At 37.2% G+C, this 72089-nt stretch overlaps 2 protein-coding genes and 2 non-coding genes across 5 annotated transcripts; all 4 read right to left on the reverse strand.

Moving 5' to 3' along the window:
- Window positions 1-8071: 8071 nt before the first annotated feature.
- LOC145141724 (small nucleolar RNA R71) lies at window positions 8072-8178 on the reverse strand. Its single transcript, XR_013722919.1, has one exon. It is a non-coding gene; the product is annotated as a small nucleolar RNA R71 (small nucleolar RNA).
- A 15081-nt stretch (window positions 8179-23259) lies between these two features.
- Window positions 23260-23331, reverse strand: TRNAW-CCA (transfer RNA tryptophan (anticodon CCA)). The gene has a single exon. It is a non-coding gene; the product is annotated as a tRNA-Trp (tRNA).
- A 1749-nt stretch (window positions 23332-25080) lies between these two features.
- LOC145141097 (Putative N-acetyl-gamma-glutamyl-phosphate reductase) lies at window positions 25081-28391 on the reverse strand. Of its 2 annotated transcripts, none has more exons than XM_079074438.1 (13): window positions 28240-28391; window positions 27891-27970; window positions 27693-27818; window positions 27513-27620; window positions 27345-27431; window positions 27202-27252; window positions 27044-27115; window positions 26750-26930; window positions 26337-26417; window positions 26050-26129; window positions 25831-25920; window positions 25472-25600; window positions 25081-25334 (listed from the first exon to the last, which is right to left on the reverse strand). In XM_079074438.1, exons 2-13 carry the CDS (start codon window positions 27951-27953, stop codon window positions 25227-25229), a joined length of 1176 nt encoding a protein of 391 aa, XP_078930564.1. In that variant the 5' UTR covers window positions 27954-27970; window positions 28240-28391; the 3' UTR covers window positions 25081-25226. The 2 variants fall into 2 exon arrangements, with proteins under 2 accessions (XP_078930564.1, XP_078930565.1); XM_079074439.1 differs by having other exon boundaries at window positions 27891-27996.
- Window positions 28392-29775: 1384 nt separating this feature from the next.
- POK2 (phragmoplast orienting kinesin 2) lies at window positions 29776-41870 on the reverse strand. The gene is made up of 37 exons (XM_079069966.1): window positions 41644-41870; window positions 40877-41567; window positions 40627-40782; window positions 40453-40536; window positions 40247-40366; window positions 40044-40157; window positions 39888-39980; window positions 39642-39802; window positions 39490-39564; window positions 39326-39413; window positions 39174-39232; window positions 39007-39070; window positions 38866-38931; window positions 38611-38751; window positions 38344-38448; window positions 38033-38268; window positions 37862-37931; window positions 37740-37787; window positions 37615-37659; window positions 37370-37531; window positions 36128-37270; window positions 35714-36031; window positions 33258-35612; window positions 33071-33178; window positions 32856-32977; window positions 32690-32777; window positions 32510-32584; window positions 32188-32436; window positions 32007-32105; window positions 31829-31903; window positions 31687-31745; window positions 31400-31511; window positions 31213-31323; window positions 30944-31111; window positions 30553-30618; window positions 30216-30335; window positions 29776-30106 (listed from the first exon to the last, which is right to left on the reverse strand). The coding sequence occupies exons 2-37, from the start codon at window positions 41564-41566 to the stop codon at window positions 29981-29983; spliced, it is 7971 nt and encodes a 2656-aa protein (XP_078926092.1). The 5' UTR covers window position 41567; window positions 41644-41870; the 3' UTR covers window positions 29776-29980.
- Window positions 41871-72089: the final 30219 nt, after the last annotated feature.

Genomic DNA, 72089 nt, shown 5'->3' on the forward strand with positions numbered 1-72089 from the left:
ACCGTTCTGTGTTGCTGCCACATCGTCGATGCCGCTTCGACAGCTGTTCCGATGCCGCCAGGTCGTCTACACGCCACACGCCGCTGCGAGAATGATTAAGCATCGGGTGTGTGATGCCATGTTGTGTTGGTCTCTGTGTGAGTGGGTTTTGTCGAACGGAAGGCGTGAAGAACCACCATGGCAGCCGGCCATGGTGGCTGCCACCGATAATGAGGCTGTAGCCACTGACCGCCGCTGCTGTTCCGCCGTTTACCACCCCGAAGGGCCGTCGTGTTTATGTTTCACGCGGGTTCAAGTGGGCTGCTACTTCAAGTTCGTGTGGGTGTTTTTCTCTGCTATAGTTTGTGTTGTGTGTGTAGTTTGTTGGCCGGAAAAGTCACCACCACCGTGAGGTGGTGGCTGCCACCATGTACCACCGTGTGTGGTTGTATTTTACTGTATGTGTGCTTGTCCATTTGGTATTTTTATTGTAATATTGGAACCGCAGTTGGAATAATGAAAAGAAAACTGAAAACCACCGCCGTAGGGTGGTGGTTGCCGCCACCGGCCGCCGTGTCGGGTGGCGGTGTGCCTTGTTTGGTTTGTGACTTGTTAGGATGTTTGGACAAGGGACTACTAAACCCTAATGGGCCTAGTGATATCATAGTGGACCTAATAAACCCTAATTGGTCAAAGGACCTAGCTTTTGGGCCTATTGGGCTAATATGGGATGGAAACCCTAATTAGGGTTTAGAAAACCCTAATATTGGAATTATGGGCTTGGACCTATCGGGACCCACATTTGGGCCATTTGAATGGAATTGTGTATTAAGCCCGACTTCACCATATGATATACCTAGTAGAGTAATGGACTTAATGGATTAAGTCCTTATGGGTTAAGTGAGAAACACCTAACCCTAATTGTCATTTTATGTGAAACCCTAGTTTCACTTGGGCTTTGTGTTGGGCCTTTCTTTTGGGTTTTGGTAATTGGATTATTAATGGGCCATCCAAGAATAATCATATGGACTAGAATATGTTGATGGGCTTAGGGTAAGGCCCATATGAGGGTGTGGGCCCAATTTGGAAAATTGGGCCATATGTTGGGCTTTGGCCCATTACTTGACTATTGAGCCTTTAGTGTGTGAGTTGGACTTTGGGCTTGGAACCCAATTATTAATTGGGTGTTGTCTGATGTCGACAGTTCGGGAATCTGTCAACAAGCAGCTGGAGTTTTATCGGTGGGACTTCAGCAGTGTCAGGTTTGTTATCCTCACTATATCAACAGGGTCTAAGGCACCAATGTCGGTCCTTTATAGTTTGTATTTGGATTATTGCATGATATGCTTTGCTGATTTACATCCTGGTAGTTAGGATGGTGATATGCTATGTTAGTGACCAGTTAGGTCGATATCCTGGTTCTAGGTTGCTGATATGTTTATCGATCTGTTAGATCGGCGTCCTGGTAATTAGGACGGTATTCTGTTTAGTGACGTGGTTAGGGTCGGTATCCTGGTATATAGGATGATGCTATGTTAGTGACCGGTTAGGTCGGTATCCTGGTTAGGATGTTGCTATACTATATGATATGCTAGATCGGTTTGTCTGTCTATGGACTGTTATGTGATTACCTGTTATATGTGCACATGGTTATTTGCTTGATGTTTGGGTTGAGGCGGTCCTGCTTCGTGCTGAAGGCCAACATACCCTACGAGCGGTCCGGATAGACTATAGGCCCGTATGGCGGTCCAGTCATACCGAAGGCTCGGGATAGATCCAGATAGACTGTAGTCCCGGTGCGGGCGGTCCAGTCATACTGTAGACTCAGAGAGTGGACCGGGTGGACTGAAGGCCCGGTGCGGGCGGACCAGTCACACTGTATACTCGAGATGCATGGCTGTTCTGTATTTGTTGATATGATATGATAATGGTTATATGAGGTTGGTACTCTGGGGAAAACTCACTAAGCTTCGGGCTTACAGTTGTTGATTTTATTTCAGGTGTTTCTGATGATCACAGGAAGGCAAAGGCGTGATTGTGCACCTCCTCATATTTTCATGATTGATTCTGGGGATACTCTGATGTCTGAACCATTTTGAAAACAAACTGTAATAACTTCATGGTTTTAAAATGTATTAAAAAGTTTAAATTTGGCTTGAATTTTTGGGGTGTTACACACTCAAGGAGATTCTGGTTATAATTTCAGGACTTTTGTTGGTACTTGGAAAAGTACATGAAGGTAGTCTCACAAATACTATATTGATGATTAAGCGTAAAAATATTGAAAGATTACTGTGTAATAAATACACTCTAAATGGGTTTCATAAACTGTATAAAATATAGTTTATAAGTTTGTTTTTAGTAAAGTAATCTATTTGTTTTCTAATAGTTATCCTCTGTTTGTTTTCCGATATGTACCATGTTTGTTTTCCTGTTATGTACATTGATACTTGAAATTAATGAATGAGTTCTGTAAACTATACCTATTATATTTTAGTTGTTTTTTTACTGTAAATAAAATTTGTAATACTGTTATTACATGAAATTCTCTGTTTGTATCTAAGTAGTATCAAATAGTTTGAAAACTATCTTATAATTATATAAATATAATATTTATATAATTGTGATTAATTAAATCTTTGATTTAATAATTTTCCCCAAGCCCACAACCAAACAAGGAACGGGAAATGGGATGAAATTATAACAATTTAAAATATACTAAAACATTTATAATCTTTTAATATATTAACACAATTTTATTGTGTTTTACTTGTATTCCCCCCCCCCCCCCCCCAAAATAGTTAAAAATCATAAAAATGTAGGGGTATGAACTCACTTGATAAGAGATGATTCGAGCAGAGTTTCGTTTCTTAGAAAAGAGTTTTTGATGAAAAGTCAGCTTTACATGCAGGGCGTTCCTGTGAGGAGCGTTGAGCGTTCCGCTACGCGGGGCGTTCCCTTCGTACGTGGGGCGTAAGTATACGCATCAGGTTCTCGGATACGTGGCTTGGACGTGTCATGGTGCGAGGAAACGTGTCAATTGTGTAAAGAAGAGGGTGACGTGGCCAGCTCCGAACCATGTGTATACGAACGCGGGGCGTAACCCTCTACGCAGCGCGTTCCCCTTCGGACCATTCTTGATATTTGGGCCATAAATTTCTAAAATTCATAACTTTCGCGTACGAGCTCCATTTTTTACGGTCTTTATATCCACGCGTAGGTGAGATCAAGCTCTACAACTTTTCTTTAGACTTCGTTGGCTAATTTTGACTTTATTTTTAAAGTTATATTTTTAATAGGCCGGGACAGGAAAAGTCCGTTAAAAATTCATAACTTCTTCATCTGACGTCCGTTTTCGTCTGTCTTTTTATTGTTGTACTACTATTGACGAGATCTTCAATTATCGTTTAGGTTGCATCGGCTAAAAATCACTCGATCTTTATTTCGAGTGTTTAGTTGTGTACTGCGATGTCAAATCTTAGAAAAATCATAACTTCATCATGTATTTGGTTCTTTGCTAGTTGCGTATCGCCCACTTCAGCCCAACACAGATGGGATCTGCACTTACGACCATAGAGAGCTTCAAAGGGTGCAACTTTAATACTAGTGTGATGTTGGATAAGGTGTCTAAGTCCATAACTTATTTGGTATATAGTTGACCCGACCCGGCATGGTCTATTTGGGTTGCACTTCACCCGAACTATTTATATGGATAACATTATGAGAAGAGTATATTTGCGGCCTAATAATATATTATAAGTTATAATATATTAATATGAAATTGTATTATTTAATTAGTATTGATCTTAAATTAATTATGAATTAATTTAGTGATCATAAGGTGACTAATTAAATAATGGGCTATTATATTTATATGGTGTGGGCTAACACTCATTAGAAAATGGGCTAAGCTTAAATGGGAGTCCATGGATGATCCATGGAGCTTTTTACCCATGGATCCTTGGAATGGAAAAAGACATGGGTTATTAGGGTTTGCATGGTTCATAACCCTAATCATCTACACTATATAAAGAGGCTTATGGTGCTTGAAAAGACATTATGTGTGTGTGCATAAGGTGTGGCCGATTTCTAGAGTATTAGGGTGCTCTCTCATAAGCTTTCCAAGTTTGTGGTGATTTGTGATTTCCATTTGAGGCATTCACATTATTGGTGCTTGGCTCTCAAACTCCCAAGGAATCAACTCACTAACAAAGGTATGTAATTCTTCTAGTATCTTTTATGTTTAAAAGTACCCCATGTATGCTAGATAGGTTATGAACCTTGGAAAATTATTTTGCATGTATTATAGACAAACATAGATCCAAGGTTTCTAGTGTTACATGAACACCTTAGGAGTGTTAATTTGCTCAAAACCCAACAGTGGTATCAGAGACTAGGCTTGTTTGTTGATACTTGATGCAAAATTGTGTTAAAAATCGAAATTGTTTGTTGTATGAACAGTGGACTCGTCGAGTCCATGGGGGGACTCGACGAGTCCAAGTGAAGATTCATCCTGCTCGTCGAGTAGGTTCATGCACTCGACGAGTAGAATGAACTGACAGCAGATTTTCGACTTTTGTTGCTGGAAATGGACTAGAAACATTACCCTAAACTGTTTTGGTGTTTTAAAACCTGTTTTAGATGGTGTAATGTTTATGCTAATCCATTTACAATGGCTTATATCAAAATTGCATGATTATATGTGTTCATATGTTCTTAGAATTTTTGATATGATATTCATGTTCTTATGAATTATTGTTAGATCATAGGAATTATTTGCTGAATTGTTTATTAATAATTCTTGGTCATTTATGTGTTTTAATGGAGTCCATAATTTGTCCTCAAGTTATGGATTTCCAAAGGTCACTTTCATTTATGCACACTTAAAACACATAAGTTACATGAAAATGAAGAGTCTTCATTTTTATGAACCTTTAATTCATAAGTTATGAAATGAAAAGTTTTGAATAGTTTCAAAACTTGTCCTCAAGTTTTGGAATTTGTAAAGTTACACACACTTTAATATACATTAATTCCAAACCCTTAGAGTTTTAAAAGTTAAAATTCAACCCTTATACTATTTATAACATTAATGGTTAATTATTATATATATATGTATAAGATTAAGTCGTTTTACCGTTAGTAGGCCTCATTCACGAAGCCGGTCTATAAGGGGGGTATAAGGTTGTTGCCTATAAAATGGCATCTTAATGGGTGTCCATTCTCACCCACCGCTTCCTTGATCGGTGGAGGTTCGTTAGCCGAACGGGTAGGACAATGACTTTAAATTCTCATTAAAAGTATAATGATTATTATAAAGTAACTAAACCTTTTATAAATTCCCAATCTTAGTTACTTTAGGAAAATGTGAATATGGTGCTAACCCATGAAATTCACACTTTGTACCTTACCAAGTCGTTGGTGGAGCGTGTGTCGTTAACCAGCACACGAACTTGGACTAGTAAGGATCACGAAGGGTGACTTAATGTTTATCATAGATCGGTGGAGCGCGTGTGGTTAACCGGCACATTGATTAGGTGATAATATTAAGGGTACCAAGTGAATTTGCATGGTTATTCACACCTTGTTTTGTGATCCTCGGCATCCCAGTCACAAAACTTGAAGGGCACAATCGAGATTGAAACATGCCATTGAAAAGTTCAATGGATCTCAAAAGAATCTAGGAATTTCAAAACCAATTAAACCTAATAATTCATTTCGTTTTCATGGTGGAAATTGGTGAATCGTCATTCACCTACCTTCAAACATGTTTAGCCCTATATTTAGTATAAAGTTTTATCATTTATTAGCTAATTAATTGCATATTATGGACAAAAGGTACTTAATTATGTTTGAATTATATTTTCAGTCCAAAAGAAGTACTCGGAAGCAAAAGGAAGCAGGAGTAGCTATCGGGAAGCTTTGGAGTGAACAAAAGAAGAAAGGATCAAAAAACACAAAGGACTCGGTGAGTAGGGACGTCTACTCGACAAGTTCCCGCGAAGATTCTCGAAGCAGGGGAGTCCTTGACTTGCCGCACACGGGAATTTAATGAGGGACTCGACGAGTCGGTTGTGGACTCGACGAGTCGAGACGAATCTATAAAAGAAACCCTCCAGATCGATAGACGGGACTTCTGAGAACCCTAGGAGGAGGAGCTGCGATCCAGAACGAAGAGAGATATCTGGAAGAGTGAAGATTCAACCCAATTCAAATTTTAAAGGACAACTAAGGCAAACCTTGATTTCTCTTAACTGGATCTAGTACTTAAACCATGTTTATGTTATTGAATTTTGTTTTTGAGTTTTCTACTGCCTTAATTATGAGCTAAACTTGCTAACTTCTGTTTGGGTAAGACAATTTTGAGACTATGATTTGATTAATGGTAGGATTAACTTTAAATTGGTGATTTTGTTGAATTAAGCTTGTTAGAGATCCTTATGCATTAACCATAACTATTTTCTGTTAATAGGAAGACAATTAGGCTGCATGAACATCTCTTGATTGTTTACCTCACGTGATTTATGTGAACACTTGATTATGTGCTTAGGATTAGTGAATATGAAACTAGGATTAATTAGAGAATGGGTAGGTTAATGTGTGAGCTTGTTTGATAAACCAACAACAAGAGGTTAATTAAATTGACAAATTGATTAACCATTACAAGTCTTATTCAACCCGAATAGATAACCTAGGGAATTAATTAATTTAGACAACTGGCCACTGCTTGAATTAGTTTATTTTCTAAGGATTAGCATAGCGAATGTGAATCTAATCACTTGAATCGGTAGCCAATAAAAGGTTAATCCATTGCACCATTACCATTAAATCAACCATAGGATCAATTGAGTCGAACCTGAACAGAAGTCCTTTTAGATATTGAATTTAGTTGGTCTTTGCTTGCTTAGTTGTTAGTTATTTAGTTAAGTTTTAGTTTAAGTTTCTAGTCTTGTAAAACTAGAGAAAACCCTAATTTTATTACTTGTCTCTTAGATAATATTAGTTATTAGTTTTAATTTTTCGTTCCCTGAGTTCGATACCCTACTTATTTAGCCATACCACAATTGATAGGTCCACTGCCTTTTGTGTGATAATTTATAATTAAGAGTAGGTTTAAAACTAGTTGGTTTTACACACATCAAGTTTTTGGCGCCGTTGTCGGGGATCGGTTCAAAAATTAACTCTAATTCCTAGTCTTATCGATCCTTTGTGTGAGATTTATCTTAAACAAAGTTATTTCTTAGGTAATTTAGGAATTAGGATAGGTTTTAATAATTTTCAGTTTTTAAGTATTTTGCTGTTTTTGCTCTGAACTCGCCGAGTGCGGTCGAAGCTACTCGGCGAGTCCATCGCTGTTATACATTTTCATTTTTCATTTTATTTTATTTTTGTTCCTTTTACGCGTTTTCCTTGTTTTGTTTGCAGGCATTACATGACCAGAGGATCCAACACACCCTTGGTTCCTCCACTTGAAGATCCAGAATCCGCTTTGAGGAAAGACAAAGGCAAGGGGGTTGAAAGCTCTAACACACCTAAGAACTCACCCTTGAAGAATATCATATATGTCTTTAGCAAGAAGAAGAGCAATAAATCAGGAGGATCCAGCATTTCCTTGGCAAACGAAGACCCAATCAAGGAGGACATCAAATACAACTCCGAATCCGAACTCGAGGAAGAGAGCGACTTTGAAGGCGAACTAGCTAACCCTATGGCTAACATCGATGAAGTTCCCATAGGGGAATGGAAGAAGAGAATGCGTGACGATACTGGGCCAGGGCTTGTGCAACCCGCAATTCCCGCAACTGCCAACTTTGAGCTTAAAGGTCACATACTTGCTCAACTAAAGGAGATTCCCTTCTACAGTAAAGATCACGAAGATGCCTATAAACACTTGGATGAGGTCAACGATGTAGATGATTATTTTAATGTTCCAAATGTGCCTCGCGAGACCCAACTGCTTCGTATGCTTCCCGTCACGTTCAAAGGTGCTGCAAAGGATTGGCTCAAGTCACTCCCTCCCGGATCCATCACTACATGGGCTAAGATGAAGGAGGAATTTACTAACCAGTTTTTCCCACCTTCAAAGATAGCCAAGTTGAAGAAAACTATTGCCAACGTTGAACAACAAGCTGGAGAGTCCCTTTATGAGGCATGGGAGAGATACAAGGGCCTACTAAGGAATTGCCCACATCACGATCTTAATAGCCAACAAGAAGTCTCCATTTTTTATGATGGGGTAAATGTGACTACAAGGCAGCTTCTTGACTCGCAAGGACCGCTCACCAAGAAGCCACCCCCGGTGATCAAGGAATTAATTGAGGAATTCTCTAAACATTCTAGAGAATATCATAACCCACGGAATGAAGTAAGTAGAGGGGTGGTGAACACTGTAAACGATAGCATGGCGGCAATGATGGCTAAACTAGATAGTTTAGATCGGAGGATGACTAAGATGGATCAAACAATTCATGCTATTCGGGTTGGATGTGAAAATTGCAACGGACCTCATCTTACTAAAGATTGTGATTTGGATGAGAATGGAAACAAGAAAGCTCAAGTATTCTATTCGAGTGGCGATAGATTTGATGATAATTAGCGGAAACCGAAGAAGGAATGGCTCCCGTATGACGAGTACAAAAAGGCGAGGGTGGAGAAGTACAAGCAAAAAGAACGGGGTTTCTATCAAAAGGAGGAACCGGTTATGGAAAAGAGAGTTGATTTGGAAGAGATGTTCACAAGGTTTGTAGCTGCGTCCGAGAAGAGACACAATGATACCGACATTGAATTGAAGGAACAACAAGTAATGCTTAAAGATCATCAAGCTATGATGAAAGATCAACAAAATTTGCTTAGAAATCAGCAAGCCTCCATTCACAACATTGAAAAGCAGATAGGACAGCTTGCACAACAAATCAATCAAAGAATACTTGGTGAACTTCCGAGAAATACCGAACAAAATCCAAAAATGTCGCATCTAAATGTGATAACCACTAATTCTGAAAAAAATTTCACTCCTTTGACCTCTATTCAGAAGAAACCCAGTAAGGTGCAAATAGAAGAGGGGATTGAAAGGAATTCGAGCAAACCCGACTCGACTCGCCGAGTCGGTATAATGGACTCGACGAGTCCGAGAGTTGATGAGAAAAATTGTTCTCTTTTGAAATCTTACAAGCCCCCTTTGCCATTTCCAATCCGAGCCATACCAGTTGAGCAGATTCAACAGTATAGAAGATTTATGGAGCAAGTGAGAACCCTCCAAGTGAACATTACATTTGTTGAAACAATACTTCATACACCCAAGTATGCAACTTTGCTTAAGAACCTCTTCATCACTAGACAAAATATGGAAGAAGTTGCTGAAGTATTGCTAAATGAACTGCCAGAAAAGAGGGGTGATCCTGGAAGCATCTCCATACCTTGTCAATTTGGGAATATAATCTCTACTCATGCGTTGACCGATTCGGGTGCAAGCATTAATCTAATGCCATATTCTTTCTTCAAGAAGCTAAATTTGCCGGAGCCAAAGCCGATGCATATGAAGATTCATTTAGCCGATAAGACAATAATAAATCCAAGAGGAGTATGCGAAGATCTTCTCATCAAAGTCGATAAATTTGTGTTTCCCGTGGACTTTGTAGTGCTTGACATGGAAGAAGACCCTAGAGTTCCAATCATTCTTGGAAGACCATTTTTGAATACCGCTGTGCAATAGTCGATATGCGCGAATCTACACTAACACTAAGGGTAGGGAATGATTCAGTGTTGTTTAAAGCGGAACAAGAGAAAAAGAAAGAAGGGATGAAAAACGGGGAAATTTCCTTAGTGGATTTGGATGATGAAGTGTTAGAAAGAGAGCTTGCACTTTTACAAGAAGAAAATCCAAACAAATTTCTATTACCTTCTGAAGGGAATTTCGATGCTGGAGAAGATTTAAAGGAAATAGAAAGGTTGTTGGGGGAAGCTGAGTCAGAAGAAACAACAAAAATTGTGGAAACATTACAGACTCGCCGAGTCGCATCGACTGACTCGACGAGTCCAATCGAGAACCTCAAGAATCATGAAGATCTTAACTTGCTTCTTACAAGTTCCTTTTCTGATCTTGACATGTACACTTCTCCTGATCCTTTGGGAAGTCCAATAGAAGAGGATGAGATTGTGGAAAACTTTAACTTCCAACACGCACAATTGGCTTACCTTGACACCATGATAAAAGAAGAAGCGATTCAACTTGACAAGAGGGTAAGTTTGGAAGAAAAGGAGAATGCAAGGGGTTGGAATAATGATGTGAATAACTCATCCATTGAGTCACTCATGGCTAATCGAAAGATCGAGTCAATTACAATCAAGAGAACCAAACCTCGAGCCCGAGTGTCTACTAATTATGAAGTATGTGCATTTGAACCACCGGATTATTTAGAAGATAATGAGGAATCCTTAATATCAAGTGAGGATAAGGTGGCAACTATATGGGAAATCGAGATTGACAAAGAAGGAATACAAAAGATGGTTCCAAGGAACAGGGTGAAGAAGAAAAAGGTTGGGAAACGGATCAGTTATGCTATACAAGAGGATGCTGTGAGGAAAAGGAGAGACGAATTGAGACGGGCGTATAAAAGAAAGATACATGTTTACAAGACAAAGTTTAAACAACAAAAGATTAAGTGTGAATTACCGATGGAGGAAAACGAAGAAACGTAGAGCGGGAAGGAGTCCAGCTATCGTCTCCTAAAAAAGAAGCGCTTCCGGGAGGCAACCCGATTTTAGAGTTTGCTTTTCTTTCCTTTATTTCTCATTTTCTCATTTTTATTTTTCTTAGGATCTGTTTTTTTTATCAATCTTTTTCTTCTGTGCTCTTGATGATTGCTTGAGGACAAGCAAAGCTCAAGTGTGGGGTGGTGGCATTTTTTTCAAAATTTTATAGAGCAAAGCATCGTACTCGTCGAGTCCATACTCTTACACGGCGAGCCCGTTCAATGAATCCCGATTACACGCGAAATCGAATTGCTACTCGGCGAGTAGGTCCGCCTACTCGACGAGTCCATATATTACCCGAAAAAAAAATTATTTTACATTCTGTAAAAGAGGGGTTTTTACCCTAAATTACAAACACTTTCAGCCATTCATACGAGCCGCCACCCCCATACTCGACGTGCACTCTCTCAAGCCTTCATCTTGAATATTCTCTTCTTTTGCGAATTCAACCAACAAGGTAACAACTTTAGCTCTTAATCCTTTACAAGTTTCGATCTTTGGTGAAATATCACCCTTAACTTCTGGAAAATCCCGATTTTGAAGACTGGGATTTTAGGGTTTCGATTTTTGACAAATTAGGACGTTTTAGACGTAATTTTTTACAATCATATGCTCCTGGAACATACCGAAGCAAACCCCTGAAATAATTTATGGATTTGGCTGGTTAATTTCATCAGAACAGATCTGGACTCCCGCAGTTCGTCCTACTCGTCGAGTAGTTCGTGGACTCGGCGAGTCCATGCTATTGATGCCCAGTATTCTGCCATTTTAAATACTTTCGGTATTTTGCTTGTGGTTTTCTTGTTTCTTTGCTGTGCAGGAAATATGTCCAGGAGGGGGCAAACTTCAAGAGGGGGCAGTCATGGGAACTTTCCATGGCTTGATTTTCCTCAAATAACTTCAAAATCTTCACTTGCACGTGTAAAAAACAGGGTGGAGGCATTAAAGCGCAAGGAGATCTACGTTCCTAATGAACTAGATTGGACATGGATAGGACAAGTTGGGTTGGAGGAAGAGCTGAACCGTTATTTGATCAAATCTGTTGAAGTTAATGGGGTACCAGTAGTTTGTGACGGGTGGGCTCGATTATTCAAGGTTCAGGAACCCGTGTATCAAGAGTTGTGCTGGGAGTTCTTTGCCACCATTTCTTTCCGGGGTGGTAATGACTACTACAGCCCGAATGTTATTTCATTTTGCCTTGGAGGAGAACTGCGTCAGTGCAGCATGGCAGGAGACTTGGTATTTATGATCAACACGTGATAATGTCTGAGACTTTTGAATCTTTCTTGGAGCAATGCCATAAAGACTTGCCCGAAGGAGTGGTTGCATCAACTTGGTGGACCACAATTGCAAACCGGGTTTACATTCCTTCATCCGCTCAAGAGGGGAGCATATGTTCCCCGATTCATCGCTTGATTCATCGCCTGATCGCTAGTTCTGTTGATATGCGAAAGGATGACGATAAAGTCCCTACTTTATATATTTTCTACATGTGGAGTATTATCACTCCCAATGTCTTTTGTAATTTGCCATATTGTATGGCGAAATATTTAGCGGAAGGGGCAGTTAAGGAGCGGGTCACTTCAAAGATTAACGGGGGAATGTTTGTTACAAGGCTTGCAAGGACTTATGGTATTTTGGACCGACAAGAGGCACGGGCATTAACAATGGTTCCTAGTCCTCCCTTTAGCACAACATTATTCAGGAGGGCTAGGATTATTGAGGATTTTGGTGGGAGGCACATTTCTATCCCCAATGATGATGAACCATTAGTGCCGGAGGAGCCAGGAAGACGGGTGAGGCAAAGGCAGGAGCACGTCCGAGAAGACCCACCGGTTATTCCGGTGGTTGAAGAGTTACCGATGGATTGGTACAACGTTGAGTTGAGGAGGTACCAAGACGACATTGGGAGAGGCGTGAACTATGCTAACGAGTCATTTGCTTATTTATTTGAGCAAATGAACTTTGCGCCAAGGCCGGGACCCGGATTTCCATATGTATCAAGTTGGGACGAAAGGATGCAAGCAAGGAGAAGCCAAGCTGGAGGGAGTGGGCTGCAAGGAGATGAAGAGGAAGATGAAGATTGAAGTTTGATTTTGTTTAATTTGGATGTTTTTAAAAACAGTTTGTTATGTTTGTTTTTGTTTGGTTGTTTGGAACTCTAAACTTTTAGGACGTTAAGTAGGAATTTGCTTTTATCACTTGTGGTTGCTCTTATTTTCAGATTAAGGCTAGGATGCATGCGAGAGTTTCAAGTGTGAAGGCGAGAGTAAGGGTCAAGTCTAGAGGAATACGAACTAAGGTTGAGTCCGTTTTTAAGAGAGGGTTTAAGAGTGTTGCTAATTAAATATAGATGAAGGGAAGACACTAAATTATATTATACCCAACCATAGCAGAAACAGAATCAAAAGCAGACAAAGAAAATATCACTCAGCGGTGTACTCGCCGAGTGCATATTTTGGGCTCGACGAGTCCGCTTCGAAAATCACGATTTATCTGCTAAAAAACCTTCTGCTCGTCGAGCAGTCGTCTTTACTCGGCGAGTCACTCGAAATTTCAAAATCAACATTTGGCTTTTGACCATATTTGAAAGGGGTTTACTCATGTTCTTTCAAAACTATTTCCCGAAGATTTTTCGAGGCTATTTTCCTGCATATTTGGAGCTGTGCCACACGAGATTCGACACCCAAGACATGGATGAGCTGTTCCCATGTCTAAAGTCAGCTGAAGATGGAGCTTTCAATGTCAAAGATCAACCTCACAACAGCTATCCCAGGGGAGTTTGTTCCAATTCCCTCTTTATTTTATTGTTCTTTATCATGCATAATATGCAATGGGGACATTGCATAAATTAATTGTGGGGTAGGGGGTTGGTTACATTAGTTAAAATTTTAGTTAAATTTTGAAAATTTTGAAATTTTTGCATAAAATTTGCTAGGGTTAATTTAGAAAATTTTGGTAAAAGCAATTAGGAATCATGCTAGTATTATGTTTGATGATTTTATGAAGACCCAAATGTTTAGTTGAACCTATACACGTTCTAGTGCATTTGTGGCCTCCTTTATTCTAGTGAAATCATGGGACAAAAACACAACCTCGCTTAGTTTGAGGGATGCAATATGTTTAGCATCGTGTACCAGAAATGTATCCATGAAAATTTTTATCTTTAATCAATAAAGGTTGAATTTGAGCGCCCCTGCTTAAGCATGTAGGTATTGAGTGAAAAAAAAAGTGAGTTACATGAAAAAAAAAAGTGAGTTGCATGAAAAAAAGAGAATTACAAATAAAAGTTTGAAGAATTTTGGAGCAGTTAAAGTGAGGATCAAAAGATCAAATTTCTAAAGAAGATCAAAGTTGAAGATACCAAAAATCAAAAAGGTGTAAATGTTGAAGAATTCAAAGAAATCAAAGATAAAATATCAAAGAAGTGAAGAATTCCAAAAATAGCTCCATAGTGGTATCGAAAAGTTGTAATTATCTAGATGAGGGGGTTGTTTAGGAAAAATTTAGACACAAATGCATGCGTTGCGGTCTTGGCATAATGGTTGGGTTTGATTGGGATTGTCTTATGTGATTCTAGTGTGTAAAAATTCAGTTTTGCTTGGGGGCAAGCAAAAGCCAAGTGTGGGGTATTTTGATATGTGCATGTTTAGCCCTATATTTAGTATAAAGTTTTATCATTTATTAGCTAATTAATTGCATATTATGGACAAAAGGTACTTAATTATGTGTGAATTATATTTTCAGTCCAAAAGAAGTACTCGGAAGCAAAAGGAAGCAGGAGTAGCTATCGGGAAGCTTTGGAGTGAACAAAAGAAGAAAGGATCAAAAAGCACAAAGGACTCGGCGAGTAGGGACGTCTACTCGACAAGTTCCCGCGAAGATTCTCGAAGCAGAGGAGTCCTTGACTTACCGAACACGGGAATTTAATGAGGGACTCGACGAGTCGGTTGTGGACTCGACGAGTCGAGACGAATCTATAAAAGAAACCCTCCAGATCGATAGACGGGACTTCTGAGAACCCTAGGAGGAGGAGCTGCGATCCAGAACGAAGAGAGATATCTGGAAGAGTGAAGATTCAACCCAATTCAAGTTTTAAAGGACAACTAAGGCAAACCTTGATTTCTCTTAACTAGATCTAGTACTTAAACCATGTTTATGTTATTGAATTTCGTTTTTGAGTTTTCTACTGCCTTAATTATGAGCTAAACTTGCTAACTTCTGTTTGGGTAAGACAATTTTGAGACTATGATTTGATTAATGGTAGGATTAACTTTAAATTGGTGATTTTGTTGAATTAAGCTTGTTAGAGATCCTTATGCATTAACCATAACTATTTTCTGTTAATAGGAAGACAATTAGGCTGCATGAACATCTCTTGATTGTTTACCTCACGTGATTTATGTGAACACTTGATTATGTGCTTAGGATTAGTGGATATGAAACTAAGATTAATTAGAGAATGGGTAAGTTAATGTGTGTGCTTGTTTGATAAACCAACAACAAGAGGTTAATTAAATTGACAAATTGATTAACCATTACAAGTCTTATTCAACCCGAATAGATAACCTAGGGAATTAATTAATTTAGACAACTGGCCACTGCTTGAATTAGTTTATTTTCTAAGGATTAGCATAGCGAATGTGAATCTAATCACTTGAATCGGTAGCCAATAAAAGGTTAATCCATTGCACCATTACCATTAAATCAACCATAGGATCAATTGAGTCGAACCTGAACAGAAGTCCTTTTAGATATTGAATTTAGTTGGTCTTTGCTTGCTTAGTTGTTAGTTATTTAGTTAAGTTTTAGTTTAAGTTTCTAGTCTTGTAAAACTAGAGAAAACCCTAATTTTATTACTTGTCTCTTAGATAATATTAGTTATTAGTTTTAATTTTCCGTTCCCTGAGTTCGATACCCTACTTATTTAGTCATACCACAATTGATAGGTCCACTGCCTTTTGTGTGATAATTTATAATTAAGAGTAGGTTTAAAACTAGTTGGTTTTACACACATCAGTACTTGCAGGATGTCAAGGATGGGAAAGTGAAACCATCCCATGCAGGTATTTACACTATATTGTCTAATAACTCATCATATTCTAATTCTTGGGTTCTTGATACAGGTTGTGGTATTCACATCTGTTGTGACTTGCAGGGCCTAAGAAGAAGTGAGGATGTGGAGCACGGAAAGATAAACTTAATCATGGGGAACAAGAAGGCTACACCTGTTACCAAGATTGGAGTTTATACTTTGTTGCTAGATAGTGGGTTAAAGTTAGATTTGAATAAATGTGTGCACTCATCAGAAATGGCGAGGAATATTATTTCCTTTCTTGCTTTGTATAAACAAGGTTTTACCTTTTCTTTTGATAATGAAGTTGGTAGTATTAATGCTTTCTTTAATAATGTTCTTTATTTTAAAGCATTACCTTGTGATGGTGTGTATGAAGTTGTATCGGTTGTAGATAATTTAGGAAATAATGTATTATGTATTGATTCTTCTAATAGTTTGGATAAAGCATCTTTGTGGCATTGTCGTCTTGGACATATAAGCAAGAAACGCATAGGCCAGCTCCAAAAGGATGGAGTCTTGGAGTCGTTCGACCTCAAGTCGGATGATAGTTGTGAGTCTTGTCTACTTGGAAAAATGACAAAATCACCCTTCACTGGTACTTGTGCAAGGGGTGAGGGTTTGTTGGACCTTATACATACTGATGTATGTGAACCATTCAAAACCGCCACAAGGGATGCTAATCGCTATTATGTGACTTTTATTGATGATTTTAGTAGATATGGTTATGTCTACTTAATCAAACATAAGTCAGAAACTTTTGAAAAGTTTAAAGAGTTTAAACAGGAAGTAGAAAATCAATTGGGCAGGAACATTAAGATGCTTTGATCTGATCGAGGTGGTGAGTATCTTAGTATTGAGTTCCTCGACTATCTTAAGGAGTGTGGGATTGTCTCACAATTGACACCTCCCAGGACACCACAGCTGAATGGTGTAGCTGAGAGGCGTAATCGAACTTTGTTGGACATGGTTCGCTCTATGGTGAGTCGAGCTTTGCTACCAATCTCTTTTTGGGGGTATGCCTTAGAGACTGTCGCCCACATCCTTAATCTAGTCCCTACAAAGAAGGTTGCCAAAACACCTCATGAAATGTGGACTGGGAAAGTTCCCAATTTGGACCATATCAAGATTTGGGGTTGCGAGGCTTTCATGAGGCACGAGACTCATGACAAGCTCGAACCTCGAAGTGAAAGGTGTATTTTCATCGGCTACCCACAAAAATCTTTTGGTTACCTCTTCTACAGACCCAGTGAGAATGTGGTCTTTATGGCTAGGAGAGGGGTCTTTCGAGAGAGAGAATTTATAAACCAAGGAGACAGTGGGAGGAAAATTGACCTTGAAGAAATTCAAGACTCAATTGGTGAAGGAACCTCAGACACTAGCAATCAACCTGAGGAGGAAATTCATGTTGATCCAGCTAACGAGTCTATACTTCCGAGGCGTTCCACAAGGGTTAGGAACACACCTGAGTTTTATTATGGATTTCATATTACTACGGAAGGTGATACATTTATCAGTGACAGTACACTGGTAAATCTGGATGAACCTAACAGTGTTAAGGAAGCCATGGCAGGCCCGGAGTCTGCTAAATGGAAGGAGGCTATGGACAGCGAGATACAGTCCATGTATGACAATCAAGTTTGGAACTTGGTTGACAATGTACCAGGCCGTAAGACAGTCGGGTGCAAATGGATCTTCAAGAAGAAGACCGACATGGATGGGAAGGTGCACACTTATAAAGCTCGACTGGTTGCGAAGGGTTTTACTCAGACTCAGGGTATTGATTATGATGAAACTTTTTCACCAGTAGCAAAGATTAAGTCTATTAGGGTTATGCTAGCCATTGCTGCATTTCATGATTATGAAATATGGCAAATGGATGTCAAAACCGCTTTCCTTAACGGAAAGTTGGCTGAGGATGTTTACATGAATCAGCCAGAGGGTTTTGTCAGTGCAGAGTACCCCAATAGAGTGTGCAAGCTTGAGAAATCCATTTATGGATTGAAACAAGCATCTCGTAGTTGGAATCTTTGTTTCGATGAGAAGGTCAAAGAGTTTGGTTTCTCAAGAAGTGAAGATGAGTCCTGCGTGTATGTCAGAGCTAGTGGGAGTATAGTTAGCTTTTTGGTACTGTATGTGGATGACATACTACTCATAGGAAATGACATCCCACCCTTGCAAGAGATTAAGTCCTGGCTTGGGAAGTGCTTTGCTATGAAGGACCTTGGAGAAGCTGCCTATATCCTAGGGATAAGGATATTAAGAGAAAGGAGTAAAAGACTAATTGGACTTAGTCAGAGTATCTACTTGGATAAGGTGTTGAAAAGGTTCAACATGCAGAATTCCAAGAAAGGAGAATTACCGATCCAAAGCAATGCCAAACTGAGCAAGGCTTAGAGCCCGAGTACAGAAGATGAGATAGTTGAGATTAGTCGATTACCTTATGCTTCCGTTGTTGGCTCGATCATGTATGCTATGACTTGTACCCGTCCTGATGTGGCCTTCGCTTTCAGCATGGTCAGCAGATATCAGGGGAACCCTGGCAAGGCTCATTGGACTGCGGTAAAGAATATTCTCAAGTACCTGCGGAGGACTAAGGATTGGATCCTTACCCTTGGTGGGAGTGATGACTTGAGAGTAGTAGCGTATAGTGATGCTAGCTTTCAGACTGATAGGGATAACTTCCGCTCTCAGTCGGGCTGGGTCTTTACCTTAAATGGAGGGGCAATCACTTGGAAGAGTTCCAAACAGGAGACTGTAGCTGATTCGACTTGTGAATCGGAGCACATAGCAGCGAGTGAAGCGGCAAAGGAGGCGATATGGCTGAGGAACTTCATCAGAGACCTTGGAGTTGTACCAGCTATTAAGGAGCCTATGGAGATTTTCTGTGACAGCAATAATGCGGTTGCCTTAGCCAAGGAACCAAGAAATCATGGCAGATCCCGACACATTGACAGAAAATATCACTTCATAAGACACAAGATAGAAGAAGGACTCCTCGTGGCAAAGAGGGTATCGTCAGATGAGAACCCTGCGGATCCCCTTACGAAGGGACTGACGAGGGTTAAGCATTTGCAGCATGCGAGACGCATCGGGCTGAGGGACGATATTAGTTTTACAGATTAGATAGCTATTACTGAAACTTGTAAAATGTAATCGACGTTTGATGATGAATAAAAGTTGTGATTTATTTATGAGTAAGGTGTTGCTATCATTGTCAATTATTTACTATTGTTTCAGCTTTGCATGTTTTGACTTCTAGAATAATAAATTTATTCAAATTCTCCACAGTCGATCATATGTCGGAAGTAGGTATGAATCAAGACTGTCATGAATTGGGATTGTAGATGACTAAAGGTGTTTAGCCATAGCAATGGTTGCTACAACATTCATGAGTACTCATAAGTTATGAGTATTGGAATAAACCCACGCTCACTTGTATCACTTCATGGAATTTATCTCGAGTGATCGTGAGACGGTAATATCATATAAGTCTTCAAACCTAGAGATATGAGTTGTTACATATGAGTTGGTTGTGCATTGATTGCACGTAAACGAATCAGTAAATTGATGTTATAAAACGTGCCTTTGTGTACAATTCAATAAGTAGTAGAACAAGCATATGAGTCGAAGCTTATCTGTTCCTTCTTAAATTAGAAGCGATATTTGGGCCCCTCGATGATTTTGTTTTGACCTATGTACCGGGCCCGGTCAGAACTAAATTGATGTGTTCGATTGAGTTCTTTGTCAAACAAATCGGAAATTGGGAAACAAACTGCTGGACATTAAGTAAGACATTGTTCCATGTATTTGTCCGGCTGATATCATGAGAGCAGAGGATTATGTGATCACTTATCTAAAATGGCGCTTCATAGTTCAACAGAGTTTTCGAGAGCTACGATTGTCGGTTGGTTCCTGAAGCTATATAGGCAAATACAATTATCATACTTATCCAAGTGGGAGACTGTTGGATAAGGTGTCTAAGTCCATAACTTATTCGGTATATACTTGACCCGACCCGGCATGGTCCATTTGGGTTGCACTTCACCCGAACTATTTATATGGATAACATTATGAGAAGAGTATATTTGCGGCCTACTAATATATTATAAGTTATAATATATTAATATGAAATTGTATTATTTAATTAGTATTGATCTTAAATTAATTATGAATTAATTTAGTGATCATAAGGTGACTAATTAAATAATGGGCTATTATATTTATATGGTGTGGGCTAACACTCATTAGAAAATGGGCTAAGCTTAAATGGGAGTCCATGGATGATCCATGGAGCTTTTAACCCATGGATCCTTGGAATGGAAAAAGACATGGGTTATTAGGGTTTGCATGGTTCATAACCCTAATCATCTACACTATATAAAGAGGCTTATGGTGCTTGAAAAGACACTATGTGTGTGTGCATAAGGTGTGGCCAATTTCTAGAGTATTAGAGTGCTCTCTCATAAGTTTTCCAAGTTTGTGGTGATTTGTGATTTCCATTTGAGGCATTCACATTATTGGTGCTTGGCTCTCAAACTCCCAAGGAATCAACTCACTAACAAAGGTATGTAATTCTTCTAGTATCTTTTATGTTTAAAAGTACCCCATGTATGCTAGATAGGTTATGAACCTTGGAAAATTATTTTGCATGTATTATAGACAAACATAGATCCAAGGTTTCTAGGGTTGCATGAACACCTTAGGAGTGTTAGTTTGCTCAAAACCCAACATGTGATAGTTGTTGTTGTAGGAGAATTCAATTAATGGTAAATGGGTATCCCAAGCTTTACCGAAATCTATCACACAAGCTCTCAACATGTCTTCCAGCATTTGTATGGTTCTCTCTCTTTGCCCATCTATCTGAGGATGGTATACTGCACTCATGTCAAGATTCGTACCTAAGGATTTTTGCAATGATTGCCAAAACCGCGAGGTAAATCTACTATCTCGGTCAGAGATAATAGATATTGGCACACCATGCAACCGTACTATTTATTTTAAGTACGCCCTTGTTAACTTTTCCATTTTATCTGTTTCTTTTATTGACAGGAAGTGTGCGGATTTGGTTAATCTATCGACAATAACCCAAATGGTATCATGACCACCCGTTGTTCTGGGTAACTTGGTTATGAAATCCACTGTAATTCGCTCCCACATCCACTCATGTATATCTGGCTGTTGAAGTAAACCTGAGGGCTTTTGATTTTCTACTTTAACCTTGGCGCAAGTTAGACACTTGCCCACAAAAGTAGCTATTTCGGCTTTCATGTTTGGCCACCAATAGAGTTTCTTTAGGTCCATATACATTTTGTCTGAACCCGGGTGAACAGAGTATCGAGTTTTATGGGCTTCATTCATGACCACGTCTCTGTAGCCACCAAACTTTGGTGTCCATATTCGATTCATGAAATGACGAACTCCATCACCCTTGGTTTCCAAAGACTTTTCCATTCCTCTCAAGACTTCACTTGTCATGTTCCCAGGTTTCAAGGCTTCCAACTGAGCCTCCTTGATTTGTACAGATAAGTGGGAATGGATCAGTATAGGAGTGTAAGTGAGCCGAGCTACTCGTGAGCTACTCGGGATCGACTCGTTAAAAGCTCGACTCGAGATCGAATTAAACTAGCCTGAGCCGAGCTCGAGCCTAAATATGAGGCTCGTTTATTAAACGAGCTCAAGCCGAGCTTCAATTCATGGGCTCGCGAGCCTAAACGAGCCTATGTAGCGCGTCTGACTCCAGATCAGAAGGCTGCGTGTTCGATTCACGTCAGGTTCATATTTTTGTTTTTTTTATATGACGATGATATTAAGATCTGACATTTTTTGAAATTAAAGATTGAAAATGAAAGATTTTTGTCTCCAGTAGTTTGTTCAATAATTTAATTGAAAATACGAATCGGTCCAAGTCGTCGGCACATAAAAATTTTCAGTCACGGGACGTTTTGATTACTTCACGGTATTGGAGATTTCGTAGAAAATTTAATTCGGAATAATCACATTTCCGTAATGATTTTTTTTTTTTAATAATATATATCCATGGACGAAATAAAATGATTTCACACGTTATTTAAAACATATATTTTTTTTTATTAAAAGTTCATTAAATTACTAAAGGTTTCATTTAAATAGGTAAAATTTACGATACTAATTTTAAGTGAAAATTACAAATTTAATCAAATACATTAATTATATTATATATTTTTTTTTTATGAAATCAAAGTTAGTAATTTACTATACATAACATAAAAATTAGAAGAATTTAGAAAGAAAATTCTTTTTCTTAATCTCATGAACAAGATTTAAGAATCCATTTAGTTGATGGAAAAAGAAGGGGGCAGGCCTCAAGATCAACCGTGTAGTGGGCGAGGGGGTTGCTTTTTCCTTGAACAGTTCTTTCAAAAAACGAATCTATCTGACTGATCTAGGGGTGTAAATGAGCCGAGCCGAGCATGACCAAGCTCGAGCTCGGCTCGTTTAATTTTGAGGAAGCTCGAGCTCGATTCGAGCCTTAAAATGAAGTTCGAGCTCGGCTCGTGAACAATTTAGTGGGCTCGCGAGCCTAATCGAACCTAAACGAGCCTCTCTCTCTCTCTCTCTCTCTCTCTCTCTATATATATATATATATATATATATATATATATATACAGAGAGAGAGAGAGAGAGAGACTCGTTTAGGCTCGATTAGGCTCGCGAGCCCACTAAATTGTTCACGAGCCGAGCTCGAACTTCATTTTAAGGCTCGAATCGAGCTCGAGCTTCCTCAAAATTAAACGAGCCGAGCTCGAGCTTGGTCATGCTCGGCTCGGCTCATTTACACCCCTAGATCAGTCAGATAGATTTGTTTTTGGAAAGAACTGTTCAAGGAAAAAGCAACCCCTCGCCCACTACACGGTTGATCTTGAGACCTGCCCCCTTCTTTTTCCATCAACTAAATGGATTCTTAAATCTTGTTCATGAGATTAAGAAAAAGAATTTTCTTTCTAAATTCTTCTAATTTTTATGTTATGTATAGTAAATTACCAACTTTGATTTCATAAAAAAATATATATATAATATAATTAATGTATTTGATTAAATTTGTAATTTTCACTTAAAATTAGTATCGTAAATTTTACCTATTTAAATGAAACCTTTAGTAATTTAATGAACTTTTAATAAAAAAAAATATATGTTTTAAATAACGTGTGAAATCATTTTATTTCGTCCATGGATATATATTATTAAAAAAAAAATCATTACGGAAATGTGATTATTCCGAATTAAATTTTCTACGAAACGAAGTAATCAAAACGGCCCGTGACTGAAAATTTTTATCTGCCGACGACTTGGACCGATTCGAATTTTCAATTAAATTATTGAACAAACTACAGGACAAAAATCTTTCATTTTCAATATTTAATTTCAAAAAATGTCAGATCTTAATATCATCGTCATATAAAAAAACAAAAATATGAACCTGACGTGAATCGAACACGCAACCTTCTGATCTGGAGTCAGACGCGCTACCATTGCGCCACAGATCCATTTGTGATATTCTTGTATTCTAATTTAATTTATCATGAATCTGTAGAACGACTTTTGGGATTATATTGAAACTGTTTCAAGTCAAATTGATAGCATCTATTTGGGATTACTGGTCCAACATTTTTGGTTTATTTTGTTAGAACAATTATGCATTATAAATGATTACAAAAACTATATTGTTAAAATAACAAAATCTTAAAGTTTCGAATAAAAAAAATTAGTATGTTATAACCATTTAAATACACATTGGGTTTTTGACTTGTTACACTCTTAGCTAAGTTTTTATATTTTACTCATTTGACTATTTGAGAGAAAATATGCCTTAAATCAATCCATTCAAAAAAAAAGACTAATATTATAAAAGTCCTAAAATTTTAACGCGTAATTGGAAAAAGCACTAATATTTTTTTTATTGTTGCTATGGCCACAACTTTCTCGCAGGATTATTACTCTAGCCCACTTAACGAGTTTCATGGTTAACTTGGTTAAATTTTTGCAAAATCAATCCTAAAAAGTTCAAATTTAGTCCCTGAGGTTTGCAAAAATTACACCACATGGCTTTTTAACTTTATTTTTCATTTTTTGTATACTTTATTTGTTTTCGGTTTTTTTATAAATATATATACATTTTTTATTTTCTTTTTTATATACTTTATTTATTTTCATTTTTTAACTTTATTTTTCAACAATTTGATTTTTTTTACCTTTTATACCTTTTGCTTTCTATTTTTTTCTATCTTAGTTATTTATGGTTTTTCTAATTTTTTTATTTATTTTGATTCAAGTAAACGAACTCGAATTTAATATAAATTACTATAACAAGTTTTTTATACAGACCGATTATTATTATTATTATTATTTTCTTTTAGCCTATTATCAAATTGAAAAATATCACTAATTCTCAATAAACAAGCTAATTTTTTTTTAATTTTCATTTTTTCGTAACATAAATATAATAGCACTAAAGAAAAAAAAATAAAAAGAAAATAAGTTGGACCGAAATTACAAATATAAACATAACAAATTCATTTACTTGAATAAAAATAAAAAAAATTACAAAAACTATAAATTATATAAATTGTAATATAATCTAATATATTAATACATTTTATATTTTTTGAAAAAGGTCAATAAAAAGTTAAAAATACAAAAAAAAGTAAAAATAAAAACAAATAATTGGAAAACAAATAAGAAAAAAATTAAAAAAAAAGATGAAAAAATTAAAATATAATATACTCTATATATACACTATAAAATAGAAAAAAAGGTAAAAAAAATCAAATTGATGAAAAATAAAGTTAAAAAATGAAAATAAATAAAGTATATACAAGAACGAAAATAAAAAATGTATATATATTTATAAAAAAACCGAAAATAAATAAAGTATACAAAAAACGAAAAATAAATTTAAAACATCATGTGGTGTAATTTTTTGCAAACCTCAGGGACCAAATTTGAACTTTTGGGGACTGATTTTGCAAAAAAATTAACCAAGTTAACCATGAAACTCGTTAAATGGGCTAAAGTAATAATTATGCGAGAAAGTTGTGGCCATAGCAATAATAAAAAAAATATTAAGGCTTTTTCCAATTACGGGTTAAAAATTTAGGGCTTTTATAATATTAGTCCAAAAAAAAAAAAAAACTGTTACTTCTACCAAGAAAATTTGTGGTATCAATTCAATCTTGAATGATAGGTTTAAAGAAATAACATAAACAGATTACACATTATACAAGGATTCCATCAAATAAAATAACAAAAAAGAATCTGTAAATTTACCTGAATCACTGAATGATTCAAATTCCAATCTAAATAAACATAAATCTACCCCAAAAAAAAAGTAATAATACAGATTACACATAATGTGAGGATTCCATGAAAAGGAATTGTGAAATTAAGGAAATAAAGGCATGCATTTGAGCCCAGTGTTTTCTGGAATTCCCATCATCAAGTTAAGATTCTGTAAAGCTTGACCAGAAGCTCCCTTTACAAGATTATCAATCTGCAACATAATTTATTTATTTTTTATATAAAATCAGCAAAATAATCACAACAACAACAAAAAAAAATGTTCCGATCATTTTTTATTAGAATTAAATAGAAGAAATAGAAAGAAATGAAAGTATAATAAACACATACCACAGATATGATTATTGCTCTCCCAGGGATGCGATCAGGGAAGACATTTATATGACAAGCATTAGAACCTTGAACATATTTGGTGTGTGGAGCTTGATTATCAGGCAACACAGCTACAAATTCTTCATTCTACAAAAAAATAATAATATCAAGAACATAAAAATATTATTTTTAGTAAAATTAAGCGGTTGTAGCAGGTTTGCAGATAGTGTGGGAGTTTCAATTTCAATGTGAATTGGGCTCCTTGCGGACACTGCTAGCAGACTATTGTGTATCTGATTTACATCTGACAGTGTTGTGGGCCAGCTTAGAGGTTGTTGGAAGAATAACCCGTGTAAATTAAAAATAAAAAAAATTACCTCATAGAAGCGCGTCAACTGTTGTTTCAAATCTTCAACTGAAACTCCAGGAGCCATTTGTATGTTTATAGTTGATTGCATGCCTCGGCTCTAGAAATAGAGTAAAAAATTTTATGGAAAATTAGGTGTTTGATTTACCAATTTTGATTAAATAAATTTATATAAGTTAAGATTAGCCAATTTTATATAATTTAATGAAGAAGCAAGAGTAACAATTACCATTGGCATTAAAGTAGGAGTAAAGCTGATGGTCACACTTGAATTTGCAGCATTTGATAGTTCTTGTTCAATTTCAGGCACTAAAATTAAACCACAAGTTGAAAACAGATTAAAATATGATAAGACAGGATAGAACAGGTTGTACTGTGTTTGGCATGCATTGGACTGGGGTTGATGTGATTGGGACAATAATTATGCAAAAAGGTGGGACAAGGACTAAAGATATTTTGTCTGTGCAAAAAGACATGAATGCCCTCCCGATCCTCATCATTGAAAATAGTTTGTACCATGACGATGCCTTGTGATGCCATAAGAGAATATTCCTTCTGATATTTCTGTGTATAAATTTGCCTCTTTTGCACTACGTCCTGCAAGGCTCACCAAACATTTACATAAATACTCTACAAATGACTTAATAAAGAAATATTCCTTCAGATATTTTTGTATATATGGGTGATTCTTTTTCCCTTGATACATAAAGAACGACTTAATAGATGAAGTCAGAGAAATAAAGATTTTCCCTCTTTTTACAAGAATGAGACTAAGATTTCACAATACATTAAGCCAGGTTTTTGGCTTAACCTATTAAGTCATTCTGTCTAGATTAAGTCAAAAAGAAACAACCATATATAGTTGTCCAGATTAAGTGCTTAACCCATAAAAGCCCATTAAGTAAAAAAGAAACAGTTATATAAGTAACCTGCTCCACTAACTCCAGAGTTTGAGACAATAACAATATTATCCAATGCAATAAGACTAGCATTCATCAAAGGAACAAGAGGGAGCAAAACAGTAGTAGGATAACATCCAGGATTTGCAACAAGACGTGCACTTTGAATCTTTTTTCTATATATCTCAGTCAAACCATAAACAGCTTCTTTCTGCAAACATATCAACAAAAAGACTCTATAACAAAAGGAAACTTTTTTTTTAAGAAATTGATTGATTTAGTAGTTAAGAGTTTAGGTATACAAATATAATGAAGAACTTAGACCTGCAATTCTGTTGCTTTATGAGGCTGACCATACCATTCTCCATAGTCATTAATATCTCTTAATCTAAAATCCTGCAAACATTGCTTGTTACATGTTTTGTTGAATACTCAAAATGCTGAAAAAAATTAAGAAAAAACTAGAAGTTTATAGAATGTACAGCAGAAAGATCAACAATCTTTAAGTTAGATGGAAGGCCTTTGATGATTTCCTGCAATAAGATTATTTATAAAAATATCATAAAAAAAAAAAAGGTGATCAATGATGGAATTGAAAAAAGGGTATTGTACAATTGAAGACAACCTGCGTGGTGCCATGTGGCAAACAACAAAATACAGCATCTACAGTTGAAAAGTCTGCATCTTTTACAGCAACCAAATCAGGTAAATCCTGCAAAATATAGAAGCAACAATGCAAGATAAATGAAGCTTCTTTGAACTACATGGTAAATTAATTTGACCAATTGAATACCTGTGTGATTAGATGTGGAAATACTGCTCCGATTGATTGACCAGCTTTTCTATCAGCGGTCATTAGAGAAATGTCAAAGTAAGGATGGTTTGCAAGGAATCTTATAAGCTGTAAAAAAGGTGGATTTTTGTAGTTAAATTATGAAAAAATGATGAGTAGATGTATAAACGAACGATTTACCTCTACACCAGTGTAACCACTAGCTCCAAGAATACCAACTTTAATGGACTTATCTGATTTCTGAGCAGCTGATACCACTGAAAACCTCGTGGGCATTTTCCTGATTTTTAGCGATTTGGATTCTTCCTATAACTCAATTCAAATTATTATTTGTAGTTACTTTCACTAAGGATTTGAGCAGTATTGATTGATACAAACCTGGAACCTTGAAAAGCACCCTCCATCCATGAAAATTGAACGCAGAGCAGCCATGGAACTCATTTTCTACTCAAATAGCACTACAATATGGCAACAAAAAGATGAACTGAAGCTGAACAGTTAATTACAACAAACAGATTATCGGAATCATGCACACACGTTTTAAATTTGCCTGATTTACTAAAATGTGGGTCGATTATGGAAAGAAAAATGGTTGATGATTATTATATCCTAAACAGAAAGCATAACGGAGAATACCCATCCTCCTACTCCGTCTATCTGATGAGAAAGTTGAAGCAATCGGAAAAACTGAGTAATTACGAACAATGTAATGTGTATTTGGACATACCTTTGGGAATTACAGTATAGCTGATACTGAAATTGATCTTGTTTTTGCCGGATTTCGAAGAGCAGCTTCCAACTTCAGTTGAGTATGCGAGACACGATAGAATGGTGGAGCAAAAGGAGGCGGAGGAAGGGTTTATTAATTAACTCCAATTAACTGTTATGAACCCCCAAAGGGTTTATTAAGTTTATTTCTTGGGTTAATACAGAAAAAGACACATATCTTTTCGGATTCGAACTTTTTTTTTTTCTAAAACTTTATGGTTTCTTTATTTTTATTTTTTTAATTTGACCGTTTTAACATTTTTTTTCCTTAAAAATTTTAGAAAATGCTAGAGAATTTTCAATAAAATAAAAAGTTAAGTGTTTTTCCCAAAAAAAAAAAAAAATCTTCGTATTTTGGCTTTATTAACAAAAAAATCATCCCTTAATTTATTTATTTATTTCTTTATTTAATTTTTTGCAATTTAATCATCGAAACCGGTTAACACTTGTAAAATAACTCATGTACCCGATTAGTATCGGTTTTAAGGGTTAAATTGCAAAAAAAAAAAAACCATTGATGACTTTTTCGTTAACAACGCTAAAGTTTTCTAAAGATATTCTTTTTTATATATATTAAATTTATTTGAATAAAATATATATTATTTATTAAAAACATAAAATACAGATATCATCTACATCTCTTTCACTAAAAAAACTCATGTTTTTTTATTAATAAAAAACACAATAATGATAATTTATATATGATTTTGGGATTTTTTTGTGATTCTCTTTAATAAATATCATTACTATAATCATAAAGATATTATCTAAATACAATTCCTAAATAGAGTCTCATGATATATTTGACCTAGAACCCATTCTTTATGACAAATCAACAAAAATCTTATTAATTGTATTTAACATATGTTTTTATAACTATTGTAGCTCCTATATTAGGGTTATTGTCATAAAAGTCTCATATTTACATGAAATGTGTGGTTATTTCCTAAGTATCGATTTTTTAATAATTATTTGACATGCTGTCAATTTTTTGCAAATAAACATAGGACCTTCCATGTTCAACATGTGCATGTGGTCTGATGCTTTCCCTTCTTCCCCGAGAACAGAGGTTGAAGTGATGGTTCGTGGATTTACGTCTTTGGTTAGAACCGACTTGTTTAGCTTTGTCTTAGGAATCCATTGAAGGTAACCGAAGGAATTAAGCGAAATATAAAACTTCTCAGAGAAAACACATTAGAATTGAGTGAAATGTGGAGTATTCATCTTCATAAATTTATACAAAATTGTATTTTTTTTTTTTTTAAAAGATAAAGAAAGGCAAGATCTTGAATGAAAAAGATAAAGGTGGCAAGGGGAATCAGTTTGCCCTAACAATTAATTATAAACCATAAAGTTGGATTGCCTCTACAATAACCAAACCACAATATCTTTAAAATGGTTCTTTTCTATTATTTTAATAATGGGTTTTCTCTACATATTTTTTTATGTTCAAAATACCATTAAAAATAAAAAAAAAATAAAAAAATACTAGTAATTAGGTATAATTTCCATCTCATATAAATTGCATCAACATATAACTTACATAAAATGTGTAGTAGTAGTAAGTTGACAAAAATTGTGCTTTTGGTTTTACACACGTGCTATAACTATACAAATTTGTGCTAATGGTTTTAAAAACTATACAACAACTTCAAGAAATCTTGAAATGTTAAAACTTTAAAGTAATGAAACCATCTTTTTCACCGATCTAAACTAGTAAGAAACGGACTTCTGAATGTTCTTCTACTGTTGTTGATTGGTCTGTTTTCCTCAACCGTTTGTGGCATCATTTCAGACAACCGTACTCTTTCGTTACTGATCCTATTCTGTTAAGAAAACATTCAAATACATATGAGTATTTTCTTTTCTTTTGACTTAATGTAGAATAAACGATTTAATAGAAAAAATATATATATATATATATATCTTTAATACCTTATGTTGTAGATCTTGTAATTCTCTTTCAAGGGAGGCCACACGTCCCTGCAACTGTTCTAATGCTTCTTCCGCCATGGAAATGCTGACATCAGATGTCGGCCCTGTTATGCCAGCTACCTGTTTTGCACAAACCAAAAAAAAATGTTTATTCAGATGAACAGTATGCTGCAAGAACACAGATAATGTGTGATACGTATTGGACTGAGTGAGACTAACAGTACAGAACAGAACAAAACATAACAGGTTCTATTGTGTCTGATGCAAAAGACATAAGTGCCCTCATGAACAAAAGACTTCCAAAAAAGCATGGGTGTTTTTATATAATAACACGAACCTTTAAAATGCTGGTGCACAAGGCTGCCAACTTCTGTGCTAATAGATCCCTCTCTTCTTCTGTTCCCTATGAATAAAGTAGATAACAAAATATAAAGTCAAATCTTTCATAGCATGGTCAACCCTTTTTTTTTCATTAAGTTTTGTCTGGATGTTTTAGAAAAAATCTTTGAATAAACAGCGGCAGGCACATATTAGAGTAAATTACATTTTTGGTCCTTGAAGAAAACTGATTTTTCAGATTTGTTCTTATCAAATTTTGGTTCTTATTTAAGGTTTTTGATCACTGTTGCAAGTAAAATGACTATATTTTGGGACCAAAATTGCAAAAATCAGCTTTACTGAGGGACCAAAAATGTAATTTACTCAAGGAAAAGAGTACACTACACTACCTTAAGTTTTTCATGAATTTGTAGCTCAGTTTCCACATCAGAAAAGTCGTTCCCACTTTTTGCTCGTAAATTAGCAAGTTCTTCCTTAACACGACAAAGTATTTCATCTGATCTTCTCAGCTTACGAATTAATTCATCATTCTGATTTTTTAAACTATTATTCTCCTCCTGTTATATAAAAAAAATATATCATCTTTAACAACATTTTGCCCAACCAATATGAAAAAAAAAAAATGATTTGGATTATTATTATTATTATTATATCTTGCCTTTATTTTCATATGGTGATGAATTCTTTGTTGAATATTTTGCTGGCCTGATAATTTCTTGACTTCAGCTTCAAGCTCAATGACTTTCATCTTGTGATTAGCAATTTCGGTCTATAAGCACAAAGGCAATTTAGCAAAATAATTGAAAAATAAAATAAGTGCAAAAAGGTTATTTAGGATTTTAAACCTTGAACATTTCATTTTCGGTTTTGAGTAAACGATCTCTTTGACGAAGTTGTTCTAATGCAACTTGTGCTGTGATCAATTCAGATTGTTTTCTTTCAATTTCCTCCAGCCACCTAATAATATTAAAAAATTAATAATAAGAAGAAGAAGAATATCATTCATACCACCATTGCATGGTTATGTTTGGTTACCAAGGAATGGAATGGATTATTCCATTCCTTCCATGATTCCATCATACCAAACACTACTTAAAGTCTAAAATTAAAACTTGGATGCCTATTTGTTTACCCCTTTCGCTCCATAACTAACTCATTCAGTTGCTCCTTTAGCTTAATAACCTCCTCTTCCTGCAAAAAGAAACATACATCAATTTTATATATTATATAATAACATTTTGTCGGGTCCCACAAAATGAAATTGTTTACATTACCTGAATATGTACTTCAGCATTATGAATTCGAGCCTTTTCAGTTATTTCCTCAATTTGGTTGCCATCCATCAACGACTGCCATTAAAACAAACACATTGATTATTAAAGATTAAAAAAAATCACTTCAGAAAACACATTGGAATCAATACAAGAAACAAAATTTATAATAGTTTTTTACCGAATAAGTTGTCATATCCATCTTTATGCCCAACAAATCACGCAACACATCATGAGTCATGCTCCCTGACATAGCCAATTTTGCATTCAATGCAAATATCTGAAAATATAAATTCATGTAAGACATGATATTCTTTCGGAAAAAGATAAATTTTATCTATAAAAAGATTTGAAATTTATGCCTCTTTTTGGCGACTTGCAGCCAATGCTTCAAGCTCTTCAATTCGCTTTCTTGCAGTAGTAAGCTCTTCATCTCTCTCAGACTTCATTTGTTGTGCTAATCCTATTCCTATGCATTTAAAAGGGGAACCAGATCCTCTTGTTCTTGATCCATTCTTTTCTAGTTTCTTTGATGGTGAATTTGAGATGTGGGAAACAGAAACATCTGATTTGACTTGGTCAGCAACAGCCATTGCCTCCAACGCTTTAAACTGTTTTTTGAAGTTAAGATTGTAAAAAAAATATCAAGAATTTAATCAAAAAAAAAATCTAACTATTGTTTACCGTTTGTTTGTACTCTCTAGCTTGAGCTTCAGCATGCAGATTAAGCTCGGAAATGTGAGCTTTATGTTGGACAATCTAAGAAAAAATTTAAAAAAGAATAAAAATACAGGTTAAATTAGTTAACTTACATATGGGTTTAATCAGATTATCAGATACAAGAAAAAAGAGAAGAACTTGCACCTCTTTATCTTTGTTGGCAATCTCTTTTTCAAGAAGTTCAACCCGCTGAAGGGACTCTTGAAGACTTTTCTCTTTTTCATTCAAAGCTCTGTAGAAAAAAGAGTAACGTGTCAACCAAAATGCAGTATTATTTCAACATTACTTTGATGAGTTATGGTTATCAAACCTTTTCACGTCTGAATCACTAGTTTTGACTTGGTTGATTTGTTGTTTAAATGCATGAAACTCTAGTTCTAGCTCTTCCCTTTGCAATCGTTGCCTTTCTGCATCTCCTTTGACCATGTCAACCTTAAATATACAACAAAAATTAAAAATACATCTAAAGTTTTACAATATAATGCTAACTTCCAATTAAAAAAAAAAAAAAAAGAAGAAGCTAACCTGGTTTTCAAGGACAGTCACCATACAATCCAGCTCTTCAACAGATTTCTCATATAATTTCACCTCCTCTTCTTTCTCTTCAGCATACAGTCTACTTGTTTCAGCAATCTATATTCAAAAAAAGAATTAACAATGTTGTAGAAACGAGATTTCATTAAGTAAAAACAAAACAATAACATTCAACTACCTGTTTGGATTCGGTAGCAATTGCCTCATTTTCTTCAGCAAGAGCTTGTGCCATCTCTAACTCCTTTCTTACTTCAAGAAGCTCACAGGTTCTTGATTCAACCAATGTTTCCATTTCAACAAGATTAGTTCCCAATTGAACCAATTCCATTTCCATTCTCTCATTAGCTTCCTTGACCTTTGCCAATTCCATTCCGGTCGTCTCATGTGCTTTTAAGGCATCTTTCAGTGTTTGGATTTCAGAAAATAGTGATTTTACCAACTCACGCTCTCTTGAAACATCTGCTTCAAGTGCATTGATCATGGCAACTTTCTCCTTCAGTTGACCTTCAAGAACTTGACCTTTTACAATGTTTTCATCAAGCTCTTCCGCTAAAGCCTCCAGAGAAGCTTCTAATTCTTCAATTTCATCTTTCTGATCTTGAGTTTTGGAGGAGGATTCCTGTAACAACTGTAAATCAAATACTAACCCTTCAACAACTTCATCCTTTCTTTCCAACTCACTGTGAACATACATATTTTCAGAAATCACCTCGTTCAAGATGGAATCTTTCAATTGCATATCCACATTAGTCATAATCATGTTTTCTTCAAACTTCTCAAGAACCATAAACATGCTGTTATTCTCATTTTCAAGAATCTTTCTTCGTGAATCGATTTGCTTTAGTTTTGATGACACATTAAGCAGCTCAATTTCTTTTGCCTTGACATCTTTCTGCAAAAAGGCAACCTCAGCTTCTTTCTCCAACAAGATGGAATCTTTCAGTTGTATATCCATATTGGCATAAATCATGTTTTCTTTAAACTTTTCAAGAACCATAAACATATTATTATTCTCGTTCTCAAGATTCCTTTTATGTGAATCCATTTGCTTTAGTCCTGATGTCACCATAAGCAACTCAGCTTCTTTTCCCTTGACATCTCTGTGCAAATTGGCCACCTCGGCTTCTTTCTCCAACAAGATGGAATCTTTCAGTTGCATATCCACAATGGCAATGATCATGTTTTCTTTAAACTTTTCAAGAACCATTAACATGCTATTATTCTCATTCTCAAGATCCTTTCTTTGTGAATCCAATTGTTCTAATCTTGATGACACAATAAGCAGCTCAATTTCTTTTGCCTTCACATCTTTGTTCAAAAAGGCAACCTCAGCTTCTTTTTCCAACAAGATGGAATCTTTTGATTGAATATCCACATTAGCCATAACCATGTTTTCTTTAAACTTCTCAAGAACCATTAACATTTTGTCATTCTCATTCTCAAGATCCTTTCTTTTTGAATCCATTTGGCTCAGCCCTGATGACACGATAAGCAGCTCGGCTTCTTTGTCCAGCAAGATTGCATCTTTGAATTGCATATCCACATTAATCATAATCATGTTTTCTTTAAACTTCTCAAGAACCATAAACATATTGTTATTCTCATGCTCAAGATCCATATTTTGTGAATCCATTTGTTTTAGTGCTGATGACACAATAAGCAATTCAATTTCTTTTACAAACAAATCCACCATGAACTTCTCTTCAAGATCTCTCAGCTCTTCATCTTTATCCATGGCATTCATTTCCTTCACTAAAGCAGAAAGCTCAGATCCCATGTAATTCAATCTTTCCACCATTGCTTCCTCTTGAAGCTGTAAGCTTAGTATCCTCTTTTCAAAACTGGCTAGCTTCATGGAAAGCACTCCAGTTTCTTCTGTACTCTTAGTGACATGATCAAAACTATTCTTGATGTCAGCAAGTAACTTCCCTTGAACCACTCTACACATTTCCAGCTCTTTTCTTGATTTCGAGTTATGGTCCTTTAGTTGTGACACTAGAGAATTCGATTCACATAAACCATGTTGAAGCAAACCATTTTCTGCATTCAGACCAGTTACTGTTTGCAAGAGTATTCCCATGTGACACACATGTAGCACTGACACAGCACAATCTTTCATAATAATCTCAGACCATATGTCTTCAAGCCATGAATGAATTAACTTACTTGAATCATGAAGGTGAGACTTCATGGAAAACAAATCAGACACTGTTGGCATCAAATCCTTATCTACCAAAGACTGGATTTCCATAATCATACCCTCGAGCTCCCTTACTTCTTTCTTCATTCCCATAATATCTTCTTCATAATTTTCCTTAAGGGTATCCCTCTCATTGACTAAAGCAACCTCCTTTTTCTTCAAAGCTTCAATGTCAAGCTTCATGGTTTCATTTGCAATCACGAGCTCATTGATCATAACATCTGCTTCTTTGATTGTGTAATGAGCCTCTTCAAACTTAGCAAGAACACAAGAAGATTCTGCTGCATGTTCTGCTGCATTTACCTTCGCATCCATAAGTTCAAGCTCGTAAAGCTATGTAGTTAAAGAAAAATGTCAATTATAAGATACCCTTTCGACAATTTCCTAAAAGGAGAACTTTTTGTGTTCAATCATAGAGGAGATGCATAGCATACCTTTCTTTTGTAAGAGCATGATTTGCATGATTCTTGTAAAAGTTCTTCAACAGTTTGTATCTTGTGATCCAAAGAACCCATTGCTCCTCCAATTTGATTTTCAAAACAATCAACAACAGATTGTAAAGCCATAACCTGATGCATCAGGGTTTCAATACTTTTGTGATTCTGTTTTTCGGAAAGTCGTACTGATTCTTTCTCAGAATGTAGTCTGGCCATCTCACTTTTCACTCCATTAAGACTCCCAAGGGCAGTCTCTAGCTCTTTCTTCAAAAGTGAAATCGTATCATCCCTGCGACTCATATTCAAGTCTTTCTTCTGAAACAACAATAATCAATGAATTACAATGTTTTAAAAACAGAAACCAAATCCTGAAATTTGACAAAAAGTGTATAATCCATTTTCAAAAGTTACCTTTTTTGCTTCACAAATGTCCACAATGTGACTTCTTTTCAATTCCTCAAGCTCAGCTTCTTTCTGTGTAAGTGCTTCAAGACAACTATCTTTCATCTCAGAAAAACTGTTTACGATCACAAATGCAACCGTTGCAGATGCAGATGCCTTCTTTATCTGCTCCTCCCTTTGTTTATTTTGTTTGATCAATTGACTGATTATTCTGTCCTTTTTACTGCAGTCTTCTTGATGGGCTTCTGTCATTACCATAGTCGCCCCTCTCAGTGACCTCAGCAATCCCTCCATTTCATTCCCTCTGTTTTTTGCATCTTCTAAACACGCATTAAGTTCCTTTATTCGTGACTCCTTTTCAAATATGCTTCGTGTGATCATCTGTAATTGGTCAAAAATCGTAACATCATCAAGATCATGTGAGATGTCCTCAAGTGTCTCATGGCCTGTAGTAAGAACATCATGTATCTCATCACTTAATAATTGCCACTCTTCAGATAAGCTGCTCAACTGTCTTTCTTTCTCTTCATACTTTGATTTGATCTCTCTTTCTTTCATGATACTGTCATCTAATTGCTGTTGAAGGCTGCAAACTTCTTCTTGCAAACAAACTATAACTTCAGCAGTTTCAGCCTCGACTTGCTTCCTCACTTCATCCATTTCTTCTTCATTTGATGCCTGAAATGCCTTATCAGTTTTGTACCAGTTATTCGTTCTCCTGGCTTTTTCAAGAGAATCCTTCATCTTGTTCAACTTGTCTTGTGATTCTTGACTGAGAATTGTATCTTTTTTAAGCTCTTTTTCATGAAGTATTTGAGCATACCGGTCATTACTGTTTCTAAGAGCTTCCACCTCATTGATAGATACAAGTTGTTGAGTCTCAAGAGCCTCAATGACAGATTTTGCTTCCTCAAGCTCCTCCTTTAAGTCTGTATATTGTTTTGTTATCAACATATACTTCTCTTCAGTTGACTTCAAACTTTCCACTATTTCCCCACAGGATGAACTCTCTTCCTTGAGAAGTGTCTTTAGAATGTCTACTTCCAGTTGAAGATTCATAACTTCTTCAATGTAATTCACATGAGTTTCCTCCATCTTTTGGATTGTATGTAAAGACTGATCGCCTACAGAAGCAGCTTCTATTATGGGGTCCTGAAAAGAGCATCATAATGAACCTAAATTGCTGGGAATGTATATTATAATAATTTATCTTTGTACGATTATTATCTCTTATAATAACCATAAGTTAACCTTTATGACCTCAGTAGCACCACCATGGTCATGTGCTATAGATTTCTGGTTTTCCAGTAAAGTATTAAGGGCTGCAATCTCCCTGCATAGTTTTTCATTTCTCTCTAAGCAAGAATTTAGGTTATTTCTGCACATCTCCAACTCTTCTTGGCTCTTTTGCAACTGAAAAATGTAACACTTAAACTTAGACTGATGATAAGTTTTTTGTATTTTACTGAGAAAAGGTAAAAAGACCAAGTGCAAACCTCTAATCTAACAGAATTGTTTTCTTTATTGTCCTGTGCGGCTTCCTATTGCCATTTTCAAGAAGTTACTTCATAGATGATGGGTAAAATAGGAAAGCTTAAATACCAAAACTTGCATATCTTACCTTTTGGATCTGATCATGTTGTTTGTTCTCATCAAGAAAGAGAACCAACTGTCAAAAAAATATTTTGGTTACAAAGGTTTCTACAGCAAGAAATCAAGTTCCAGTTAGGTTTTCATGAATACCTGATTCCTCATTTCAGATACTTCCTTCAATAACATTTCTCTCTCCCCTTCTTCATAAAAGTCTTGAAATCTAGACCATGAACATAACAAGTATTAAGACTAGATCAAAGTGTTTTTCACATTATAAAACCCTAAACCATTCTTAATAAAATCCTTTTTGATGAAATATACCTTCTAAGTTGTTCAAGAAGCCTAATGTTTTCCAAAGCAAAGCGTGTCACTTCTGGGTTCCTATCAACTTTTGCACGAAGCATCTCAATTTCTTCAATGAGCATGTTATTCTCTTCTAGCATATAAGAGTCTGCAGGTATTGATCCAGCAAGAAGAGACTTCATTCGATGAATCTTGTCTTCTCTAAACTTCAACATCATCTTTGTGCACTTATTGTCATCCTCTCTTTGACGAACCTAAAAGTAAATTTCAGTTTTAAATACAATATGCCAGTAATGTCATATTACATACCAAATTGGATAACAATTTACCAGTCGATTTAACTGTTCTATTTCTGCTTCAAGTTGTTTAATAGAAGCTTCCGACATTTGCTCTCTCCTCAAGGCTCCAGTCAATGAAGTCTCTAAAGATTTCAGCTGAGAAACAGAATGAATACAAGCAAATGAGACCCAAAATGTCGGCTTAGTATCTAGTTGAAAAACAAGTATAAATAGTAGCTAATCGTTATAATTTTTTGTGAATTAGCGCACTGAAATAGTAGGTAAAACATGAAACCCCCTAAATATTACTTAGTATACCTGTTTAGAGGAAACCTTCAGGATTTTGTTATCATGTCCATTGCAATCATTCTCTTGTTCTTGTGTAGCCTCTTCAATGACTTTTGGACCAAATGCTAAAGACCTGGATATATTGTTCCTCTTAAGGATAGCAAGCTCCTCCTGATTAAATAAAAAGATGGTTACTTTACCATAAATTTAGGTACATGCTTATTATAGAATATGGATACAATTTTATTGGGTTTGAAAAATAACAATAGAAAAGAAAAGAATTACCTTTAGAAATTGTATTTGCTGTTGAAGCACCATGATATCTCCAGAGGCATCTTCATTTACAACAGCCTTGGAAACAGAAAACAAGATGAAAGGTTTCAAAATGGTGCTTTGAATAAGATCTAAATTATGTAACTTGCTTACATTGTTCTGAATAAGTTTTGCACGCTGAGCAAACTTGAGAGTGTTTAATGTTTCAGTAGCAGAACTGACATAGAAAGACAAGATAAGATGGTTGGTTTATCATTAAAAAACAGGAAGAAAACAAGAAAGTTAAATTATTAAATAAAAGTAAAAATATATGAACATACCATATCGAGGGACTAACATTAGCAATTATCATTGTTTTCGAATTACCACCCAACGAGTCCTGCATAAAATGTTGTAACTTGTAAACATAAGAAAATGAAAAATCATGCTGAATTTCACAGCAAACAAAAAATTAAAAGTTTAAGGTATTCACCTGTAGAAGGAAAGTCAATCTTGAATCTCTGTAAGGAACATGTCGTGTCCTTGCATTAGCACCATCTACTAGGACCATTATCACATGACTAGAAAGATAGATTCCGTGTTACAAATATGGGAACACAAAACAAGAAAAAAGAAAGCAAATAAAGCTGTTCATACCCTAGGGTAGATAATGATTTGTTTATATTTGCAGCTTCCTTTAATCGTTCACCTTCAGCACCTGAAGTTTTTTGTCTATTAAGACAAAAGGAAAAGATTTGATGAGTAACAAAACAGGAAACTATAAAAAAGATTGTAATCAAATGCAGCACCTTTCTGAACCAGCCAGATCAACAAGATTCAGCCTTGCAAATCTAAGGTTAGATGTTGAGTCTTTCTCCCACCTACTTTCAATCACACACGTGAAAACACTGTGGGAACGACTGCTTTCTCTATTCATATTTGTTGCAGCAACTCTCCTATTTGCAGAACCCTATATGTCAAGAAGCACAACAATGATGAGAAAAAAGGTAAAATAAGTAATACCATTTTACCATGAGATAGTTAATAGTAATTACCCGACTCAGAAGCCGAAGGATATCACCCACAGTGTGAACTTCACATTCTGTTAGATTTTCCACATACACACCCTTCTTGACATCCTCCCTTAGCTGAAAACCAGAGAAAGTTAGATAACTGTAGCACTTGTAAGGTTACTAAACAACTAAACTTACTTGCAAATTTGTAGATGAAGGGTCAAGAAGATCAGTAATTTGCTCATTGTAGATTTCTAGAAAAGAACACTTGCAATTGTATGTTAATCTTTCATCCATTCGACTCTCTTCTTCCTGTACATTGGAATGAAAATTGCATTTTCAAGGTGAAGAACTAAAAGAGTGTGAGCTAGAAAATAAAGATACAAATATGTTGTATTTACCGCGATGATTCTAGCAAATAAAAACTCAAACATCCGTGGAGTCATCCCCCGCTGTGGACTTGGTTTTAATTCAAGTTCATTTATCTCACCAAGCATTGTGTGTGTCTTTCCACTTCCAGTCTACATAAGTAAACAAGAAAACTAAAACACGTGTATAATATTATTTTAAAGATAATGAAATGCAGAAATGCATATAATAATGTTACCTGCCCATATGCAAAGATACAACTATTATATCCAGACAAACAATTCTCCACCATTGGCAGACCAACCATCCTAAAAAGAGTTTCCTGCACAAATTCATACTTCTTGTAACACATTGCAATTAAAAGAATCAAGTTCATGGACAAACAGAACTCAGTATTGTTCCTTTCTGGTACCTGGTCAATTGTTTCACAAGCAACATGGTCAAAAGTAAATCGTGTTTCTGGATGCCCTACCCAGGTCAGGCATTGTGCACTTTCTTGTTTTAAACACCTGTTGTAACCTTGAGCACTAAGCTCCATGTTGTTGAGTGGACGAATTCGTATCAAAACCTAAAAAAAAAAAAGCAAACCTCATAAGCTAACCCTTTTGAAGTTGAATAATTGTGGAATTAGTATAAATGTTATGGCAAAAAGGTGAACTTACTTGTACATTATGATCCATCCAGAATGATGGATCTTCTTTGAGGTCAATATGTGGTACCTCCACAGTATTTACAGTAGTGTAGGTGTTCTGAAGTCCTCTAGATAACGCTGCAAAGCTTCCATTGCTGCGCACACCTCCACTGATAGGAGGCCTTGAACTACCTCCCTGAGACAGTCCTGGATTTGGAGGTTTATTCACACTCTTTGTAGGTGTATTCTGTGTAGAATTAGACTGTGTATTCTGGGTAGAATTACACTCGGAATAACCTGAACTTAAAGCTCTTCCAACTGTTCTGCATGACCTAGGAGTGTTTGTATTCATGTTCATATTCATAGTCCCGCTTTTCCCCTCCATCCTTGAATCCGAACCCCATCCATATCTATTCCTAGCTAGACCTCCTTGTTTTTCTGGAGTTTTCATTGGCATCCCCGATTCTGAATGCTTACTGGCATTGACCTTCGTGGGCGTTCTATCCAGTTTCGAGCTTTTAAACCCTAATTCCTGATCACGCTTACCAGGGTTTTGCACAGGGTCTCGAATTGCATTCAATGGTGGCCTGGAGGACGAGTCGGTACCCACCTGAGATGCTGATGATTCATGAAACTTGCCATTTACAGGCATATTTTCAGGTTCATCGAAATCAGTGCTTTTACCAGAATTCCGACGCAAGAACTTGAGATCTCTCAACATTCTGGTTAGCAAAGGAAATAAGAACTTGGAATATTATAAGTAAAGAAAACGATCGAGAACAATAATAGAATGCATACCTGAAAGATGAAGTGAGAAATATTATTCCAAATCTACGACCAACCCCTGAAATTGTTCTTAAAAACAATCAATACAAACTGTAGTATGACATATGTTTTTAGCTCTACATGAAAAACGATGAATGCTGATTCAAAATCTCTCAATCTCCCTCTCACTCTCACCCTCACTCTCTCCCACGCACATCAAGAATCCATTAATGACGGAGTTGAGTTTGAATTTGTGGAGAAATTTGAAATGGGGTAGAAAACATGTATGGCGCTTTTAATTATTTAAATATGGAATAGGGTTTGTTTTGTAAAAAGAAATAAATAAAGGGGAGAACTAAAAAATAAAGGGTATTGCTTGTAGAGGGCTACTTAACGGCTATGCATCCAAGGGGACCTCTAAATTTTGAATTTAAACTTTGAGAAAATACGAATCATATCCATCCCACCGATTACTTTCTGTCTTTCTGATAAATAGCTAATGATTAACAAAATAATCAAATCGAACTAGTGTTTTTTTTTTTTTTGGTTTTTTTTTTTCGTTTTTCTTCTTATTTTTTATTTTAAATATTTTTTCTTTTCAGTTTATTATTCTCTTTTTATTTTGTTTTTTAAAGATCAGATTTTTTTTCATATATCACTTTTTTATTTTTTATTTTATTTTAGTTTTTTACTTTTTTTTATTTAAGTTTAACATAATGCTTTGATGTTATTTATATAAATTATACAAACCACCTTCAACATCAAATCTTAGTCATCTTAAATTAAAAATATCATTACAAATACAATGTTCTTTAAGATACAAAAACTCAAACAGAATGCAATGTGTTGTTTAAGGTAAATAAAATTCAAAAAAAAAAAGAACATCTTAATCACCATATAAACCACAAAAAAAATGGAAGAAATAGACATCTAATGAACCAAAACAACAAAGCTCTTTGTGCACTATATTAGTTATATTGTAACGAAGCTCGTTGTGGAACAAATATGCATAAAATGAACAATAGCGTTATACATATTGACATTTGTTAGGGGTGTTGATCGGATATAACTTTTGGATTTTGGGTAGTTCGGTTCGGGTAGATTGGTTATTGTCTAATAAAAAAATAGTTGATAACTGTATTGTATAGAAATTTGGATAATTAGTTACGGGTAATTCGGGTATTAGGTTAGCTTCGGGTATTATCCGGAAAAAAAAAAAAAAAAAAAAAAAAAAAAAAAAAAAAAAACTTTTTAAAATTTTTGATTAATTTAATCCTTTCGTTTTACCATAAAAGCGTATGTTTTAGCATTAGTCATAGATCAAGTTGTTTTTTCACTCATATTTATTTGAAATTTAAGGATTCCAATAAAACTTTTATAATTTTTAACATTTTTGTTTGATAATGAGAACAGTGAATCGGTGGTTCACTTTCACATTTAGGTGCACATGATCTCAGGTTTTCGATTGCCGTGTACCTTAAGTACTATGAAAGATGATGAAGAGAAAATAACATATATCAAATAGAAGGAATTTACTTGTCAAAGTTCATGAAAGATAGTAAAACACCGAAATAAAAGATAACTACATGAGGAAGTACGGAGAACTCGGATGTGTAATGATAGTTTTAGTTTATGACGGCTAAAATTTGATGTTTAAAATGATTTTTATAAATTGTATAAATAATGCCAAAGCATTTATGTTAAATGTATATTTAAAAAAAACTAAAAAACTAAAAAAAATATTGATATTTAAAAAAATTGTAAAAAACTGAAATAAAAGAAAAGGTAAAAAAAATGTATATTTATAATAAATAAAAAAACGTTAAGAAAACTGAAAAATAAAGGAAAAATGAAAAAAAAAACTAATTTGATTAAAAAAAATCAAACTACATTAGATTGGTAAATATTTTTTGAAGAACCTTATTTTAGTCAAAAACTCAAGAATATGATATAAAAATTTTGTTTCAAATTTTGATTTCATTTTTCTTTAACACACATCGAATGTGATTTTATAACTTTTGAATTAAAAAAATATATGAATCATGTGTAAGACACAATAGCATCACAATATTTGTTTACAACAACAATATGCTTAATATCACGTTTTTATCAAACATCATAATATTTGTTTACAACAACAAATCAATATTATATTCAAGATTGCAATATCTAACTAATCTATTATTCTGATCATGTCTAACAACATGAGGTCTACGACTCTGGCAATTTGGACAATAATCGTTTAAAATGTGTAACTAAGGTTTGTGGGATCTAGGGTGTTGTATCCTAAAAGGTGCATGAATGGTGATGTTGGCCGATCATATAATTTGGTTGTTGGGGGGCATCAATTGTAACACTTGTTTTTTGGGTATGGTTATTTATTAATATTATGGAAATACAAAAGAGGTTTTTTTTTTTTTTTTGGGGGGGGGGGGGGGGGGTGGGGAATGACTTCGCAATACGACCATGTGTTACAGCGTGTAGAGAACACGTGGGGTTGTGATGCGACCTTATGTTGGTCGCGATGTGTCGTCGCCAACAACCCAAAACCCTAGGTCTCCGGATTTGAACATTATTTAAAGGCACTAACTCGTAATGTTTTCTCTTATTTCGAATGTAAACGTCCAGAAACCTTAGAAGTTTGAAACCATAGCCTTCATTCCTTGATTCTTGAACTTTGGTGTCATTAGAGTGAAGCTTGAAGGTGAATCAAGTGTCTTGGGTGCAAAGGAAGTAAGATCCAGAGAGTTTAGGCCTTCTTGTCAACTTATCATCCCATGTAAGTGTTAAAGTTTTCATATTTATGGTTTGTTACTTCTAGATCTAGAGTTTTGGTCATTTTTGGTCATTTTTGGTCTCTTTTGTTACAATATTCTTGGAGTTTGGAAAACTCCTAGTTTGTGTGTTGTTTTAGATGACTTTCTGGACTTTTTGATGTCAAAATAGTGCATGTTAAGCCCTTTTTGTGCTCCATTCATGAAAGCCCTAGCCTCTTCGGCTTTGCTTTTGGATCTAGGATTAGTGTTTAGAATGTTAGGGATTTACATGTTAGTAAAGTTTGGATTTTTATCCATTAGACACCTCCCATTATGGTGTCCGGAAAGTTATAGCCCCTAACTTAACAGATTAAGCACTTTGTAAAGTTGGTCATCCCTTGGTCACAGCACGACACGTAGGAGGGAATCGTGATTGGTTTAGACTATAGTATGTGTGCGCAACCATAGGCTGGTCCCAGCGTGTTGGACGTTGACTATTTTACCGGTTTAACTTTTGATCAAACTAGCCATGCCTTCAACATCCCCCTCATTGCTTATGCAGAATACATCCCAAAATATCAAATATTTCAACAATAAAATAAATTGTCAAAATGTATATGAGTACATCACATTCAATATAAAAACAAAGGTCAAATTAAATTATTAATTCAAACTTGATGGGGATATGGGCACACGACCCGACTTCAGCATAACATATCATCCTCAAACCGATTGACAGAGTGAGACGACGATTCATACTCTTGAGGATATGTTGAGAGCATGTATCGAATTCGGTAGGAGTTGGGATTCATATCTTATGTTGGCATTTTTTTCTTACAACAACAATTTCCACTCCAACATTAGTATGCCTCCCTTCGAGATGCTTTATGGGAGGAACTGTCGGACCCCGATTTGTTAGGGAGAGGTTGGTCAGAGGGTTATATGGAGCATTGATGTCATGCTCAAGACTATTAAGCATAATCAGTAGGTTCTCGAGAGACTGCAGATGGCGTAGAGTCGACAGGATATCTATGTCGATAGGCGTCTTTCTAAGTTAAAGTTTTAGGTGGGATATTTGGTTTTGCTGAAGGTGTCGCCTTGGAAAGGCATAATCCAGTTTCAGAAGAGGGGCAAGTTGTGCCTCGTGTGTAACACCCCAAAATTTTCAAAGTTATGGTTGTAAAATCTTTTCGGGAATTAACCTGCATTTAATAAAAACCTAGGTCCCACAAAAACATTTACAATTAAAATATTGGGTGTTACTATTAAGCATCAATACAACCATAGCGAACAAATAAGAATTATATCAATAAAATTAATAAGGAACTTAACAAGTTCCACTCCATTCTTTATCTCTTAACTTCTAACTTTCATTTATCATCTTTCTCCTTGAATATAACATGGGATACATGACATGTAAAAAAATACGTAATAAAATAATGTCTCGTGAGTTATGTGGGTTTGTGACCCAAAACACATTTACATGAAAAATCATTTCATTCATAACATAACATAGTTTTAGACCATAAAACATTTTCAAGGAAAACTCTTTTCCTACACATCATAAATATCATTTATCTCAACATTTCATATTTTATCATTTCATTTCAAAAGACATTTTTCCACATTCCATTCTCATTTATCATTAAGGGCTAATTCTGATATTAAATCGTTGACATTTTTATACTTAGGGTACCCCCAAGTCTAGACAAGGTAGAAAGAAAAAATCAAACCACCAATGCATCATGCTAATAAGAACGTCTACTCCGCGAAGGGTGACGTCATCCCAATAGATTCCTCTAGATCCCGTTATGGGGACATCATGGCTCGAGCAAAATATTATTGTCATTACTTTCCAATTCTTGTCATTTTTTTTCCGTTTCTTATCATTACTTTCAATGTTTTACACATTTCATATGTTAGTATCTAATTACTCGTTTCAAAATTAAAACATCAATACTTTAAACATTTCAACGTTATCAAAACATTCGTTCTTTCAAAACGTTATTTGCTTTCAAAACATTATTGCTTTCAAAACATTATTGCTTCTAAGACATTCTTTCGAAACATTCCTTTCAAAAGTATTTAACATATTCATTTCAAAACATTTCATATATCAAAGCATTGGTTTTTCATTATCATAAAATCATTTTGACATGTACCCCAAAGTGGGAAAAATGCCAACACGTGCAATTTTTTTCTCATTAAGGCACTCTACTTTGCATAGTTCTTGGAGGCCCTTTCCAATTCAATTTGTACCATTTGTATAGGTTCTCGCACATGATTATGAGGTGTTTTATCATTCAAATACACCCCACTTAATCCATTAAGTGGTCATTGAACCCTTTTAAGATCATATTAATCCTCAAATCCCACAAGAGTGGGTTAACTTGTCTGTTGTTCAATTAAGCATTCTAAAACTTACAAAGATTGTTCCCAACTTATATAACACTCAAATAAATGTTTTCAAGTACATAAAACCACCATTAAACTCATTATAAGTACATAAACTAACTATGGAATCCTCAATTTCATTCCATGTTTCCCAAATTGCCCTTGGGCCAAAACAATCACTAGAACTAGAACTTCATTAACATTCCTTCATGTTTATGTTCCAATATCATTTATAGTGTCAATTCGTGTTCATGAATGCCATTCATTTCTTAGATGCCAATCTTTATGTAGTAATTGATGTGCAAAATTATACCTATCAACTTTTAAATTTATAAACGTAACTAATTTAACTAATTTATGCAACTATAGGCAGTATACCTAGTCAGATTATAGAATAACTTAGGTAAGTCGGGTGTCGAACACAAGGAACAAAAATTAATTAATAAGACAGTTTCTAAAAGTTAAATTAAGAAACAAACTTTAAATGGGGGGTTTTACTGATTTTGCAAGATCAGGAGAACTTAAATCAAACAACTACCAATTAACACTAATAAACTAAGCAACACAAACAAATTGAATTCAATATTAAAGAGTAATTTCGTTAGATCCGAATCCCCCATTTTCCCTATGGTTGATTTCTTATTAAATTACTATTGTTGGTTACCAAATTATTATGCAACCAGTTATTATGATCAAACTCCTAGTTATTACCAATTTATGTCTTACTATGTTATGATCAAACACAAGTAAACACAAAATCGATATTAAGATGAATTTGGCTATGCACGATAAATCTAATAGTTACTTTCATATGATCAAGTCAAGCAACCAAACACAAATTACGAATCAATTATAACACAATTAAAGTTACTAGCTTTAATTATCTAATCTAAGATTTGTTAAACTCTAGCTCTAGCAATTTAATGATCATAAACCACTAAGTAATCAAGTTCATGCAAATAGAATGATCATCACACAAAACTTATATCAAGACAATCAAAGACTAGAACTAAAACATATAAGGTTTCGATTTAACAACACTAGAAATCAACACTAATTAATCATAAAACTGAAATCAACACATAGTTCAAAGGGTTCATCGTCACCAACGAAAGTAAAAGGGTTTTAGCCCATTATCATATCAGAAAAACACATAAACTCAATGCAAATAATATTATACATAGTTTATGCTAGCAAACCGAAATAATTAATGTTGTTTTCTTCTAGATCTCTTCAATAATCAAGCTCCAATCGATTTATGAACTTCAAAGGGTTTTCCAGAAAATATTTGTCGCAACTCTTCTCCAGAAAATCAACCAAAAGTCTCCCAAATCGAACTAAAACTGAATATTTATATTTTCCTTAAATCTACCTCCCACGCCGTGGTGGATAGGCTCCACGACGTGGCAATATGGTTCCACACGTATTCACCAAGGCATCATCAAAGGTCGCGAATGTTCCACTCACCACGGAGTGGCAAGAATTCCCTACACCGTGGGCTTTAGAAATCTTAACTTCTTTGACTTCAAATGTCTTAGCCCACTCTTTCCTGCTTCCAGCTCCACAATTTTTTCCTTTTTATATCGAGCATGTCTTTGCTGCTACAAAACAGATTTTAAACATATCAAGTACCTTTTGTCCTAAAATAATCACAATTGTAGCTAATAATATTAAGATAATGCATAAAATATATGAATAAATATGCATATATCAAAATACCTCACACTTGAGTTTTGCTTCCTCCCAAGTAAAACTGATTTTATAATCATGTTATCACATTTAAACCCTAGCTACCAACATCGCATAAGACAATCCGTTTTAGGCTCATCCATTACATCATGGCGTCAATGTATGTATTTGTGTCTAATGATTCCTAAATACTTCCCCAATCCCAAATACTCACAATCATTGTAAACACTTTCCAGTTATTTTGAACAACATTCATTTTATGCATCCCTCCGAATATATCCTCAAAAATCTTTCTTAACCTCAAGGGTAATTTTAGTTAAGCTCCCAAGTATGCATATGAAAAAATAACCTAGAAAGAAAAATTACAAAAATTCATAACTTGGCAAATTGTCTTATTCTTGAGTCTTCAATAATTTGAACTTTTTCGAACTTTTCTTCATAATATTTCTTGATCTTCATAGCTTTGTAGACTATTATTCACTCAAACTTTGCAACTTTTTTTTCTTTTCTATTTTTTTCTTTTTTATAACTCGCTTTTTTTTCTCACTCAAAACTATAAATCCTAAAAAGAAAAACATATGCTTAAGCAAGGGAACTTAACTTCAACCCTTATTGGTTAAATGTATTAGTGTAAAGTGCAATGACTACATTAGCTCTCTTGGGTACATTTTCTGATACACGATGTTAAACATATTATATCCCTCAAACTAAACAATGTTATGTTTTTGTCCCATGATTTAACTAGGATAAGGAAGCCACAAATACACTAGAACATATATTGGCTCAAATAAACATCAAAATCCGCATCGGATCGTCCCATACAACACTAGCAACCTAGGTCTCAACACAACAATATGACAATTTTGTTTGGAATTAGGTACAACAAATAAACTAGAAAACAATTCCTAAGTTCACATGCAACCTACTTTGGATCTATGTTTTAACTATTGAACATACAACTTTGAATTGCAAAACAAGAACCCTAGAGGAGAGAGGCTATTTTCGAAAATAGTAAACTAGGGTTTAGGAGTTACATACCTTTCAATTGTTATAGCAAACAATTGATAATCCTCTTGATCTTGATCTTGATCTTCTTGGAAGCTTAGCACCACAAATGTAATGCCTCTAATGGAATCACACCCAAGAACTAGCAAGAAGAAAACTTGGAGGAGAGAGGATGGAGAGAGTATACAATTTCGGCCTTAGGGTTTCTTCCAAAGAAATCAGTGACCAAAAACATGAACCAGGAGGCTCCTTATATAGCTGAGGGATCTAGGGTTTAAGGGAAACCCTAGTTATCCTTTGCTTAGGGCCTAAGCAAACCCAAGGGCCTTATCCAAGCCCCTATGGACGAAATTATTAGGGTTTCCCCTAAAGATTTCGTCCACCCTCTTCCAAGGGGGTTCTAGAGCCTTCCACTCAACTATTAGATAATTGCAAACTAGTCCCTGCACCTTATAATTAATTCTTTTAACCCCAAAATCAATTCTGATTAATTTCTGGCTAACAATTAATTAAACATAATGATTTCTAATTAATATATTAATCCATTAACATATTAATAAATCATTTATATATATATATTAATTTATTAATCTTATAAATTAATATCTCTCCTTTTATAATTTCCTTGTCCAGTTGCTAGGTTGAGGGCAACCCAAAAGGACTGTGCTGCTATCAATTCAAGTACATACCAATTATAGTTATGGGCTTAGACACCTAATCCAACAAATTTTTTAACTAGATTCAATTTTAGACTATTTTTTCAAGTATTTATATCCTTTTTTTTAATCCTAGTCGTTTTTTTTTTAATTTTTATCAGCATGCTTGCATTCCTATATTCGACCCCCTACCACATACTAAATTAATGCAATGTCCCCATTGAATGCATAAACAATTAAAGGACATAAAAGTAAAGAGGGAGAAAATGGAACAAACCCCCCTGGGATAGTAGTGGCGAGATCGGAATTGAAAGTTGTGTGGTTGACATCTCGTATAATGGCTTGGAAAACAGTACTTATGGACCCTTTTGCCCGTGAATGTGAATATACCAGATAAAGAAAAACCAATGAACCGTTTCAAAAAGTGTGTTGAACATGTCTACGTCGTGGGAAACACACGCCAAGTTGTGGAGGTGATTATGACAGAATATTCTCGCGATAAAAACAAACGTCACGACGTGGAGGTGATGGCCACGTCGTTGAGGCTTCACATAATGTCTTTTTTAGCCAATTTGCAATGCATATCTTAACTTCTTAATGGATTAGGACCATTCCAAACTTCTCCTTCTCTGTAAAATTCTTCATACTCCTCCCGTCATTTGATAGGCACCCCACACTTATTCAGAGATATGGCCTTCGATTTTAATCTTCCAAAATTTCTTGGCTTTTTCCAATTAAGCTTCTTCATTGCTTTCGTTTTGCAATCATAAGATCAATATCTAGAGAAACACATCATCATTCTGTTAAAAAAAATAAAATAATCAAAAACTAAAAATAAAAAAGGAAAAGGAAAAGGAAATGCAAACACTAAAAAAACGTAAAGTTGCATCCCGATAAGCGCTTCTTTTTGAGGAGTTGTGAGTCGGACTCCTTCCCACTCTATGTAGTCGCGGTTAGGAGTGGGGTCTCCCTTTTCTTCTTTTGTTCTTTCCACCTTCTTTTGTACTCCTTAACTCGCCTTATGTACGCCTTTTTCGTGTTTTCTTTCTTCTTTGTGTTGACGCTTTCCTCGTGTTTGCATTTCAACCCTTTACTTTTTTTGGCAAGTTGCGTCTTCCCTTCTTTTTCCTTTTCTTTTGCTTCCACTTCCATCTTGTCAAAGGTTTGCTCGTCCATGCCTTGTCCAATATCATTTTCGCTCATTTCCTCATCATCACTCGAATCGAAATTTTCTTCTTTACTTCCCTCATCTATTTGAGTCTTTGGTGTAGGGAATGCATGTAACATCCCCCTCCGGCACGTATCATAATATTGTCCGTTTTGGGCTCCCGACACGAAAACTTCCCAGGGGGTCACCCATCCCTGAATTGTTCTCGCCCAGGTGCGCTTAACTGCAGAGTTCTTATGGGATCTGCTGCCCTCACGACTTTAAAACGCGTTGTGAAAAGGAAGGTATCCACACCCCTTATAAGGGAATGTTTGGTTCTCCTTCCAAGCCGATGTAGGATCAGGTGCAACCCAGCTTCACCCCCCATTATAGGGTTCGACGTCCTCATTGAACACATCGACCTGTGCCCTAGCTCTAATACCATTTGTAACATCCCCCTCTGGCACGTATCACAATATTGTCCGCTTTGGGCTCCCGACATGAAAACTTCCCAGGGGTCACCCATCCCTTAATTGTTCTCGCATAGGCACACTTAACTACAAAGTTCTTATGGGATCTGATGCCCTTACGACTTTAAAACGCATTGTGAGAAGGAAGGTATCCACACCTTTTATAAGGAAAATGTTTGGTTCTCCTTCCAAGTCGATGTGGGATCAAGTGCAACCCGTTTATATGTTAGGTGAGGCCTGTGGGTGGGACATGTTAATATGTTAGGCGAGGCATGTGTGTGCGACCCGTTTATATGATTGGGCGGGGCATGTATGGATATATGGTATCTTGGGGGAATTCATTAAGCTTTGTGCTTACAGTTTTGTGTTTAAACGGTTTGAAGGTACTTCCGGTTCCAAAAGGGAATAGCTCGGCATGATCGCATTGCATACCCAGAGTTTTATTCCACACCATCTTTTGATTTATCACTGATGTTTGAGAATACATTATCATACTCTGATTATCTTTTTACTAGAATGAATGGATGTTGGTTTTGGTTAATTTAAAAATGAAAATTTTACCCTGCATTTTTTGGGACGTTGCACAAACACCAATATACATTTAATTAAAAGTTAATGAAGTTTTCCAACATCAATGGAGCTTGAAGCTCAAAATCTCTACCAATACTTCATCAAAACCAAATTAGGGTTGGTCTAATGAATAATGGGAGTTCCAATATCAAATGCCTACATGAATCAATCAACTAAACATCAATTTAATCACCATCATCATATTTGGAGCTCAACCCCAAACCATAGGTTTGAATTTTAGAGAAAACAGAGAAGGTTATATCTTAATTCACTAATGAAGATGCTCTATTTTGAATTCCAACTCATCCTCTTCGATTGAGAACCCTAAATCTTCAATTCACCATCAAAATTGCCATAAATCTCCCTCTCTCTTATCCAAATTGTGGTCCTCATTCAAATGGGGGTAGCCCATGACACTCATATGTAAGACCGGGATTTGGATAAGAAAATGGGTCTTACATATGAGTGTCATGGGCTACCCCCATGGTCTTTCCTTGTGAAGCCGAGGGCCAAATCCCAGTGTTACACTCAAGTGACATGGGCTACCCCCATGGTCTTCCATACAACTATCATAAAAGTCAACAACATTCTACGTAATAAGAAATGGGCCGACATTGGTGCCTTCGACCCATGGACATGGTGAGAAGACCCACCTCAAACTGCTGAAGAAAATACTAACTGCTCGTCTACCGATCCGAAAGATCCCACACTGAACATACACAAATTACCCTAATCAGGAAATGGTAAATAAAGACATAACCATGGGCCAAGATTTACATCCAAACTCCTGAGGGTAGGGCCTAATCACCACACCCATAATGAGACTAACCAACCTTGACCCTTAACCCCTATTGGGCCCCAAGGTCCATAAGGCCCAATTTGAGTCGCTAATGGACCACAACAAAAATCCAAAGCCAATCTAACCTAAATAGGCCAAATCCTAATAACCAGCTAAAGCGCAAAAGTCCAAGACCAACTGAACTCCAAAAACCCATTGAAGGGTGTACGCTCAGCGTACGAGTCCGTAAGCCAGTACGCGCTGTGTACACGCTGGTACGCCCTGCGTACTATGTTTAATGCCATCTTAAGCCATTAAGTGCTTATTCCTTACAGCCCCATACCCAAATTTCCAAATCTCGACCAAAATGGGATTCTAAGACATAAAGTCAGCAACTTTATGCCTTAGCATGCCTTAATGGAGCCCAACATCCACTCTTGTCCAACTAGTCTCTCATTAAGGATCTTCTTTCATGCATGGGCTCATATCTAACACCAATGAGACATTATTATGCATCTAACACCTCTAAGGGACAGAGATCTAACACTTCAAACTCCTGGAGTTGCCCAAACTCACAAGAGAGCTCATGGGACCAAGAATTAGCTCATAACAAGCCCTAACTTTAATAACCAAAAGGAATCACCAAGGTAAGAGCTTTTTACCTTCAAAATCTTCCTAAGGTGATGTAGTCTCAGGATCTTGAAGCTCAACCTCGTCCAAAACTTGACCACCAAGTACTTCTTCTTGTAAGCACACCAAAAATGCCACTAAAGTTACTTCCAAGCTAACAAATCACTCACAATGGTAAACTAGGGTTTCAGGGACGTAAAAACAGTGGAGACTGATAGAGGTGAGGGTCCAAAGGTCATAAGGATGCTTAAATAGGGCTCATGCCCTAAAATTAGGGTTATAAACTTGGGTTGCGTACGTACAACGTACGTATCGTACACCCAACGTGTGTGGCTAAGATTCCCGCTCCATGACATGCATGCACGCTAAGCGTACCAAAACATACGCCCAACGTACGAGGGGTCCCTTTCCAAAAATAATTTTTTTTCAAGGACTAAAAAGGAAAATACCTGGGTCCAAGTGTTACATCTATCCACTCAAATTTGACACCATTTGACTAATTTCATTTCAAAATCCTTTTTCTCATACTTTAGCCCCCAAATACTTATTTTTAACTAATTGATCAATTGACTATGTTGTCACACCCCTGGCCGGTGGCGGAAACGCCAAGTTGTGCGACGTTAGGACGTTGGGATTTCAGGCCAAAGATATACGTTGAGAAATACACAGGATGTATTAAACAACATAGTATTTGTTCATTAAATAAAATATGTTACAAAATTGTTCAAGGTACAAGCAGGTTACGAAAGCAAAGTATAAAAAAGTAAAACACATAGACTATGGGCTGCATCATCGGGGTTATCTCCTCCTTCTGATAGGTTCATTCTCCTGATAATACATGTGGTTTGAAAGGTCAACATAATGTTGGTGGGTCCGTATGTTTATGATTTTAAAGCGTGGGTGTTTTAGTTTATCTTGTTTATCCTAAACTTGCTTCCTCAAGTTTGTGTGTACTATCACTACTTTCTTAGGTTGGTTCCTAGTATTAATATATGATAGTTAGTTTTAGTTATCAAAGTTACGATAAGTTTTCTATAACCGAGCTATGACTGTTGATCTCGAAAATCCACGACGCTTCATCAGACGTCGTTGTGTTTAGAAAGTTATGCATGTTTTGACATGTCATCGGGTTGTAGCTAGAAACCACGGGTAGGGGTGCCAACCCTGTATAGATTTATATATATCTTTCCCGTTCACTTAAGATTTAACCATTATAGGCCGGGAGCTAGCTGGAAATCTATCAGCGTGTTGATGAATTGTGTCTCATCTAACTCTTGTTTTGGAGGCCTCCGCTGGTTGGTCGTGTTGTTATTTGTGTTGTATTCATATGGTTTTACTTGTTATATATATTATTTATGTGATATTATATATATATATATATATATATATATATATATATATATATAATTAGTGTGTTTTGTGTATCCGATTATTTGGGCAGAGTAACACTAGGTACTAAGCTTATCCAAACGATGGTTAAAATAACGCGTTTCAACGTTTTCTGGCAACTGACTAGCGTAACAACTAGGTATGATCTTATTTATCATAATGGTTTAAGATAACGACTAGACATAATATTAGTTAAATAGTTTGGACAGAGTAACTATCGGGCATAATATCATCCTAATGTTATGAGCATAATTATCTAACTATAATTAGTAATAACTATATAAAGTTGCATTTTAGACATGTATCCCCCCCCCCCCCCCGGAAAAGGTTTGGAAAATGGGGTCGCGAACTCACCTCTGAGTTATGAAAATGTTGCGGTAGGGTAGAAATCACAAGTTCGCACTTCGAGAGACGCTCGGGGCGATGACACGTGAAACGAGACAGAGAGCGGGTGTCAGTGCGCGCATGTGCGCGCGACGGTAAAAATTCAACTTTGAAATTTTGTAACTCTCGCATACGAACTCCGTTCTTAACGACTCTTATATCCATGTAGGTCTCGTCAATCTCCATAACTTTCCTTTTGTTCGTTTTGTCTAGTTTTGACTTTTGTTTTTCGACGTGTTTTTATTACCGTTATGATTTTATAAAAATCACAACTCCCTCGTATGACATCCGTTGTAGGCGTTCATTGCCTCATAATTCGTACTTTTTGTAGTACTATGATTGCCTAGTTTGTGACTTTTTACAAAAGTCGACCAATCTCCTTGTAGTTGTCGTTGTTGTAACTGTTTAAATACATTAGATATTTATTTACCATAAATGTCATATCTCACCCATAATGTGTCGGATTCTTACGAAATTTATATTTCTGGAATCGTGGTAACCTATAGAGTTTAAATATGTTAACATGCTCTCAAAGTGACGCGACTTTTTGTGCCCTTATTTTTTAGCCTAATAGTTGACGTAATTAAGGACGGAAAGTTCGAATATATTAAAATATATCGTGTGATTACAAGGATTTATTACATTTTTACGTCCTATCGTATTTTCTGAGTTATCACATAAGTCAACACTAGTAATCAAGTTTTCTATTTTGGCAAACTTAACTTTTGAAGTCTAAATAAAATCTCATTCTAAATTCTCGTTTAGTAACTTTATATAAAAATTATTATTATAAGTAATTACCTTATTTATTTATTTAATTATATTTATTTTTATTTCCAAAGTTTTATTTTCTCACTTAAAAGAGCAAAACTCCTAGACTAAATTTCAGGATGTTATGATATATTAAACACCTACATAATCATAATTAGCCACTTAATTAACACTAATCAATTCCAAGGTATACTATTAAGGTTTAAAACTTATTTAACTCTTTTAAAACCTTTAAAGTAACATAACCTTATGCAAACAATTAAAGCATCAAAATGACCCCAAATACCCTAAGGTGAATTTTTCAAATTCTTATGGTTAAGTATGTATACCGTGTTTTTACTAAAGTAAAATACATGACCCTGAGATGAAGTGTAGGCTAACAGTTTTAGTGTAAAAAAGTCAAAAACAACAATCTACTTTGTTAAATATGATTCTAACAGTTCAGTTACCATTTTTAATTATTTTAATACATCTAGAAGTCCATTTAATCATGTACGATAATCCATATATCTGTAACATCTCATAAATACTAAGTAAATTTTTTTATATTTAAATCAATAAAAATCAACAATCATTCATCTCAAATTCTTAAAGTATGTCAAGATAGAAAATAGTTATCAGAGTACAATCCCAAAATCATAAAATGTTGGACAAAGGTGAATGTGTTGCGATCAGATCAGGCCCTTCCCTTTTGAACCGGAAGTACCTGAAAACATTTAAACACAAATCGTAAGCACAAAGCTTAGTGAGTTACCCAATGAGCATAACGGGTCTCGCCATAACTCGCATAACGGCCCCGCCCACTGAGTATAACGGACCTCGTCGTAACTCGCATAACGGGCCCACCCAACATATAAAACATGCAAGTATTGTAACACCCTGTTCCGAATCGTTTCCTAATTCGGAGCTGTGACCCGAATATCGGTTATCATAAGGCTTAGGGCCTTTAGTAAAGAGAGATTTAGTCCCATTTGGGTGTGGGTAATGTAAGTTAGATGATCTGGGAGTCTGGTTTGTGATTTGGAGCCTAAGAGTGCAACCGTAAATTGGCAGTTCGGACCTTTTAGGAATTTTGGATTTTAGTTCAGGAAGTTTTAAGGCAATGATAAGTTGATAGAAGTGTAGAGCTTCTCTTTACCTTTCCGTGCATATAAGGATCGTCGAAATCGGGCATAGAACAAAGAAGGTATGGCATTTGGAAGTTGTAAGGTTTAATGGTCAAGCCTAGTATGTTGGGCGTACTTGGGAAGTACGTTGGGCGTATTAGGCAGGGAATTTACAGGTGTTCTTTGGAGTACGTTGGGCGTACCAGAGTTACGCATGACATACTCCAGTTAGACCCAAACCCTAATTTAGGGTCTTGGACCCTATTTAAGCTCCTTAACTCAACACCAAACCCTATTATCTTCAACCTTCATCCCCTTAAACCATAGAAATGAAACCCTAGCCTCCATTGGTGTGGCTTTTGACCTTTTGGTGTGATTTCATGTATTTTGGTGCTCAATAAAGAAGAAGGAGCTTCTTGGAGAAGTGTGGGATTGCTTGAAGATTGTGGATCCAGGCTTGGTGCATCTTGATCTACCTTTTAGAGGTATAAAGCTTCAAACTTGATGACTATATTCTTAGATCTTGTTATGACCTAGTTTCATAAGCTTTTTGTCCTGAAGTTTGGATCTTTGTTGTAACATCCTGTTTCAGATTGTTGCGATTCAATACTCGTGGGCTTTAGGAGAAATAAAGTTGATATAAGTGTAGAGCTTCTCGTTACCTTTTCGTGGATATAAATTTCGTCGGAAACGGACATCGGGTGAGGAAGATATAGCACTTTGAAGTTTTTGACATAAATGGTCCCTGATGGGAAAGTTGGCAAAGGAGGGGCCATGCATGCAAAGTAGGAGGCGCGTGGGTACGCCCATCGTAAGCTGGGTTACGCCCATCATATGAAATAAATATGATCGCGGGTATCAAAGGCGTACGCCCAGCGTACGTCTGGAGTTCAAAAACCCTAAATTTTTGGGTAAGCCTCTATATAAAGAACATAACACCCTGGTTATCAGCCTCCCTCTCATCTTCACTCAGTTCCCCCGGAAACCCTAATCCTTTTGGAGCATCCTTGGAGCTTGGAAGGCTTTGTGAGGGCATTTTGGTGTTTTGGTTCCACTCTCCAAAGAAGGAAAGGTCAAGGCAAGATGTTGGTGCAAAAGAGAAAGTCCAGATCTGGGATTGTTGCTTCACTTCAAACCATCTCAAGGTATAAAGATCTAAACTTGGTGATTATTTCCTTAGATCTCTTAGAGTGAGTTTTTGGACCATTTTGGTCCAAAGGTTGAAGCTTTGTGGTTCAATCCGACTTCCAGGACTTGGAGTTGCTACTCTTAGTTCTAAAAGTGTCCCTAAGGCAGAAAGTTGCCATCTTGGAAGTCTTAATGGATTCATGCATGAGTTAAGACCTTTTCCTTGGAAGTAGAGTATTGTTTTTGGAGTTTGAGTTTAGGTGGGTCATGCAAATCCATCAAGTAAACAACTTTATGGTTTAAGTCATGGAAAAGGACCTGGATCTGAATTGGTAGCCTCTGGAAAGGAGTATTAAGCACTTAATGGGAAAGTGTCTTAACAGGAGGATTACGCTGAGCGTACGTGCAGGTACGCGCAGCGTACTCGCCATCTAGTCGTTACGCTTAGCGTACTTAGGAGTACGCCCCGCGTAACTTGTCTGTGTTGGACCTTGTGTTTTAGGCCATGCTTTGGGCCATGTTTTGGGTCTCTAGGCTGTTGGGCCATCATAGTCTGGAGTTATGGGCCAAGGATATATTTGGGCTTGGGGTAAGGCCCATTGGAGGGGGTGGGCCCAGTTTAGCGGGAAGGCGTCGGCATGATTTGTACACATTGACAGAGGATATTGTAATCGAGATTCTGGGATATGTTTTACTGAGATAACATTGATACTTCTGAGTTTTGAGATGATTTATATGAGAGATGTTATGTTTTAAAAATGAAAAATTGTTTTGAAAATTCACGTCGTTACAAGTTGGTATCAGAGCCTTGGTTTGAGGGATTCGGATGCACCTTCGGGCGTATCTGAACTCAAACTGAGGATTTGAGAAAATTTTCATAAAAAGAAACAATTTTTCTAAAAAGAGAAAAATATTTTTGAGAAACGCAAAATGGAGCAGTGTGTACGATCAGCCAGTGCCCGAACGGTGATTTCCCAAAATACCCTTACATTATGTGTTATGAGATATTATGTGATATGCTATGCATGCTAGAGTAGGCTAGGTATTCATAGTTAGGACTAGAGTGGGCCTGATTTCTAATGCCTTAGCCTAGGAGTTACTGCTACTATGAGATACTTCGAGAGTGAGTAGGTAGCAGCGAGGAGCTTATGAGTGGTCTACTGGAGGGTAGCCTGTGTTCAGCGAGATATAGGGTACTTGTAATAGGAGAACCTAGGAAGAGCCTAGGAAAGGGTGACCCTAGTCAGATGAGTACGCTGACAGAGTAGAGCATTTCGCAGAGGAGCGAACACGCATGACAGGATTGGTGATCGAGAAGGTTGAGCAGCTACTTAGGAACTCGGGGATGGTCCGTGCAGAAAGTATGGGTAGATGTGGCAGGTAGTATGGGCCCGTACTACTAAAAGCATAGGACCCATACTCGATACATGGAACATTCCGGAGGTTTTAAGTAACAGATCGAGAGGAGATTTCATGGTTCGAGTACCATAATTTGCAGCAGATCGAGAGGTGATTTCATGGTTCGAGTACCATGATTTGTAGGAGATCGAGAGGTGATTTCATGGTTCGAGTACCATGATTTGCAGCAGATCGAGAGGTGATTTCATGGTTCGTGTACCATGATTTGTAGCAGATCGAGAGGTGATTTCATGGTTCGAGTACCATGATTTGCAGCAGATCGAGAGGTGATTTCATGGTTCGTGTACCATGATTTGTAGCAGAGCGAGAGGTGATGTCATGGTTCGAGTACCATGATTTGTAGCAGATCGAGAGGTGATTTCATGGTTCGAGTACCATGATTTGTAGTAGATCGAGAGGTGATGTCATGGATCGAGTACCATGATTCATAGCAGATTGAGAAGAGAGAACATGGTTCGAGTACCATGATTCGTAGCAGATTGAGAAGAGATAACATGGTTCGGGTATCATGATTCATAGCAGATCGAGAGGTGATTTAATGGTTCGAGTACCATGATTTGTAGCAGATCGAGAGGTGATGTCATGGTTCGAGTACTATGATTCATAGTAGATTGAGAAGAGAGAACATGGTTCGAGTACCATGATTCGTAGCGGATTGAGAAGAGATAACATGGTTCGGGTACCATGATTCATAGCAGATCGAGAGGCGGCCACATGGTTCAAGTACCATGACCCGTGTCGGTTAGTGTTACTGGTTCTACCAGTTATTCCGTTGTGATTGGTTAGACCGAGATCGGATGCGATAGAGTATGAGGTCAGGGGGCCATGTGGAACAAGTTCCAACGAAGCATCCCTTGTGAGGGAAGTCGAGATGATTCCAAGGTATTTTGGTGAGATGTCAGATGAAGTCGCAAGACTCAGGGATGAGTAGAGATGGCGTTTATGGAGGGTTGCGGCATGAGTTGAGCAATCAGCCGATAGTGGAGATGTCACCTTCTGTGACCTGGGTGGTATTATTTTCGTTTCCTGTGGGAAACATAAGAGGTGTTGAGATTTCAATTTATGAGCTTGGGGGTAAAACCCTGCGGGTTAGCATTGATGGCGACCTTCCATCAGAGTATTTGGGCAGTATGTCTGCCGAGAGGTAATGTTAGAGCATGAGCCGGTTGTCAGTGGGGACTGAGATGGTTAAGGACAAGGATACACCCTATTTGAGCATAGTAGGGCATGTATTAGCCGCAGAGACAGACGATCAAGAAGAGGATATTGGGGCGGTGGCTCTTATTGTCTATGATGGGTATCGAGTGTGGTAATGAGGTCTCCACTCTTATTACAACCCACGTGATGGAACGTTGGTTGAGGAGTCGAGAATGACGAGTATGATAGTTCATTATTTCAGATTAAGAGTCAGAGTTACTACTGGACAGTTGAGATGTCCGGTAATGGGATGGTATGAGATTTTGTATGATTAGAGGCAATCATGATGAGAAGTTTCTGAGGATTTCATCTAAGATTCGGGCTATTTGGAATTGCGGGGTCTCTATCGGGGAGACCACCGAGCATTGCATAGTACCTACCAAGAGAAAGTGTGATGTTCCTGGTGGAAGCAGTCTGTGGAATAAATTTTTGGTGCGCCAATCGGTGATGGTTCGAACCCTGAGTGGGGGAGAACCGGGTATTCTATCGAGAGGATCAGAGATTTGTTCAGGAGCGGTTAGGGAACTGGATAGAGACATGCACTATGGGATTCTGAGCAATAGAGGAGGGAATTTTGGATGTTCGTCAACATGTTCTGAGTCGTTGACAATTCTTCCATGTTTCAATCGAGAGTTGGAATATTCCGAAGATACGTGACGTGTGGCATGAAGATTAGTTGTAAATCCTGAAGGAACACATTGTTGTAGCTGTATATGATGTTGTAAGTAGGAGATCAGTGGTTGAGACAGGATATCATGAGGTTCTGTGATGGTGTACCGAGGTATCCGAGTATGATGTTCTAGTTTTCGGATTATTTTGAGACTTGAGTTATGGGATGACGAGTGGTGTATCAGGTGTCTACGTTTCCAGTAGGAGCCCTTTCAGCTAATTTACATCAAGCGGGATTATTCGAGAATGTAGATTGCAGCAGGGAAAGGTGTTTTGTTATAGCGGAAGTTGTCAGAAATAGCAATGCATAATTTGGGTAAGTGTGTACACCTATGGTTGGTCCGCAGGGCATGAGTTAATGATCGCAGTGTGGCGTCGACCTGAGGATGAGATTGTGAAGTGGTAAGATCAAGGGCGGTAAGACTACGGGGAGCCGTAGTACTCACTATTCAGTGAGAGGTTGTGGTGATGCTACGGGGATCTGTAGTACTCACTATTCAGTGAGGGATTGTGGTGATGCTACGGGGAGCCGTAGTACTCACTATTCAGTGAGGGATTGTGGTGATGCTATGGGGAGCCGTAGTACTCACTATTCAGTGAGAGGTTGTGGTGATGCTACGGGGAGCCGTAGTACTCACTATTCAGTGAGAGGTTGTGGTGATGCTACGGGGAGCCGTAGTACTCACTATTCAGTGAGAGGTTGTGGTGATGCTACGGGGAGCCGTAGTACCCACTAATTAGTGAGAGGTTGTTGTGATGCTGTGGGGAGCCGTAGTACTCACCATTCAGTGAGAGGTCGTTGTGATATGCGGGGAGTTGTAGTACTCACTAGTCAGTGAGAGAATGTTGTGATGAAGTACTCTCTGATCAGAGCGTGACGCAGAGGAGTCTTAGGCTTGGTTAGCCCTAATATTTGAGTTTGTGGGAGCCTGGTGGTCGAACCAGGGGCGAGACTGGGGTCTCCATTTTTGTCGGGAATCGTTATGCTCTAGGTTGAGTTGTGATTGTCGCAACCGAAGGGGATTAGAGAAGTGGGGTACGAGTGGGTTGCGAGTCATGAGTCATGAGTTGGGGTGTTTTATTGGGACAAGTGGTTCTAATTCTGTGTCGGACCAAACGCTTTAGTTGAGTTTGGCTATAGTGGTGTATTGAGTAGGCATGATGAGATTCCGGATTTTCAAATGGATTTCATTTGAGTGGTAATGATTTCCATCTGATGTCTCTAGACCTGGGAGGGTCGGTTCGTTGGTTGTGGAGGACCACGAGGCACATGGGACGGATATGTGGTAAACGACAGAGGTTGGAAGTGGGGCGACATCAGATAGACTGTAGTACTCGCTTGAGGTAAAGCAAACTTCGTGATTTTTGTGTGCCATGGGATGGGTTGAGATAACGAATGTGATTCGGAAGGCTTTAAGGTCGTTTCATTGGGTGTGCATGGAGTAGCCCTTGGAGGTTCGACTGTGGGGTCAGGAACTGATCTGGTACTCAATGATGGAAGGACCTTTGAGAAGAAGCTGAAGCTTACGATGGATAGTATCAGAGAATAGTTCCGACCGGGTTGGGTCGTTCTTTTGTGTCTGAGGACAGAATATTAAGGATCATTTTTAAGGGGGTTCCGATTTGTTTCGGTTGCCTTGGGGAGATCGTTTATGGTGGTGATTTTCGGATGCACTCCTCGGGTTGTTGATATGATCTGAGTATTGACAAGGAGTGATTTCGAGGGCGAAATCGAATTTAAGTGGGGGAGAATTGTAACATCCTGTTTCAGATTGTTGCGATTCAATACTCGTGGGCTTTAGGGGAAATAAAGTTGATTTAAGTGTAGAGCTTCTCGTTACCTTTTCGTGGATATAAGTGTAGAGCTTCTCGTTACCTTTTCGTCGGAAACGGACATCGGGTGAGGAAGATATAGCACTTTGAAGTTTTTGACATAAATGGTCCCTGATGGGAAAGTTGGCAAAGGAGGGGCCATGCATGCAAAGTAGGAGGCACGTGGGTACGCCCATCGTAAGCTGGGTTACGCCCATCATATGAAAGAAATATGATCGCGGGTATCAAAGGCGTACGCCCAGCGTACAAGGAGGTACGCCCAGCGTACGTCTGGAGTTCAAAAACCCTAAATTTTTGGGTAAGCCTCTATATAAAGAACATAACACCCTGGTTATCAGCCTCCCTCTCATCTTCACTCAGTTCCCCCGGAAACCCTAATCCTTTTGGAGCATCCTTGGAGCTTGGAAGGCTTTGTGAGGGCATTTCGGTGTTTTGGTTCCACTCTCCAAATAAGGAAAGGTCAAGGCAAGATGTTGGTGCAAAAGAAAAAGTCCAGATCTGGGATTGTTGCTTCACTTTAGACCATCTCAAGGTATAAAAATCTAAACTTGGTGATTATTTCCTTAGATCTCTTAGAGTGAGTTTTTGGACCATTTTGGTCCAAAGGTTGAAGCTTTGTGGTTCAATCCGACTTCCAGGACTTGGAGTTGCTACTCTTAGTTCTAAAAGTGTCCCTAAGGCAGAAAGTTGCCATCTTGGAAGTCTTAATGGATTCATGCATGAGTTAAGACCTTTTCCTTGGAAGTAGAGTATTGTTTTTGGAGTTTGAGTTTAGGTGGGTCATGCAAATCCATCAAGTAAACAACTTTATGGTTTAAGTCATGGAAAAGGACCTGGATCTGAATTGGTAGCCTCTGGAAAGGAGTATTAAGCACTTAATGGGAAAGTGTCTTAACAGGAGGATTACGCTGAGCGTACGTGCAGGTACGCGCAGCGTACTCGCCATCTAGTCGTTACGCTTAGCGTACTTAGGAGTACGCCCCGCGTAACTTGTCTATGTTGGACCTTGTGTTTTGGGCCATGCTTTGGGCCATGTTTTGGGTCTCTAGGCTGTTGGGCCATCATAGTCTGAAGTTATGGGCCAAGGATATATTTGGGCTTGGGGTAAAGCCCATTGGAGGGGGTGGGCCCAGTTTAACAAAGTGGGCCATTAGTGGGCCTGGGGAGTTTATCTAATGTGGGTCTGCCATTTAGATTGAGTATTGGGCCTTGGTGGGCCCAATGGGTTTTAGGTCATTATGGGCTGGTCGGTGGGCTATCTTGGACCTAAAGTGTGAGGGTTGGGCTTAGTTCTTAATTGAGTTAATTGTGGGTTGTCACAGAGTTAGTGGCCGGTGCGTAGCAGCAGCATTTCTAGGGGATGTTCATCACCCGAGGTGAGTCTTCTCACTATACATTACCTAGAGTGGTATCTATGTGCAGACCGGTGGGTCTTATGAGTCATGTGTATGTTTGAGTTTATGTGCATTGTGATATATGTATGCTATGTGTTATATAGACCGGACCAGAGGGTCCAACGATTTTGACCGGACCGGAGGGTCCAACGATTTAGACGGAGGGTCCAACGATTTAGACCGGACCGGAGGGTCCAACGAGCTACGGGACTGGAGGGTCCCGCTAAGACACATTGACCGGAAGGTCATACCGAGTTATAGCCTCGAGTGGCTTATGTGTTGTATGTGGTATTTTAGGGAACTCACTAAGCATTTATGCTTACCGTGTTATGTGATATGTGTTTCAGGTATTAGCGTTGATCGCGGGAAGGCGCCGGCATGATTTGTACACATTGACAGAGGATATTGTAATCGAGATTCTGGGATATGTTTTACTGAGATAACATTGATACTTCTGAGTTTTTAGATGATTTATATGAGAGATGTTATGTTTTAAAAATGAAAAATTGTTTTGAAAATTCACGTCGTTACATTTGTGAGTATGGAGTACTCCAGAGCATATTAGCTATCCTTTCTCAGGTCTTGAAGTGTAACGAGTCATAAAAATGCTTGCTTGATCGTTTCCTTAGAACCATGCAAGAGTTAAGTGGTTTTGAGTGTTCTGAAAGTAAGGATTTTTGAGATTTAGCCCTCTTTAGCCATGCAATGGCTTAAAGGTTTCGACTTTATGGTTTAAGACATCACTCAGGGTTAAGATAAGTGTTTGGATGCTTTTGTCTTAACCATTAAGAGCTTAGTTTAGACTTTGAACCTCTGATGAGTACATTGGGCGTACGTAGGAGGGTACGCTCAGCGTAATGTGAGATTCATGCATTGGGGACTTGTACATCGTGCATTAGCAGTGGGTACGAGGGGCGTACGTTTGGAGTACACATGGCGAACTCCCCAGTATGTTTATTTTGGGCCTTTTTAGGTTTGGGCCTTGTTGGGTCACTGGACTTCTGAATTTGGGCCATGGATTGATTATGGGCTTTGCATCTCTGTGATGGGTAAATCTCCATGAAAAAGGGGCAACTTTCGTGTAGTTTGTAATTGGATGTAACTATTCAGATTTTTTCGAGAATAAATCATTATCTTAATAGATCTCGTCTTGTCCCTTGAAATTAGATATATTATGGTTTTTGGGCCCAATTAGGAAGTTGGGCCATATTGGGACTTGGGATGCCATTTAGGAATTTGGGCTTTTTTAGCAAATTAGTTGGGCTTTGGCTTCGGGCCAAGTAAGAAAATGGTAAAATGGTATTTTACCCTGGTCATTAGACAGGTAATTTAGATTATTGATTATGGGTCGAGATCCAATTATTAATTGGATGTTATTTGATAATGCAACGAGCGGGGATTTTCCGGATCAGCGGTCCGAGCATTTGTCTGAGATACTTAGCGGATTGAGGTGAGTTTATCCTCACTGTACTTATGGGTCGAAGGAACCAATGCCGGCCAATTGGATTGATATCATGGTTTACCATATGTTTATATGTTGTAGTGATATGTTAGATCTATATCCTAGTTATAGGATGTTAGCATGCAGTAGTAATTTGTAGATATGCCTGCCAGTCTGTTAACTGATTAACTGATTATTTGTTGTTGAATATATGTTATTTGGTATGGTCGGGGGTAATCCAACCATGAGGTTGTGCACATGTTATCCAGCTTGATTATATGTTGGTGTGGTGGTACTTTGGGGGAACTCACTAGTCTTCGTGCTTACAATTTCAATTTATTGTTTCAGGTACTCCAAAGGATCGTGGGAAGCGAAGGCGTGATCGTGCACATCTTCCTGTTTTTATGACATTGGATCTTGGGAGACTCTGATTTTAAATAATGTTTTGGAATCAATGGTTTGATAAACACTTCTTTTTAGTATATGTGTTGTTTTGAAAAGTTTAGAGTTGTTGTAATTTTTGGGATGTTACAAGTATCACACATACAACTAGCATCCTACAAACATAATCCAGTGGACCGGCATTGGTGCCTTCGACCCACGAGTACAGTGAAGAGACTCATCTCAATCTGATGATAAACAATCACTCACACAAGCTGCTGCTACAACGACTCTTCATAGTGAACACATTCAAACCAACCTTAATTAGTATTTAGGGTAATAACCCACAAATTAAGGTTCAAATCATAATCTCTCTTACAAAGGGTAAAAGTGTGACAACCCGAAACTTTTCCCGTTATCCTTACCCAATTTCCGTTAATAAAATTTAGGTTTTTATTTAATTCCGTCAAATTTCTTAATTTGGGAAGGACCTTAAGTTTTAAATAAATAATATGTATTTTATACGATTCAGAATAAACCGGGAATCATGCGAAAAACTTGAAACTTCCTCGAAAATCACCGAGTTCACGGTCAGGACGAGTTTACGACCGTAAACTCGTGTAGACCGTAAACACGTTTACGGTCAGGTGGACCCCTTTTTGACCGAGAACTCTACCCTATATATAGAGTATTTGGCCTTCATTTCACACTTTAAACACTTCAAAGGCTTTCTCTCTCTACTCCCTCTCTACCTTCATCGAGAATCCTCAAGAACACGGTTGTGTTTTTGACCGAAAACACCTCCTTTGCCTTCAAAAAACCGTAAGTATCATCTTCCCCTTCATGAATCGAGTTAAAATCCTTCATTTTGGACTTAAGATCATCACTCTTTGCTTGAACAAAAGAGTTTATGGTCCTATGAATCTTCATAGACCGTAAACCCTTATAAAGGGTGTTCTTATAGCCTTTACCCTTCCTAAGGCTAAGCATGGTCCCTAGAATCCGATGCCTTTGAATGAAGCCCTTGAAAACCATCATTTGTGCAAGATTGATGAGTTTACGGTCTAGTGTATCTCCTTAGACTATACACCCTTCAATGACCGTATATTCATGGGTCGTAAACCCATGGAACCGTAAACCCATGGACCGTAAACCTTATCACCGTAAGGTCATTAGACCGTGAACTCCATGACCGTAATGTCATTGGACCGTAAACACTAAAACCGTAAACACTAAGACCGTGAACACTTGGACCGTGAACTCCAATGGTCATACCTCTTTGACCGTAAACTCTATAGGGTGGCCATATACCCTAGTTATGCAATCATATGTGATTGTATCCCATAAATCTTAGAGTTTCCTAGCCATTAAGGGTGCTACCCTTCTTATTTAGTCGTCTATACACTAAATTCATACACATACATGTCTATATGTGTCTATTAGGATCGTTGTGTGCTCAAGGTTACACCTGACACTCTGCACTCCTCTTCCAACCAGACGTCAGAACCACTCACTACAGGTGAGTTCATACCCCTACTCTTTTTCCGAGTTTTTCATGTTTTCAGGGGGGGAATACAAGCAAAAGTACAAGGAAACTTGTGCTCAAAGTATATTATTTTGTATAAGATAATTATATTTTCAGTATGTTTTTAAACACGGAAAAAAGTTTTACCAAACGATTAAGAAATCAACTCGCAGAAACAGTTTTCAAAACTAGAGCAATGAACTTATGAATCATGTAGTAAAATGTATCATTTTATAAAGGATTCATGTTAATCATAAAAGGATTTTCTTTTTATATTATTACTTGTAAATTTGTTAGTCTAAGTTGGAGACACGTCCTTGGTAACACTCCCACAGAATCAGAGTGTAGGACTAGCACTTGTGACCAGAGTCTCTTGTAGGGAGAGCGTGACTGTTGTGTATAGATCTATACGGGACTGACAATCCTGCACCTTGCTGCTAGCTACAGTCGGATCGGCAGGTCTGCGGGTGACAAAGTCATTAAGGATATCGGCTGTTGCGGGCCATATCCATTCAGTTATGGTTATAAAACTCACGATGTAGATAACAGAGATTTACTTTTGTAATAATGAATCAAGTGAACTAACCTCAAAGTGATAACCGATTTAATTACTGGAGGGTATTAATAATAATATCTTCAGGACTTAGTTCATCACGGTTTTCTTTTATTTAGTTTCTAAAGCTAATGTACCTCTCTGGGTGTAACCAGGGTTTTTAAAAGAAAACTGCTTTTATTAATACGAGTATGGTAGATACTTGCATACCTCAGTTTAAAACGAATAATCAACCATCAACCTTTAGGGAAAATATAGGATTTTCCCGAGATAAACCGGCTATTCAAAACGGATTTGTTTATCATGTAATCAACGGATATTCATATTCATTCCACGACACCTTGGATTGTACATATCTTGGTACGAATCTGGAAGTCATGGAAGGAATGGGTTTTCAAACATGCTTTTTTTTATAAGAAAATATAGGATTTTCTTGAGAAACACTCTTCAAAAGAATCAAAGAACATTTTCCACCAAAACTAATTGCTTATGAACTCACCAGCTTTATGCTGATATTCTTTCAAACTGCTTGTATTCTCAGGAAATCAGTAGACAAGTACTCCTTGGATTTAGAGAAGCCGGAGCAATAATAGTCTTGTTTTTATACTTTTGATATGAACGAAATTATGTATTAAGACAAATGTAAACCTTCTTCATATATGTATTCAATGTTTGGTTGTGTTTACTATGCTTGCTATGATACAATTGTTGTGATACTACACATGACGTCAACCACCCCCGAACGTTTCCGCCGTTCCGGTTTGAGGGTGTGACAGGTTGGTATCAGAGCCATTGTTTATAGTGAACTAAGTATGCCGAACCTTACATGGTATACAACTATAAACACTAAGGGGCCTAAGTGCTCTAAACTAAAAGTATACTTTCATAAATATAAGTATTTTTATAAAAAGTATACAAGTATACCTAGGTACCGGAGTCAGTATCATAAGTAGAACAAAACAAAAGTATGTGGATGTTGGGACACTACGGTTAAACCTGGGCAGTTATGTAATCATGTCTAGGGTGAATATAGTCTGATCAACTATATTCAGTCAAGACATGACCAACATGTGCTTGGGAGTGATTGTGGTGTTACAGCAGGCCTAAAACTTACCAAAAACATTCAACATAAAATACTATAGGAGTATTTTAGCTAGAGCCAAATTCCGTATATAGATTCATTCCAAGTGTTGCTACCTCTTCTTTCTTAAGCGATAACTTTCTCGCATTAGTAACATTTCTGTTTTTATCACATGGTAGAACATTTTCTTTTATTATCAGGATGAGATATATTTTGTTTCATATATCTTGAGGACTTACCATCCTCTTCTTCTTGGTTGTTTCTAGAACAAGATGCCTCCCCGACAAAGACCCATCAGAAGGAACGACAACACACCACCACCACCACCCCCTGAGTTCGACCCCGTCATGTTCCAGGCAGCAGTTACAGCCGCTGTGACTGCAGAAATGGCACAAGTGAACTCTGGAGGGGCTGGAGGTGGAACCGACCTCCAACGACAAGACAAAAGTCAGGGACATCAAAAGGAGTGTTCCTACAAGGACTTCATGACCGCAAAACCCAAGTCCTTCGACGGAAATGGAGGTGTTATCGCCCTGACTCGATGGTTCGAGAAGATCGAATCCATCTTCGAAATTTGTGCCTGTTCCGAAGCCAACAAGGTGAAGTTCGTCGCCTGCACCTTCACCGACAGAGCTTTGACCTGGTGGAATGGTCAAGTCAAAACCCTAACCCTGCCAGTGGCTAATGTCATGGGTTGGGAAAGACTGAAGGAACTCATGCTTGCGGAATACTGCCCAAGGGGCGAGGTGCAAAAGTTGGAGCACGAACTTTGGAACTTGAAGATGAAGGGTTCTGACATCGCCGCCTACACCGCTAGATTTTGTGATCTGGCTCTCCTCTGTCCGGGAATGGTCACCCCGGAAAGCAAGAAAATCGAGAGGTACATTTGGGGACTGACACAACCAACCAAAGGAAATGTCTTGGCTGCTAGACCAACTACATTTGAAAGCGCCAAGGATCTGGCGCAGACTCTGATCGATCATGGAGTCGATCTGGATGAGGCATCAGCGGTCTCCGAGCCGCAAAAGGAGAGTGGTAAGAAGAAGAAGAAATTTTGGAACAAACGCAAGGGCCAGTCTTCTCATGAGCCCTCCAAGAAACAACAAATAGTGGCAGTCCACGCTACTACTACTCCTGCTGCAGTCCCCGTTACTCCAACGAACCCCAATCGCTATGCTGGAAAACTACCTCTGTGCAACAAATGCAACTCCCATCATCAGGGACAGTGCCGGGAGATGTCGTGCACCGGCTGTGGCAAGAAGGGACACACAGCTCGATTCTGCAAGGGATCAGTCCAACCAACCAATCAGGCTCCTGTAGCGGGTGTTGGTCAAGCCTGTTATGGCTGTGGAGAGGTTGGGCACTTCAAGAGAGATTGTCCCAAGGCAACAACAGGTGGCAATACAGGAAGAGTGTTGGCGATGGGCCAGGAGGAAGCGGTCGCTGATCCTACTGTTGTTACGGGTACGTTCCTCCTTGACAACTCTTATGCATGCATTCTCTTCGATTCTAGTGTGGAGAGGAGTTTTGTTAGTCATGCATTCAAACATCTAATCAAATGTAAATCCCAACCTTTAACCGAAACATTCACCGTTGAGATGGCTAATGGAAAGAAAGAGAGCACGAACAACATATTCATAGGCTGTACTCTTACCCTAGGCAATCATTCCTTTCCCATCGATCTTATGTCTGTATATATTAAGAGTTTTGATGTCATTATCAGTATGGATTGGTTAAGCCCCAATCGTGCTGATATTCTTTGCTTCGAAAAAGCTATCCGTCTCAATCTTTCCTCTGGGGAAACCTTCATGATTTATGGCGATAAACTCAGTTCAAACCTCCGCATCATTTCGTGCATCAAAGCCCAGAAACTTCTGCGAAAGGAGTGTCATGCATTCCTAGCCCATGTCATTAATGAGAAGCAGGAAGTTAAAGACCTCGAGAGCATCCCCGAAGTCTGCAACTTTCCTGATGTCTTTCCCGAAGAGCTTCCGGGAATTCCTCCCGAACGTCAAGTCGAGTTTCGTATCGACTTAACCCCCGGAGCTACTCCTGTAGCTAAATCCCCATACCTCTTAGCGCCAGCAGAAATGCAGGAGTTATCCAGTCAGCT

This window comes from Lactuca virosa, chromosome 9, assembly GCF_052849685.1.
Source record: "Lactuca virosa cultivar CGN04683 chromosome 9, Lactuca_virosa_CGN04683_v6, whole genome shotgun sequence".
NCBI classification, from domain to species: Eukaryota; Viridiplantae; Streptophyta; class Magnoliopsida; order Asterales; family Asteraceae; genus Lactuca; species Lactuca virosa.

Bases quoted from the DNA above. Each gene is read 5' to 3' on its own strand.
- LOC145141097 (XM_079074438.1), bottom strand. From the start codon at position 27,953: ATGAGTTCCATGGCTGCTCTGCGTTCAATTTTCATGGATGGAGGGTGC. The intron at 27,621-27,692 runs GTAAATCGTTCG...CCTTTTTTACAG, and splicing joins GTGGTTACACTGGTGTAGAG to CTTATAAGATTCCTTGCAAA. The intron at 27,116-27,201 runs GTACATTCTATA...CAATGTTTGCAG, and splicing joins AGATTGTTGATCTTTCTGCT to GATTTTAGATTAAGAGATAT.
- POK2 (XM_079069966.1), bottom strand. From the start codon at position 41,566: ATGTTGAGAGATCTCAAGTTCTTGCGTCGGAATTCTGGTAAAAGCACT. The intron at 40,158-40,246 runs GTAAATACAACA...TCCAATGTACAG, and splicing joins TATTTGCTAGAATCATCGCG to GAAGAAGAGAGTCGAATGGA. The intron at 38,449-38,610 runs GTATACTAAGTA...TCTGTTTCTCAG, and splicing joins TGAAGGTTTCCTCTAAACAG to CTGAAATCTTTAGAGACTTC.